Source organism: Pinus tabuliformis, chromosome 2_2 (genome assembly GCF_031772625.1).
Source record: "Pinus tabuliformis cultivar Carrire ecotype Pingquan chromosome 2_2, CPIR1, whole genome shotgun sequence".
NCBI classification, from domain to species: domain Eukaryota; kingdom Viridiplantae; phylum Streptophyta; class Pinopsida; order Pinales; family Pinaceae; genus Pinus; species Pinus tabuliformis.
Window position 1 is genome coordinate 1021669665 of NC_142300.1, and position 72089 is coordinate 1021741753.

At 34.9% G+C, this 72089-nt stretch overlaps 1 long non-coding RNA gene and 2 pseudogenes across 1 annotated transcript; 2 read left to right on the plus strand and 1 right to left on the minus strand.

Moving 5' to 3' along the window:
- Window positions 1-26241: 26241 nt before the first annotated feature.
- Window positions 26242-27517, minus strand: LOC149196829 (uncharacterized). Its single transcript, XR_016254152.1, has 3 exons — window positions 27301-27517; window positions 26583-26699; window positions 26242-26405 (listed from the first exon to the last, which is right to left on the minus strand). It is a non-coding gene; the product is annotated as an uncharacterized LOC149196829 (long non-coding RNA).
- A 207-nt stretch (window positions 27518-27724) lies between these two features.
- Window positions 27725-28491, plus strand: LOC149196830 (uncharacterized; annotated as a pseudogene).
- Window positions 28492-29968: 1477 nt separating this feature from the next.
- Window positions 29969-30806, plus strand: LOC149196831 (uncharacterized; annotated as a pseudogene).
- Window positions 30807-72089: the final 41283 nt, after the last annotated feature.

Consider the following 72089-nt stretch of genomic DNA (forward strand, 5'->3'; position numbering starts at 1 on the left):
AAATATGGTATTTGGGACTTTGGCCCATAGGATTGACTTAAATAAAACATATTCTTGACAATGGGCGAATGGAAGGTTCTAACTCCTAATTTCAAGGGTTAAATTTACCTTTTTTACCCTCTCCCTTAAAATAAGGTGGGCTATTTGAGGTGATTTGTAAAAATGTACTATGATACAAAATATTTGCCCACTAAAAATTTGAAACCCCTTCATTTCGCCAAAGGGCGAACATTCGCCCCTAAAATCACCCCTAGAGTACAAGCAACCAAGTCATGCACTAAGAGGCAGCCGAGCAAGTGGAGGATGACTGATGATTATCTCAAGTTTTGGGAGCCAATCCTCCCTAACTTTTAGGAAGCTATTGGTAGCTTCAATTGTATAAGTAGAGAGGTCTAAGGCCTCACTAGGGTCAGATTTTTGTTGAATTTTTGCCTTTGTAAACTCTGCTCCAACTTCGAGCTTATTATTTTTGATACAACTCCCTGTAATCTTATTATTGTATTGAAATAAAAATGGAATCATTTTTGATTTAGCACTGATTTACCTCAGAGGGCTGAAGCTCTTCGGTTAGGGCCCAATCCAAGAAGCCAAGCTCCTCTTTACTTCTATTTTTATGTTTTATTTCAGTTTGTAGATTACGTTGCTGTTAGATGTGTTTCTTTTATGGTTAAGAATAGGTTGCTTTTGATGACTCATTATTTTTCTTCCATTTGTGCTAGCAGCACTCACTTGGCCTCTCTTCTTCTCTTTGGGACCATGATTTGAGGGAAACACCCTCTTGCTGCCCTAAAAACACAGATTTTCCACACTCATAGGACTTGTAGTGTTTACAACATTTTAGTGGTTAATAGTCTAGTTTTTCATTGCTTCAGAACTTCTTCATCATGCTCACTTATTTATTTACAATAGTATTCTTTCATTCTTTTCTTTCTTGCAACATTTTTCAACATTTCCTTTCATAGATCATAGTTTAGTCTAGTTTGATGGAAAACTATGTTTTCTTAGATGCACTTATTTCATTGCTTGCTTGATCTTATCGATTGACTATCAATTATTTTTACAAAAGATCTATTCTAACAGTAGGCTAGCCTATTGGCCATCCCATCTTCCATCTAATGCATGTCCTACACGTCACCCAAGTCTCCCCTCAATTCTGCCTTAGTTTCTTGCATTTTCCATAGAATTTCTTCCTCTCTCCTTGAGAAAATCCAATCATATTTCTCTCTCCTGATGGTCCTTGGTAGACCCTAGGTGCCCTAACACCTCGTTCCAACCTTCATCCACCTTTTCTGTCCATTCTCACACTCTTAAAATAGCCAAAACGTCTCTCGACCTCCTCCTGTAGGCCTTCTCTAGAACATTGTTTTTCCTCCTGTAGATTTCCTTTGTCCTCCTCTAGATTTTCTTATAGGCTTTATTTTGAAGGCAAAGTGTGGGAAAAGCCTATAGAAGGCCACTTGAGACCTCATAGGATCCACCCACACCATCCTACATCCTCTCAAGTCCCAAATCCACCCTCCAAGGCCACCTATTCACTGTCACATTCACAAAGAATAAATTACATGCATGTCAAATTCACATAAAAATCCAAAAGGATGTTTTTTTCTCATTTACTTCCAAAAATAGATTAGTTAGATGTTGTTTACATCCTTGAGTAGGTAATGGAATTCTTTTCATGGTTTTCATAGTGCTTTATACAAAAGTAGGATTAGTTGGTTAATTAGGTTTTACTTGGTTTTCTTTACATTTCTGTCTTTCTCCTTTCTGCAGTTAGAGTAGTATCTGTAGAATATTTTTTCTCTCCTTTCATCACATATAGAGCTTATTCTATAATCCATAGAAGTTGGCTTCAGCTCCTGGTGATCTTGCGCCAGCTCACCAAGTGACAACATGCAATAAGAACTAGTACTTGTGCGTACAACACCGTCGCTTCCAAGTTTGTTATGAACTATGAGGTTGATAAGAGTAAAGTAGGTATCCCACGAGTTGCAACATTATTGTTTCAACACTCATTCTCACCAAGAAGTAGGAGAGAAAAGGAGAGATGAAGGATAAGAGAGATAACTTGAGAGGGAGAGGAAAGAGTGACATATATAGAGATGGATTTGGAGGGGGAGAGAGGGATCTAAGGAAGACATAGAGAGTGAGAAGTGGAGAGAGAGGGAGTGACAAGGGAGAGATGGATCTAAGAAGGAAGACATAGAGAGTGAGAAGTGGAGAGAGAGGTACTGAAAAGGTAGAGATGGAGAGAGTGTGTGTGTATTTAGGGGGCAAGTAAAGAGACAAAGAAGGAAATATCAATATAAGGGAGGAAATAAGGAGACAGAAGGATATAGGGTGTGACGTAGTAATATAGTTGGAGAGATACAAAGAAATATAGGGAGAGGATTGGAGGGAAAAGAGAGAGAGAGAGAGAGAGAGAGAGAGAGAGAGAGAGAGAGAGAGAGAGAGAGAGAGAGAGAGAGAGAGAGAGAGAGATGGGGGAAGAGAGAGGGAGGTTGGAGAGAAGTGGATAGAGATGAAGGATGAGAGATAGGACTTGAGAGAGATGAGGAGAGTGATGGGGGTGAAGAGAGGATTGAATATATATATAGAGAGAGAGTGATGGGGGGAGATAGGATTGGAGAGAGAGAGTGGTGAGGGAAGAGAGAGGGAGGTAGGAGAGAAAGGGAGAGAGAGGAAGGACGAGAGAGAGGAGGAGAGTGGGAGGGTGAGAGGAGGAGAGGGATGGATAGGGAGATGGAATTGGAGGGGGGATATGGAGGGAAAAAGAAATACATAGAGAGTGAGAAGAGGAGAGAGAGAGGGAGTGAAAAAGGAGATATGGAGAGAGGTTGTGTATGTTCTGGGGGTGAGATAAAGAGACATAGAAGGAGATATGGAGAGAAGGGGGGAGAGAAGGAGACAAAAGTAGAGAGGGAAGGATATAATAACAAAGTTGGAGGGTGAAGAGAGAGAGAGAGAGAGATGTGGGAGAGAAAGGGAGAGGGAGTATGGAAGCGACAAGATGTGAGAGGGTGGAGAGAGGGGAGGAAATAAATATGAAGTTGGAGGGGGAGAGAGAGGAAGGAAAGAAGAAAGCCATAGAGAGGGAGAGGGAGTGATAAGGAATATTGAGAGAGTGTGATAGAGAAGAGGAGGAGGAAAGAGAGAGAGAAGCGAGGGAGAGGGAGAGAAGGGGAAGAGAGAGAAAGAGAGAGGGAGAGGAGGATGGAGGGATAGATAGATTGGAGAAAGATAGTGTACATTTTGGGGGTCATATAACGAGACAAAAGGAGATAGAGATATTGATGGAAGGTGAAGAGAGGGAAGAAGAGAGAGATGAAGAGAGGGAGGGAGGGACAAAAATATTGATAGGTATGGAGTGAGAGAGCATGTGTGTTTGAGGGGGTGAGATAGAGAGACAACGAAGATATGGATGGAGATATAGATATAGATGGAGGGGGGAGAGATGGAATAATATTTCTTGCACTATATGCATTGATTTCAGTGTGGATGGTGATTTATAATGCTATTTGATCACATGCACTAAAAGTATTGATTTTAGTGTATATGTTAATTTCTAATGATATTTGATTTCTTGCATTAAATACGCATTGATCTTAGTTTGGATGGTGATTTATAATCCTATTTGATCGCTTGCACTAAATGCATTGATTTCAGTGTAGATGGTAATTTTTAATCCCATTTGATTGTTTGCACTAAATGCATTGATTTCAGTGTAGATGTTGGTTTATAATCCTATTTTCTTACTCGCACCAGATGCATTGATTTAAGTGTAGATGTTTGTTTGTAATCCTATTTTATTATTTGGATTAGATGCATTGATTTCAGTGTAGAATTTTTTTTTCTAATCTAATTTGATTTCTTTCATTAGATGCATTTATTTTAGTGTAGATGTTGATTTCTGATTTGATGTAATTGGATTCATGATGGTACATTAATTTGAAAGTTATTGGATTAACAATGTGCATTGATTTCAGTGTAAGCACAAAAGATTATTGCAATGTACATTTATTTTGGTGTTTTAGTAGTTCAATTTATTAATATTGGAGAGCAAGAGAGGCAAGGTATGATGTTTAATACAACAACTCGAGCTAAAGTGTTAATTTTTTTATGATTTCAGCTGTCCTTTTCATATAATCGATTTGAAAAGTGAAAAATAACAAGGGTGAAAATAAGAATAGTAGAAGAAAATAGTTTAACATTGATCACAATGAAGACTATGTGTAACTGATTGCATTCTTATTATTGACATTTTCTATCATTCAACACTATTACATTGTCACTTTCCATTCAAAATTTTTATTTCATCATTTTTAAACATTAAAGTTATTAACAATATTTATCATCTCAATAGATTGAGCTAACTAAGAAAATTTTAAATTAAAATGACCATATTAATCTGACACATTTTTAACATATTTAAAATGACTATATTAAATATTAGATGTATTTACATATTTTTGATAAAATTAATCATAGATTCGATATATTTTCCTTGGCCGCACATGAATGAAATAATCCTAGATCCATCTTAACTCTATCTATCAAGCGCTGAGAGGGATCAAATCTCTCGAGGTGCAAACCTTTCCTCAAGTTGTTTACTAAAAAAAAGAGGTTTTCGTCTCGAAAGATTTGATGCCTATTGATGCTTGATGGATTGAGAGTTAAGATGGATCCAGTTTTGAAATAATTAAGAAAACCATTTTGTGTTATTATGTTGCTTGTTTCATAAAAGAGAATGGGTGTTTTTTTTTTGTTGATAGTGCTATTAAGTGAACATTCCTTGATCAAAGTTCATACCCTTTCATTAGAACTACAACTTTGCAAGACGAAGAAGAAATGTCAAATAGATGTGCAACCCACTAGATAAGTTGTCAAGGTTGTTGGAAGATATATATGTGGTCATGTCATATTGCAATAAGAGGTGTTGGACGACTCCCATTTTCGATAATCTGTCAACCTTTGAATTTAATTCCCTATGAATGTGATTAAATAATATAACCATAAAGATTATAATAACCTCCATAATTATAATCATCCTCTAATCCAATAAACAGGTGTATAAGGAAGTATAACCTTTCATCCAATCTATAAGAACCTTTGAATCCCCCATCACTTCTAAGTTTATATTGTTTAAATGACATAATTAAAATGACTAACATAGAAGACTAACTTGTATTACTATAGTTATTGTTATGTAGTCATAATTTTGTTCCTAGACTAAATTAGTCATTCACGATAGTCAATTTTTGTAGTATTACTTATTAGCTAGTCATATATTTTAACTCGGGACTAAATTAATCATTTATGTTAGTCGTTTTTAGTTGGGTCTCTTAATATTGCTAATTTTTTATAGTATTTCTCTTGGAAAAGTTGTGGTGACTATCATTTTTAGTCACCTAGTCACTAATTTCACCATTTTCTACTAGTGAACATGACAATAATTCTGAATAAAGAAGACAATTAGTCTTCACACCTAACAAAAAGGACCAAATAAAAAAGTGAGCCTATCCAAGATTGAGTGTTACAATCATCACAAGATGGTTCACTATAAAATCCATTGTCCAAAGAATCCAAGAAATAAGAAGAGAGAGGGAGCGTGCAAATTTTGTTGATGAATATCCACCTAAGAAGAAAAAGAAAAAATAATAATAAGTCAAGGACTTATACTACTAATTCCTCTCTCTCACACATAGCCCTCTTAGTATTTTGTTTTTGTTTTGAACTGTTTTCCTTTATGTTTTGATTTTTAGAGTTTATGCGTCTAACATGTCTTGTTAGAAACATTTTTCATTTTTATAAAGTTGTAGGTGTTCCTCAAGATTGGATTAAGAGGGTTCCCTCACCATTTTACCAAAGATAAGTATCTCAATCATTATCTTATATTTTATGTTTGGTTTCCCTCTCTTATAGATATGTTTTTGTATTGTATGAATTAACCTTCCTTTATAGTTTCTTTGGTTAGGAAAGCCTGCAAAATACACAAAAGTTATGAAGGAGAATTTAGAGGATAAACTTGAAAGATGAAATAACTTATGTTTCAAAGGAATCCCTTTAATGATTGATGCCATACAAGGATTTTTAAGGAACAACTCAAGGTATGTCTTAAATTATAAGATTTTTTATAAAGTTCTCTTCGTGCAAAAGGTATGATCATTCTTCTTTATAAATTTTGTTTACATTAATGAAATCATTATGTCTAGGGTTTTGAATCATAAATATTCTTGTTACGGTTATTAATCATTAGATTGAATCTACCCTCATTATATTATTATTATTTTGGAACCCTTAAAAGTTTCAATGTAAAACCCTAACATAAGGTTGTGTCAATATTGATTATGAAATACTAATATGCATAAGGTTGTCAATGAAATCTATAAATCCTATTCTTTTGATGTTCTCGTATTGTTATGATAAAATGCCTAGCAATTTAGGGTTTAATGTTAATGTTTGTACTATGTATTGAAAACCTAGATCTTTAGTGTTTGGTGAATTAGGGTTTTTGAACAAAGCCCTTGTAAGTAAGATTCTAGGAATGAAACCCTAGGTGTATATTAGTACGATAGAAACCCTAGTGTAATGAAATTTTTGTATACATAATTTTTATTTATTGATGTTTGTGTCATGGGTTTACCTACTAGATATTGTTGTGATATGTTAGTGCATTATTATGAGATCTTAGATATGTATATCTCAGTGTGATAACCTAATTATTCATGCTCGTATTTTGTGAATTATAGGATTTGTAGCAAAATTTTCGTAGAAGATTGATATTCTAGGATATAGTTATATATTTTTCAATCTGATCTAGTTCCGTTGATAAAATCTAGTGTTTGGAACGAACCCTAGTAGAGTCTAACATATAAATTCTGAAAATTGTCGATCCCTTAAATGCATTGTAGAACTGATATCTAAGGTACTATGTCTCAAACATGGATTCTAGAATTTTCAATATATCATAGAAGAGGCTATCATATATATATGAAAGTAATATTGAGGCTCTAGATGTAATGACACTCATATCTTGATCGAGTTGCTCTAAGTCTTGATGATGAAGTCTAGGGTTTATTACATGACACTAGGAAGAAGTATGTGTCTCTTGTTTATCATGAACATAAATAGGTGTTTGATGTATAAATATAATTGCTTCCATTCTATTGACATGATTCTAGTATAGTTAATTCCAAGCTTTTGTATTTGGTTATACGTGTCATTTAAGTTGTGCGGGTATATAATCTTCAAGATGTTAGAGTCGTTCGTAAGTAAAATTTACTTCATAATATTCGTGAGAATGATAGCGGAAATTGTGATGATAAACATGACATTTTATGAAGGAATGAAGCCATGATAGGTTCTCTAATGTTATAGAAGAAGTGGTTGATCTTCCTAAATTAAGAGGGTCATGGTTAGAAAAAAAGAGTACATCTCCCCAATTAAGAGGGAGGGCAGATTATGATGGGCATGATGGATACCTTGAAGAATAAATCAAAAAATAAATAAGAATACTACAATGTATTGGGGATGTATTGATTCTGATAAAGAAATGAAGGAAGAAAATATTCTGACTAGTTGCATATGAATAGATTGATATAAGTGACATCTAGATGATTGAGGACCCCTAAGGTTTTGTCTACTTGTATATGTATATTTGCAATTTTATTGTTAATTAGGGTTTCTGTTTGAACAGGTAAATCTCTCCATTAAAAATTATGAACAATTACGAAGAATGCTTGGACAAATGGATACATTTATTTTATTAGGGAGAGATGTACCATGTAATGGTAGATGCTTGGGAAGACATCAAGTTAACCTATGTGTGTTTGATGTTTAGATCCCAAAGAAGGAGGGTGGCATTGGTCTTGGATCTTTGACCTTCGATAGACACCTAGATCCATGGGTTGATGGTTATTTAGTAAGCATGATGGTACCTAGATTGGTTAAAAGCTTTATTCCATCTTAGTCCCACCTAGATGGATTACCTTGGTTAGGAATCTAGTCTATAATAATGAGTGTGCTAGAACTCTTTGTAGTTCATTTTAAATATATTCCACCTACCTATATATATATATATATATATATATATATATATATATATATATATATATCTATATATATATATATGTATAATTATGAGTACCTCCCTATTTAAGAGGGAGTGTTAAAGAATGTAACTAGTGCCAGTCTGCATAGTTGTACATGAGTCATAATAAAATGTATTCATAAAAAATAAAGATAAATAAATAGACTTATTAAAGTATGGGATGCATGCTTAGATCAATAGTTTTTAGGTCAAATCCTCAGTTGAACGCTTCTAGGGTTTATGTGAAGTGTCCTTGTCCATGTCATATTGTAAAGGACCCTTTTTGGGGTTTATTTCTCAAAGAAGAACTTTTTTTTATTGTAAAAATAGTAAATAGGCTTCCTTTGCCAAGTCAGCCTCAAAATTGATAAGTTGGACTAAAATGGGTAGTAGAATCACTATATAAAGGTAAAACCTTGCCATCATTTGAATCACTCTAACAACAAGTTGGATCTATAGCTTTTGGGCAAAGGAAAAGTACAAATATTCAGAGAAGAAGGAGGTATTTCACAAGCATAAGAAGTCAAAATTATCTCTCTTTCTCTCACATCTGTGAATATGTGAAGATATTGGTAGGGTCAAAATTCTACAATTGATGGGAAGGTCAAAATTCTAAAGTTGTTGGTGAAGTTTGGGTTGAAACTTCTCAGTTGATCCTGGGTTGTAGCCGATGAAAAAGATGAGGCTACTGAAGGTTTCATTATCTCAATAGAAGGCTAAGTTGGTGGAGGAAGAGTGTGTGTTGTTCTAGTGTGTTCATCTATGTCATTTGAATTACTGAAGGAAGAGTTCTTGACTAGTATTTCCCTTATATAGGGGTTTTTCCCTTGTTGTACGCCGACAAGTCGTGTCCTTGAGCTTTGTATTTTTGTTTTGGTAATTGCTTGAACATATTATAAATAATAATAATCTCAATTAATGATCAATAAGGGAAAACCTTTTTTCCTTTTTTAATTTCTAACAAGGATTACCTTACTCCCTTTTAAAACTGACAATACCAACTCCCCTTGATGTGTACTTGCCATCATTTCCTAGCTCACTGTGAAATTACATGTATTTATCCTTTATATGGATGAAATAATCCTTATTCTAGGTCATGTGGAAGGATGATATAGAATCAATATATCATGCCATTTCCTAGTAAGCTTGCATAAAACTATTAATGATAATTTTTTTCCAAAATGGGAAGAAAACCCATCTACCTCAACTAACGTAGCCACATGATCCTTACTGAACACCATCTTCCAATTTGGAGACTTAGTGGCATAGTGACCAAACTCGTGGTAACTAAAGCACTTGATATTACTCAGATCTTTCTTTTTCTTCTCACCCTTCTGACTCGACTCAACCTTTCGTGAGCCCTATATTCCCTTGGAGTTTCTGCCTTTTCTTTCGAGGGAAATATTCTCCTCATCATTAGTCGTTGCTGACATTCCAACTCCTGTCCCTCTCTAGATTTCGTCTTAGACGCAATCACTCTATAGGCTCTCCCATCTTGGTAGATTTTCTTTGCCATTAACTGCATCCTAAAAATTATCCCAAGACTTATGAAGTCCCATGAGTGCAAGAATCATAAGATCACTATCTATTATAGTCACACCTATTCCACCTAACGCATCTCGAACCTAAGTCAACTTTGAAATATATGCGATGATGCGCTCTCCTTTTCTAATCCAAATACTCCTTATCTTCTACTTGAGACAAAGCTTCCTAGCATCACTAGAACCATGATATAGATCTAAGATGGATTTAAACATCTCATATTCTATCTTCTTATCATGGATATGCGGAATAATATGGTATTTTATCCCATCAAGAATGATCCTCCTTGCCATAGTGTCATTCTTATTATGTTGTATAAAAAGTTGGGGATCTTTAGGTGGAGCTAGTTGGCTCTTTACAAATTATAACACCTAATTGTATTTTAACACCACTAAGATCTACTCCTTCCATGAGCAGAAGTTATAGGTTCCCTCTAAATAGTGATATTCCCGTATTCCTTGGAATGTCATACTATTATCCAAATAACTAATTTTCAAAACTAGAGTGCAAACCTTCTTGCCTAATATATGCTCTTCACTAACTCATGAAATTTGTGTTGGTATTTATTTTGATCTCTCATATTATACTCTATTAAATTTCCATGAAAATTTGCAACTACTTAGATGACTGTTATAGACATTTTTGTGCCTTACGGCATTGAGCATGAAATGTCCATAATCTAAGGGATCCAAAGACCCTAAACATGTTGTTCCTACCCCTAGAGGAACAAGGCTAACAAGCCACACCAATTCACAGAAGTTCTCCACCAAAAACTGCTAAAAAACAAGTCAATTCAGGATCATGTCAATAGCTCCACTGACTGTTGCGCTGAATGTTAATGGCAACACTGGCTACCTGCGCTGAATGTCAAAGCCAACACTGGCTACCTGCGCTGAGCGAGAGTGGACATGTGGCAAGCTCATTTCTCAAGGTGTCAAAACCCAGGAAGCTTCCAAAATGACACTTGCCTCAGGGAATTCGACTGGTGATGAGTAAGAGGTTCCAAATCTCCAAGTGGAAGCAAGAACATCCAAGTGGAATCAAGAACTGACAGAGGGAGAGGACACTAGTCAGATCTGAAGCTGACTCATCCTCTCTCCAAAACATCTATATATGGATCTCTCCTCCATGAGATCTAGAGGCTGGAATTTTGTTATTGGAAAGAATTGTTGTTGGTTTGAGACTGGGATCATTGGGTGCTTAACGCTTTGAAGGGAGGTGAAGATAGGAATTCCATTCTGCTGGGAAGGAGATGCTGGATTGGAGCCCTCTGGGTTGTATCTCTTCCTGAACCTTGTTATTCATCAATAAAGCTATCTTGGTTTCTCATATATACTGATGTATCTTTGATGCATGATTGCATTAGTATGTTTAGTTTACTTCTAATCCTGAACTAGTTATGTTTATGAATCTATGTCTTTGTGTAGTGTTCTTCTCTTGTAATCTTGCAGAGACCTGTTGAAGCTGGGCGAGCGAGAAGACAAGTAGCTGTGAACACCCAAAGAGAAGAGAAACCGAATCGAGGGACAAACGGAAGACACCGGTTAGTCCATCCATCTCTCTTCATTCTTAATTCATAAAGGAAGAATACTAGAATAGTTGTCTCTGTTTGTTGCTAAGGCACTGTCACACCTTAGGTGGATAGGATCGTCCTGCATAGGCATTTTTCCCCACAACAAATTGGCGAATCCGCTGGGGAGATTTGTTTTAGTCATTTTATTTGTGTCTCTATCATTGTTTGTTTCATAGACTCAAAAACAACAATCGAACTACTTCTGCTATTCTCAGTTGCAAAGTAGACAGTTGCTGCCTTGATCCAATCACTAGATTTGTCTATGATCTGAACAATGGACTCACAAATGATTTGATGATCCTTTGTGATAATTCTTAGTACCCCCTCAAAGCATCCCTTTGATTGTACCTTGCTTGTTGCTTTTATTTGGCCTGAAACTGTTAATTAATTAGCAATCTATGACCCAGAACCCAGTGAGAAACTCTCGTTTCTCGTTCAGCATGAACCCTGTGAAGGGATTCTGCATTTCAACGGAGGTCCCGTGAAGGCCACCTACGCTGAATGTCAAAACCCTAGTGTTGAGGTTGCGGTGAACCAGTTTTTCCTTGTGAAGCTGGGGTTCTCTGCTCTCTGTTGCCCTGTTTTGATCTCTGATTTTTGCAACCTGTAACTAGCATAGGTACCAGTCTGATAACTCCTTTTCTCTGCTTAAATTCTGCCTCCTTTTGTACAAAAAGACTGTGAGTGTTTTTATGTGTTTGTGGCATCATTTACAGTTTTCCTTTGCATGAGTGAAATAATCATCGTGTAGCCCTTGATTCAGATCTGTTGATTGTGATCTTAGGAGAGAGTTCATTGGCTGTTTACAATTGATTATACATTTTGTTTTTCTTATTGGTTTGAGTTTGCCTCTTTTAAGTGTCGAAAAAAGTGTTCATTTCGAAAGTTGTAAAGTGTTGTAATCTCTTCTACCCTTTCTGATTTCGAAAAAGTAAACTTGTTTGTACTTGTCATTTAAAAGCAAATTCAAAGTTGTACAAAAAGCTTTCTTTGTAGGCATCAATACTAAGAAAGCGGAAAACAAACACCTACATTGTGCATTTGCATTTTGATAGTTTGCATGCTTGATTTAGGAAAAGTGCATTAGAGTGTGCTGATTGCTCTTTGAGAAAATATGGTGTCTTTCTTTTCCCTTAGTAGCTAGGATTTTCAAAGTTGAAAAGATATAAAGCTTGTTTATCATCTTAGACTGCATTTAGGAATTGTATCATACATCTCGTGGTGATCCAGAACGGCAAACTTCTAAAAAGATCAACTTAAAATAAACTGAATGAACTTAACAATGCTTTGCAACATAACACACAACATAGAGGTCTAGGCTAGAGACGTGTTCCGGTGTCATAAAGCCTGGTGACTGTCGATCTCGTGTAAGGTGGGTGATTCCTCCTGAGGGACGATAGAGCCAGTACGGATTGTGCTCCCACGTACCGTTGCGTATATATTGGGAGACCCCTATAGGAAATATAACCTTTATCCTTAGGAAGCCGTGTCGGCCGCCCTACTGATCATAATGCACTGAACACAGCATTCAGGAAGATCGACCACCCGTACCCTAAAAAGTATTCTGCGGTTTTGCGAAAAGTTTGGCACACCCTCTGCCTAGAACTCCAGAGCAGTTTCTTTTGGCCTTTTTCAGACTCTATTACAGAAAAAGTCCATCCGAGCATTTGTCACTTCGGGCTAATTAAAACATCGAAGGAGACTAGAGTCATCTTTAGCTTTTTCTCGACTCTTTAAAAGTGAAAAAGAAAGTTGTGTCTAAAGCGTCGTTAACAATTTATTTTAAAGGGAACAATCACCCTTTATTCCCGCGTTGATCTTTAGGTTGAAAAGATGGAGCCCACCAACCAAGGAATTCCCCTTTGCAAAAATCCTAGTCCCTTCTCCTCTTGGGGAGATGTTGGTGCGCCCCACATGGCCACATTGTCGCTTCCAGGACTGACAATTGGCCTACCAGTTTGGCTCTTTTCAACCAATGTCGTTCAAAACACAACCATTCCTGAACAGTCGAGTCAACAATTAGACCAGACTAGAGTTACCCACCAGCCTTCTACTTCGTATAATTCTTCCTCTTCTCCTTCCTTTTCACTTGACACAACTGGTAAAACAAAAAACTGGGTTCCTAAGGAGAAGAAGGAAAAGAAGAAGAAAGAGAAGAAGAAGAAGTAGCCAAAAGCGACTGGGGGCAAACAAGTGTCGTCTGACAAAAATCCACACACAGCACTCACTAGGCCTAAATTGCCATGTGCCATATGCAAGGGAGACCACTTCAACATAGATTTTCCCTGCATCCCTCGGATACTAAGGGACTGGTCTCCCCGTCTGCACAATTCGGTAGGGTCAACATCTGATAGCCATGTTGACTGCTCACCGTCAACTAGTGGAAGTGAAGCCCCAGGACAGAGAGGGAAAGCTAGATTTCCCTACAGACTATGTGAAGGCGATCATGCCATCCACCGTTGTCCCTTCTTAGACGAGGCAAAAATAGTTTTGTAAGATCGCCCGATTTTACGAGCGCAACTTCCTCCTTGATATCAAAAACTCCTGCCAAGTCCTTCGCTAGTTGAGAACCCGACTGGCCCGCTCAGGTGGTCAGCCGAACCATCTATCACTGGAGATGAACCGTCTGAATCCATACCTGACGAAAGTCAAAAGGTTGAGGCGGCAGTTGACCCGGTTTTGCCTTCAGAGGCTCTATCTTCGAATGATACTATCACAGAGGAGAATAAAGACGACACCGTCCAAATTCTCTTCATCAACATTGACTCTGATGAACAAGGGGGCAATGCCCCCATTCCCTTATCGCAGGAAGGAAGTTCGTCAGAGCGATATCCGGCTGTCTATTCAGTCCCACCACCAAGCAACCTAGTTGTCTCGTTCGACTGGAACCAGCTAGGCAGACCTCGGCTGCCAGCGAGTATACCATTCAGAATTATCGTTCAAATATACAGAATGGTAATGGCTGGCACTATTATTGATGAAGGGGCATCTGTGAGTATCCTTTCCTCTATTTCTTGGAAAGCGCTTGGTTCACCAACGCTTTTGCCTGAAATGAGAAATCTATGAGGCCTTGATAAAGGAACCAGTCGACCTTTAGGGATCCTCCCCAATGTGCCGATCACATTGAAAGGGAAGACCGTTCAAATGAACGTGATGGCCATTCAAGGACCCTTGGATTATAACCTACTCCTTGGGCGAGACTATATATATTGCATGGGAGCCATCGTCTCCTCACTCTTTAGAGTAATGTGTTTTCCGCATGAAGGAAGAGTGGTCAAGCTCATGGACCAACTTTCATTTTCCGGATCACGCATCGCAAATAGTCATGTACCATGCCTAAATGGTCTTTTCACGCAAGAAGTGTCTCAACCCACGGTCCATCCTCCTGATGAGCGCGAGTAATCCGAGAGGATATGACTGGAACCCAGGGGGCATGCGTCCTGGTCTACTTCGGCAGGAAAAATTTGGGTATAGGGTAGGTTTCCGCGGGAGAATATGACTAGTCTGTAACCCATCCGTCATGGAAGAGGGGTTGTTCTAGAATAAGATTCTTTTGTCAAAGTTATGTGTTTGGCGCTCGTTGTCACTCACCTTTGTTCATCTCAGTGGACATTTTTGAAGAAATGTTTTGTTTGCTACACAAATGAGACAATCTTTGGTAACCTGAAAGAGGTAGGCCTCTCCCGGTTAAACAAATGTTTTTCCTGCAAATTGAGGGGTAACCTTGAAACTCTATTTTATACCTAGGGGCATGCAAACCTTTTGGAGTGCAAGCAAGGGGCGACTATTTATTTTTTAAATTTTTAGGACCTCTAACCCTTTAAACTCGTAGGATTAGTCATTTCCGAACTTGCATAACGAAACGATTCGGACCAAAGCTTTGTGAGATCTAAGCTCCCTAAAAAATAGCATCTCCAGTGAGACATTCTTATCATACGACTGGATAAACGAGCAGTTTTAGCACACAGTTCATGCTCATTAAAAAATAAACGCAAGATCCTATCAGCCATTAAAGCCTTGGTCGTGTTTGCACCGTCACCTCCACCTTTCATTTGGCCAATCGTTCACCTCCATATGATTGTTTACCCATTTTGAGGAACAGCTGCGAAGAGTAATTTCACCTAGCCATCCTTGTGACACTGCCGTGATTGGAAAATTCCAACCTGTACCTGGAATCAGCTGCTAACCCTTTTTATCACTCGTTCCTCAAAAGACGAGTCTTCTTTAAGCTCTTTTCAACTGACTCGTAAAATATGAAAAGATTGATGAGTTTTGGCCTTCCAGCTCGTTAAAGCGACAGGAAGTGCTATCCGTCCTCTAGATTTTAATATTTTTGGACCTGAGGGATTATAGGACAAAAAGATCGAGCGCTTGTTCGTTCGGCTCGTTAAAACTATAGAAAACTCATCCCTTCTGTATTGTTTTATACTTTTTCGGACTTAAGGGATTAGATGACCAAAAAGGAATTTTGGAGTTAACTTTATGTACCTTTTCAGACTCTCTAAAAATGAAAACGACCGAGTTATCCTTGTCGTTAGACTCGTTAAAATCATTAAATAGCGACAAACTTGTCTTTAGACGAGAACGAGTTTCACTATCGCTAGGCTCGTTAAAACATAGCGATGGGCTTACCTGAAGGGCAGGTTATAGAACAAGCATATGTTATCCTCCTCAAGCTTGACAAAAATAAAGAGGTACTGGTCAGCAATGACTGGGGAAAAATTGGGAGAAACTAAAGAAAACTTTGATGGTACCAATCCATCGCATCAGTGTCGCCACATGTTCAAGAGAAGTCGCTCAGAAAAGTCAACTGTGTCCCATCCACTGCCATAAATTATCCTTCATCCTTTCATGATCGCCACCCTGAATCATATGTCACAGATCGTTTTCACCTCCTTCAATATCATTAGCTCCGTTTTGTGTCACTGATGTGGGATTCATTAAGGCCCTCCTTTAACGGATCGCTTCTTGTCGACATCAGCTCATTATCCAAGAAGTTGATCTAGGAACAACTCCTTCAGTACTTTGAAGCTTGCATGCCTCAATGGCAAGTTTCTCACTTCCAGCGACAGGTATACATCAATGACCTTCGACTAGAAGATTTTGCGTGGTGTTCGATGCCAAGTCCTTTATTCACACCACGTGAATTGTACTGCAGTACCTTGAGGGTCATTATCATTATCGGTGATTCCCCTCACTCTTGTTAACGGTTTACCTCATTGACCAGTAATCAAGCGATGTCTTTCCATGTTCGACTTCAGAACATTTCTCACATGGATCGACTTGTACTTAGAGTGAAGATCGAACGAGTTTGAAGACCCGGGATCTAGTTTCATCCATCCGGGCTGCGATATATATATTCAGGAAAGATAAAGACATTTCACATGTACATCATTGCAGCAGATGATCATCCTACTCAAAGGATGATAATTTTATCAAAATTATCAGTCTACCATGAGACGATTGTCTGTTCTATGTACAAAGAAATGAATTTATAAAGCTGAGCATGGGAATGCCCGCCTCAGCTAGATTATGAAAGCAGTATGAAAAATAATGCATTGTATTGTATGTTATTACAGGTCTCCTCCCAACATTGGATGAACTTCGGATCCTCATGGATAAAGCATTTCACCCGATAAACGGCCTCATACTTTAGGGGGCAACTGTTATACACATTTTTGTGCCTTACAGCATTGAGCATGAAATGTCCATAATCTAAGGGATCCAAAATCCCTAAACATGTTGTTCCTCCCCCTAAAGGAACAAGGCTAACAAACCACAACAATTCACAGATGTTCTCGACCAAAAACTGCTCAAAAACAAGTCAATTCGGGATCATGTCAATGGCTCCACTGACTGTCTGCGTTGAATGTCAATGGAAACACTCGCTACCTGCGCTAAATGTCAAAGCCAACACTGGCTACTTGCACTGAGCGAGAGTGGACATGTGGCAAGCTCATTTCTCAAGGTGTCAAAACCCAGGAAGCTTCCAAAATGACACTTGCCTCAGGGAATTCGACTGGTGATGAGTAAGAGGTTCCAAATCTCCAAGTGGAAGCAAGAACCTCCAAGTGGAATCAAGAACTGACAGAGGGAGAGGACACTAGTCAGATCTCAAGCTGACTCATCCTCTCTCCTAAACATCTATATATGGATCTCTCCTCCATGAGATCTAGAGGCTGGAATTTTGTTATTGCAAAGAATTGTTGTTGGTTTGAGACTGGGATCATTGGGTGCTTAATGCTTTGAAGGGAGGTGAAGATAGGAATTCCATTCTGTTGGGAAGGAGATGCTGGATTGGAGCCCTCTGGGTTGTATCTCTTCCTGAACCTTGTTATTCATCAATAAAGCTATCTTGGTTTCTCTTATATAATGATGTATCTTTGATGTATGATTGCATTAGTATGTTTAGTTTACTTCTAATCCTTAACTAGTTATGTTTATGAATCTATGTCTTTGTGTAGTGTTCTTCTCTTGTAATCTTGCAGAGACCTGTTGAAGTTGGGCGAGCGAGAAGACAAGTAGCTGTGAACTCCCAAAGAGAAGAGAAACCGGATCGAGGGACAAACGGAAGACACCGGTTAGTCCATCCATCTCTCTTCATTCTTAATTCATAAAGGAAGAATACTAGAATAGTTGTCTCTGTTTGTTGCTAAGGCACTGTCACACCTTAGGTGGATAGGATCGTCTTGCATAGGCATTTTTCCCCACAACAATAAATATCTAAAAAACAAGATAATTCTAAACTGAAAAAAAAATTACTTTCACTACGACACATTTTTTCTTAATAACTCATAAGTAGTGGAATAAAACACTGGAGATAAAAAGACATCACACAATTTGAAATGTTTGTTTACAGAGGAAACACAAATGGGATTTTTCTTAGTAACTCATAAGGAGTGGAATAAAACTCTAGAGATAAAAGCACATCACAGTAATTGAAACGTTTGTTTACATAGGAAACACAAATGGGAAGACCTGCTTTGTTTTTGGTGGAATGTTTTATATAGTCCTTAAGAAATTAGATGTGCTACAAAGCAATATATCTCTTCGAGCACACACTTCTTCTTATATTGAACTAGCCTCGACTTTCCTTGCAAAACCTTGATCCCGCTGCTTGATATTTGCACACCAAAAAACCCTATTTCCTTGGGCCTATTTCCTTGTGCAACATATATCATATTTTCTAGTGCACTATGCCCATATTCTCTACATAAATTAGTTTGTATTCCTTAGGAAAAACTTGTTCCTACATTTGTGCATACTTTCTCCTCAAGAATGTGCACCCACAAACAAAGATTATATCATAAAACTTCTATAGAGTTGTTCCTTTGTCCTTCTCTTTATAGCTAAACATTAATCCATGCAAGGAGGCGAAACTTAATTTAGAAGTCAAGTTCTTATACGAGCTAAATCAGAGTCTGGCTAATTCTCTCTCCAATCAACACAGATTATTAACTAATTCTTCCTTCAATCAAGACTAAAGACAACTCATTCTAAATAAGCGTGTAACTCCCGCCCCATTCTGTAATCAAACTAATGAAGGCTCTACTTGACTAAAGTTCCTATAAGCATGGAATCTTGAAGATTGTTTGAATAAATTGCCAAATAACTCCTCATAATTGAAGATTAACTCATGAGCTCCCACTCATGGTGAGAGAAAGAAGAACTCTTGGTATTTCTCGCTAAGGCACAAGCTAGAAGGCCTTCCATGTTACGTTTTCAACAAATTCCTATAAATATTCAATTAAGATACGAGGAATATATATATATATCTATATATATATATATATATATATATATATATATATATATATATATATATATATATACACACACACACACACACACATACATACATACATATATATATTAACACCTTTGTAAATTTTAACTTTACACAAATAATTGTTGATCAATATTATTCATCTTTGTAATGTAAATCAATATTTTAATTTGATTAGAAACGAGTTCAATAATTTTAGGCTCTTGGTATGAAATCAATGATATAAGTGGTTGACCACAGCGCTATATTGAAGTAAATTTTTGTCATTTGCAAAGATCTCATTTGATAGGATTTTACGTTTATTTTAATTTAAATATGATCACTTATGCATTAAAAATTATTTATATTCACAACAGTAAACTAAGTATTACTATGTTTTTTATTTAAATAATTATGAAAATAAAAATATGTAATTTCTTCTTTATTTTATAGTGATATTTTAAAGAAACATAATAAAAATATTTATAAAATTAAGTGTTTGTAATAATTGAACAATGATTAAGGACATGTATTTCCTCTTAACCAGTTAGAGATGACTAGAGTATTTTCACTTCTACCAACTTGAGAAGTCAAATTGATCTATGGAAGGGGGTCTCATGTATAAAAAATAAAGAGGTTTCATAAACAACCTAATGATGATAATAACCAAGAATGACTCATAACATTTAAAGATAACAAGTAATTAACTCACAGTGAGAGATAATAATCAATTATGGTTAACCACTTACATGTAAAGATAAGAACCAATCATAATCAACTTAGTTTGCATTATAAATTAATAAATAACGATGATTAAGCTAACATAATGATAACAATCAATAAGAATTAAATTAACTCATAGATAATACTCAATTATTATAAACTAGGAAACCAAAGAAATTAGAAAAAAAGAGTCATATAACAATATTCTTAGCCATGGAAATTCCACCTTATTTTTCCATGAAGATTCTTATTTTGTAAATAGTATTTGTATTTATTCTAATTTAGTTTCATAAGATTTTTTTAATCAAATTGAAAAGAAAAAATAACATAACATAACAATTATTGATAAAAATCGCAACCCTTTATTGAGCTCACAGGTTGATTCTACAACACAGTATGAAAGTGGTGTATAATTTAGTCCATTCTCAACTTGGAGTTGATAGGTGTCCTTAAAAAATATAGTTTAAATAAAAAAAAGCATCCTCAATTATAATAAAAACATAAATAAGTATATATATTTGGTTAAGCATTATAAAACATCAATAATCTCATTCTTATTATTCTTACATGGTTATGTTACACAGATATTTTGACTAAATCAAACTAAATAACAATAAAATTAAAATTAAAATACAATTAAAAATAAATAAATTATAAAAATAAAATTAGCAATTCTCATTATTAACTAAAACATTTTGGCTCCGTCTAATTAAAAAAAATAAAAATTAAATTAAAATAATAATTATAATTACCAATTACTAATAACTAAACCAACCGAGGTCCATCTTAACTTTAGATCTACCAAGGAGCAAGAGGGATCAAATGCCTTGAGTTGCAAACCTCTTTTAAAGTGATTTAAATAGATTTGATCCCTCTCTACACTTCGTGAGTTAAAATGGATCGAGGTTAGTTAATATTACAATCCACTATGAAAAATATTTGATCCCTCTCTACACTTGGTGAGTTAAGATGGATCAAGGTTAGTTAATATTTCGATGAGTTTTAATGTTGCCACTAGTAAAATATTCCAATGCTCAAAAGGAAAAAAATAATTAAATGTAATATGATCAAGTGGAAATATTTAATTAATTCAATTTTTAATATAAAATAGTAATAATAACAAAATATTCAGAAATACAATTTAAATAATGGAAAATTATACATGGCCTATAAATAGAGAGAGACAGAACACCATTATAGATCAATCTTAATCATAGATTTATCAAGCACTAAAAGGGATTAGATATTTTCGCATATAAACCTTTTTCCAAGGCTTGAATTATAAAAACACATTTGTATATAATGATATTTGATCCCTATCCACCCTTGGTAAATCCATGGCTAAGATGGATCTATACTTGTTCTAACTAGTGATACAAATATTATGTGGATCTTTGGTAGAGGCTAAATCCACGTCCATGGAATATTTGTACCAAGAAAATCTCGTGGACTATTTGTACCAAGCACATACATTTCATAGTTAGATAAATCTCAACCCTTTATTTTAACTTGTGCTAAAAATTTTATGTGGATATTTCTTAGAGGCTAAATCTCTGCTATAATCTTTATCTCTACAAAATATTTATAGGAGAAATGTCCACTTCCTATTGACATCACTAAAGAATTGAGAGGCTTGAACGTGTGACTTATCAATTAAACTAATTCTAAGGACTATCTTTACTATACATCTATTTTTTAATTATCAATACTTAAATTGAAATTACTACATATAACATCTTTATTCAAAAATACCTTAAAATCTTTATCATATATCTATAAATCGTTAATACTTAAACAAAAATTCTAAAAACCTATTACAAAATAAACATATTTATAAAAATAATAATTGATAGCTAAATTATATTCAGTTTTATTATTTAAAGAAAATATTAAATATATATAAAAAACTTATCATTATAAACAAAACAAAATATAATAATTTAAAATTATTAAATATTTTGAAGTAAAAAATTTATATTTTTAATCTCTTTTAAAAATAGTTTTAATATATAAATATATATATATATATATATATATTATTTTTGACGTATTGATAAAGAAAAGGGTAAAGAACTTAACAAAGAGTTTTGTAAAATATATAGAGTCCTCCATATTGAAAAGATGAAGAGGATGAATAAAATTTATTTAAATTTCAACATAGAACTTGCTATTTAGATTATTCACTTTACACATTATTAATATGGTTTATTGATGATTCTATTCACTTTACACATTATTAATATGGTTTATTGATGAATTTTTTCATTCTAAAAATATTCATATGCATTGTGTACGATTTTTATTTATTTTTTAATTAAAGTTTATTTATTATTTCATGTGGTTGGGTTGAATTAGATATTAATGCTCGTTGGTTAATATTTTAATATTTTTATTTGTATAAAGAGTTTTTTAATTGTGAAAAATAAAGTTAATATATTGTAAGTATGACATAGATATGAGGTAGGAGGTAATTGTACTTATTAAAGAGTATAAATAAGGTATCAATAAAATTTGTACCTATGTATTAAAAATAAGTGTGATTTTAATTAGAAAGATATATTGGGAGGGGTGAAATAAAAAATATTTTGGAAATTTTTATAAATATCTAGTGAGGTTGGGGATTTTCTCTAATATATAACAATCCACGCACTCTCATATCCGTTGACTAAGTGGGGACTCCATAGTTTATGGACTCTAGTGCAATGAAATCAAGAGCTCTAAATGAAAACATTATACCACAAACCAATGCTTCGGATGCAACACATCTAATGGTATCTAATAAAATGCATACTACAAAATATGTTTGCTCCCAAAATCATATGTCCCCTCAATAGGGTTGTATGTTCTCTAGAAAGCTTAAGATAGTTAATAATTTCATCTGTTAATAGAGTTTAGTCTTTTGTGATCCATATCAAGTTAAGAAAGATTCTTTGGTGAAAATCACATGGAGTATCATTTGTCATTTGTTGTAATAGAGGTAGTTTGAGCAACCTAGGGTACAAATATTTGATAGATATAATGGGGCAACAACAACCACATATTTTAGGGATAACTTCTTCAGAGTTGTGGTTCCAATAGAAGCATTTTTTTCCATCATACTATCGAAAAAAATAAACAAAATTTGACAAAAAAACTAAACTTATGTCCAATATACTAAAAATATGACCTAAACCTTAAACCAAAATTGAACTATATAATCAAAAAAAATTCAAAACATAATATATGAGCGATAATTAAACCAATTCAATACAAGAGATTACCACTTCACATACCATAAAACATATAAAAGACATCCCTAAATAATGACAAATAAAAATCTCTTCCAACTCCATATATATGATTAGAAAACCATACAACATATAAAAGACAACCCTACATCATTTCAAATAAAATAATTAGAGAGTAAGAAATGGGTAATTTTCAAACTTATTTTTAATTTTCATACTTCGAATCTAAATACTAGAATAGTAATTGATACATAAATTTTATATGTTTAATACAATAATTAAAAATTAAAAATTATTTATAAATAGACATTTACCATACTCAATTTTAAATTTAGTACCATCCCCATATCAATTACAAACCATAAATATCATCATTCAAATTTGAATTAAAAGTCAAATCCAACACTTAAAATTGAAATATTAAGATCTATTGTATAATTATAATGGACAACATTTGACTTTGAAAATATGAAAGAAAAATTCAAGAATGGTGAAATCACATTTCGAACATTCAACGGATATAATGGTAAAATATAAAGTTGTATCTAATCATGCAATCGATAGTGTTAGAATATTGAAATGTTACAATAAAGTTTCCATATTTATGCCAATGAATCTCATCAAACTTTTATGAAATTTCATTATTGTAAAAGTGTTGTAATATGATAAAATTGTTTATTACCAACATAAACAAGGAGGAGGGCTGCGAAGCAGCTAGTCCCTGCACATAGCACATAGTTCTTTTTTTTGTTAGCTGATTGGTGTATTCAATGGGTTTAGTTCAATATGCTTATACCTAGTATACTCATTAAACAACAGGTTTCATGTCCTTGTTGCTTACTCTATACTGGAAGCTATTACTTTGGGAACTACAGAGAGACTTGCAATGATAGCAATTTCAAGACTTGTTTAGTCATACACAGGACTGATACGTTCAAAAGGTCATCCACAGAGAATCGTGTAGGTTTTGAGCAAATAGAGAAGTTCCGACCTGAAAAGAAAAGAAGCTATTTAGTTCTTGAGGTCCTCATGAAGTCAAAAATCAGCCTTTATTGAACAACTTTCCCCCAGAAATCATACCTATAATCATAGTCATAAAATGAAGCTTGCATAAGATACAGATTTCAGAAATTTAAAATCCAGATCAAAAAAAACAAGAATATACTTACTGGTATTACTTGAAGCAGTCATCTACGGTGACACGATTTCAATCTATCCAAGGGAAAAGACAAAATGGAACCGATTCAAAAATCTTGAACTATAACCGAAAACAATAATTCTATGCTTAGAGATTACCGAATCAAAGTAATAATACAGATCTGCCATGCCAGTGGTTACCCAGTCTTTATCATACCTGTATAGCTCGTATGTTAAGTATGCGTATTTACCTATATTAAGCAGGATCTGTAAGCATAAGTAAGTCATTCCATATTAGAGATAATGTAATGAAACTTATGACTAGAGATTGGTTAGCTGATTGGTGTATTCAATGGGTTTAGTTCAATATGCTTATACCTAGTATACTCATTAAGCAATAGGTTTCATGTCCTTGTTGCTTACTCTATACTGGAAGCTATTACTCTGGGAACTACAGAGAGACTTGCAATGATAGCAATTTCAAGACTTGTTTAGTCATACACAGGACTGATACGTTCAAAAGGTCATCCACAGAGAATCGTGTAGGTTTTGAGCAAATAGAGAAGTTCCGACCTGAAAAGAAAAGAAGCTATTTAGTTCTTGAGGTCCTCATGAAGTAAAAAATCAGCCTTTATTGAACAACTTTCCCCCAGAGATCATACGTATAATCGTAGTCATAAAATGAAGCTTGCATAAGATACAGATTTCAGAAATTTAAAATCCAGATAAAAAAAAACAAGAATATACTTACTGGTATTACCTGAAGCAGTCATCTACGGTGACACGATTTCAATCTGTCCAAGGGAAAAAGCCCAAATGGAACCGAGTCAAAAATCTTGGACTATAACCGAAAACAATAATTCTATGCGTAGAGATTACAGAATCAAAGTAATAATACAGTGCTAGAGAAAACTAGAGTGATAGCGGTACTAAGGTTTGATGGGTAAAAACCCTAAATCTTAACACAGTGGTCGTATGTCTTCATAATTAAACTGAGAGTGTAGGGTATAGCTAAAATAAACCCTTATAATGAATTAACTCCAACCAAGGCTCCATATTTTGAGAGGTTCAAGTTCGAGGGCCACGGATACTAAAACATCTCAATTGATTGCCCTTCTGCAACTTGGATTTATGTAAACCCAAAATAAACTATGCCAACAAGCACCAACATAATATGTAGAATGAAGACAATGAGACTCAACATTTCTTTAAGCCTCTTAAGCAGCCTATTCCGGCGGGAGATAAAGTGAAGTGAAGCCCTCTTCACTTCAAGAAGTCTTTGCTCTCCCTTATCGATGCATGAAGAGGGCGGGGCATGGTGGGATCATGGCGTAGCCTGTAGGAACTGCCCCTGCCCTATAGATTCAATACAGCTATACAATCTTGGAAAGGAAGGCTTGGAGAGGAGAGGAAACTCCGAAAGCTTCATTTCATGATTGACAAACCAGCCCAGAAGTGGATTGCGGGGGGAGGGGTCACTCTGGTAACTGATTTTTAACTTGGAGAGCCGCAAATTTCCCCAAGTTTTCATGTGCCTAAAGATTTCTTACAAAACCACAAATTGCAAACGGCACTTGGCATTTAGCTTTTTTTAATGGCAATAGTCATCTCAGGTCGTTCTCTTGCTTCCTAAACAACTATGCATGTCTACGGCGCATGTCTACAACACTAATTTCATCCCATACACGCATTTACATTCACAAATCCTGAAGAGCCATGAAAATACCTTAACAAACAAAAGTACAAGTATTGCATGTATGAACACTGATAACTAGCTGGGGAAACACGGCTGCCAAAGTGATAGTTGTTGTAGTTTGAGAGGTTCAAGTTCGAGGGCCACGGATACTAAAACATCTCAATTGATTGCCCTTCTGCAACTTGGATTTATGTAAACCCAAAATAAACTATGCCAACAAGCACCAACATAATATGTAGAATGAAGACAATGAGACTCAACATTTTTGTAAGCCTCTGAAGTAGCCTATTCCTGCCTTATCGATGCATGAAGAGGGCGGGCCGTGGAGAGATCAAGAAGTGCCTTGGCAGCTAAAGCAGATCCACCAGCAAATTTAGATAGAATCCTAATCAAACCCTGCAAACCAATTGATAATATGAGACCATGCAATAAGTTATAACAGAACCTTCCAATTTTTTTAACAAATAAGTCACTTATGTTGATACCGTATATGTGGATGTACTAAGAGATGACTGGCCACTTCCAGAAGTACCGACAGATATAAGTCTTGCTGGTTGTGTAACCAAGCCATGATTACAGAGTTCATCTAATTTCTCAGAAGAAGAGGAAAAAGATTCTACAATCCGAGTCAAACAAATACATGCATCTTCGACCACCTGTGTAACAAATATTTATCATTGGCCAGAGGAGGAAATGTACTTCAAGGTAAACCTTCAAAGGATCAATAAAAATTGAACACAAAACACAAACAAATATAAATTTAACACTATGCCATCTTTATAAACGCACTCCTACGTTAAATATGAAAGGAGAATATGCAAAAAATAGATTACCTTTGAGTCATGAAATTGAAGAAGATTTGTCAATATTGGCACAACATCCATTACAAATTCCGCTGCATCAGATGGAATCTTCTTGCAAATGTTTGCAGCAGTGGACAATGCTACCCTCTAGTGCATTCCAAGAGCAGACTCAAACATAAGATTAAATTTTCCTATATAAACAAAAGCTAATAAAATACAACTTTTGCGACTGTACCTGAACACCGCTGGAGAAAAATTCCAGATAAGATAGCACTGCCATTAGAGCACCAGCATGAAGGCATCATCCCTCTTACAATCCCCCCTAGCAAACCCTGAAAACAAGAAAATTTGACAATAGAAAACTCACACCACCCCACTCCCCCTCTGCCCCAAAGCCACGCACAAATAGCTCAACAAGTTGCTCAATTTCCAAAATCATCATAAGCCTATCAGTCAAACGCATTTACAACATTCATGGAAGCAAAGACTACAATAAAAACAGGTAAAAATATAAATGACTTTTCAAAATACCCAAATTCAATAAGCCCAATACAAATTTAAGCTGGAAATTAACCCGAATGGGCGCAGCAGCAGAAACCCACCAAACGAACATGCAGCAAAACATAATCAACAAAATGACAGAATTTAATACAGGAATTTTAACCCAACCTGGCAAATTTGACCCTCAAGGATTTGATGAAGAACAAATAAATACCAAATGACTTTCACAGCAAGAAAATATACTTACATGTATCTCAATATTATGGCCGGATCCTCCTCCGCTTGTCCGCCCCTTCACAGATTCATAACATGCCAACAAAAGTAAGCTCTCAACTGTACCAGCTCTCAACTAAGAAACGACAATGCAACATCAAATTTCAAATTTAAATAAAAATAAGAAAATCAACCGATGTCAATAAAAATAAAAATGAAAGTCGAAACTTTTATCCACCTTGTGGGCCCTACATGACGGCCATGTGCCTAACACCTATCTCCCTAGCATAACATATGCAAGCTATACAGCAGGCCACCTAAGGTGGCATCAGGTTAACAGCTGTCATCAGGGAGATTGAAACCTGAAACCCAGGCACTGTAGCTGGGTGGAATACTACTACTCAATTCCATCCTCTTCCTGGATTGAAGAAACCCACAAACGCATATTTGAAAAATCGATGGTTGCAGACCTAGACCTAGAGTGGAATCCTTTTCCATTGGATGATGATTTCTTTGCCATCAGAAAGAAATGGCTCTGCGATTTCAATTCAAATGTGAAGAAGGCCATAGAGAAGGAGCCCTTCACCTTTGCCTGCATAGATCGTATAACAATGGAGATGGAGACAACTCCTTCTCACAAAACCATTCGCAGGTTTCGACAGATCACAGGAGGACGTGGGGATTCATTCGCTATTCAAAGAATAGTAGAGAAAGCTCAGTTCCGCAGGGATGAATTCGTGAAGGACCTGGCTGATCGAATGACAACGATGGAGATGAGTGTGGAAAAGCTCAAGGATTTGAAGGCAAAGAAGGAAACTAAACCTGAAAAAGCAAAGCCACTGCCATGTGCATGTACTGTGAAGAAGTCCTTAAAGAAAGAATGGAAGGGGGATAATGGTGTGAAGGGCAAGATTTCATACAAATGGGAAGAATCTAAGAATAAAGTCACCGACCCCATCACAATAACAATTCCTGGAGCGCGGCAGGGGGAGTTCAAAACCATTCGAGTTGAAAAATATACTGTTATCAATGATAACAAGTCTTGAGATGCTAAGATCCGAGTCATTCCACTTGAAGAAGGCGGTGGGAGCAGCAGTAGCAGCAGCAGCCACAGCAGAAGGAGTTGTCTCCCCAGGATGCTGCTGTGATCATTCAGACCTGCTTTCGGGAATATCTGGTTCATCGTTCCCAAAACCTTCGAAAGAATTGCGCTGAAGACAGTTGAAAAATGTGAGGCAGTCTAGGTTTTGAGATTTAGAATAGATTTCGAAATTTCAATTTTCGTTTATTTCTATGAAAATAACGGCGTTTTGTAACTCATCTTTGCCCATACGCTTATAGACGACCATAACGAACTATGGCGGTACTTATCTAAGTCAAACAGAAACTGAAATTTCTAGATGTGATTGAAGTACCTCATACCGTGAAGTAGGGAGCTTTTCAAGAGATGGGCGAACTTTCATTGTAGGCCTCGCTCAAAGTAGAAGAGCCGGTTCCCTCCATTTTCGATTCCTTCGGTTGAACCTATCGTCGAAGAAGAGGTAATTCTTTCACAGAAAGTATTTGAAGTGAGCTGTGGCACGTAGGTGTTTACGTAACTATTCACCACACCCAAAGGCCTCAAGGTCTCATCTGCGTAAATGTGATCTTTATTATGCGAAGAAGAAACGAGAGACGCAGTAGATTTCACAAGGATCTGTGCAGAAGCTGTGGAGTACTGGATGGGCTTCATAGCTGTGGCCACGGGCGAAGATGAACATAACAGTTTCAATATGAACAGAACAATTTCAATATTAGTTTGCCACCTGTATCCCATGCATAACCATGGCACTTGTTTTATTTTTTGTATATCTATGAGATCACGAATTAATGTTAACATTAAAACAACCCGTTGACGGTTAGCCGGAATGAAGCAGGCGTGTAAAACGAATTTAAGCTATGGTCGGGCCTCTTCCGCCTCGAGAAGAGGCCAAATAAGATGGCAAAAGTTAAGTTAGAAACCAAACTTTGGTTATCCGGCACAGCGCGTTAATCCAGCGTTTGAAAACTTTGTAATAACCAGCGTATAACAGAGATGGCAGGGGTGAAGTAATGCTAACTAGGGGTCATATCGATTACTATAGTCCCTGCCGGATGCCAGATGGCAGGGACTACAAATTTAAGCTGGAAATTAACCCGAATGGGCGCAGCAGCAGAAACCCACCAAACGAGCATGCAGCAAAACATAATCAACGAAATGACAGAATTTAATACAGGAATTTTAACCCAACCTGGCAAATGTGACCCTCAAGGATTTGATGAAGAAAAAATAAATACCAAATGACTTTCACAGCAAGAAAATATACTTACATGTATCTCAATATTATGGCCGGATCCTCCTCCGCTTGTTTGCCCCTTCACAGATTCATAACATGCCAACAAAAGTAAGCTCTCAATTGTACCAGCTCTCAACTAAGAAACGACAATGCAACATCAAATTTCAAATTTAAATAAAAATAACAAAATCAACCGATGTCAATAAAAATAAGAATGAAAGTCGAAACTTTTATCCACCTTGTGGGCCCTACATGACGGCCATGTGCCTAACACCTATCTCCCTAGCATAACACATGCAAGCTATACAACAGACCACCTAAGGTGGCATCAGGTTAACAGCTGTCATCAGGGAGATTGAAACCTGAAACCCGGGCACTGTAGCTGGGTGGAATACTACTACTCAAGTCCATCCTCTTCCTGGATTGAAGAAACCCACAAACGCATATTTGAAAAATCGATGGTTGCAGACCTAGACCTAGAGTGGAATCCTTTTCCATTGGATGATGATTTCTTTGCCATCAGAAAGAAATGGCTTTGCGATTTCAATTCGAATGTGAAGAAGGCCATAGAGAAGGAGCCCTTCACCTTTGCCTGCACAGATCGTATAGCAATGGAGATGGAGACAACTCCTTCTCACAAAACCATTCACAGGTTTCGACAGATCACAGGAGGACGTGGGGATTCATTCTCTATTCAAAGAATAGTAGAGAAAGCTCAGTTCCACAGGGATGAATTCGTGAAGGACCTGGCTGATCGAATGACAACGATGGAGATGAGTGTGGAAAAGCTCAAGGATTTGAAGGCAAAGAAGGAAACTAAACCTGAAAAAGCAAAGCCACTGCCATGTGCATGTACTGTGAAGAAGTCCTTAAAGCAAGAATGGAAGGGGGATAATGGTGTGAAGGGCAAGATTTCATACAAATGGGAAGAATCTAAGAATAAAGTCACCGATCCCATCACAATAACAATTCCTGGAGCATGGCAGGGGGAGTTCAAAACCATTCGAGTTGAAAAATATACTGTTATCAATGATAACAAGTCTTCAGATGCTAAGATCCGAGTCATTCCACTTGAAGAAGGCGGTGGGAGCAGCAGTAGCAGCAGCAGCCACAGCAGAAGGAGTTGTCTCCCCAGGATGCTCCTGTGATCATTCAGACCTGCTTTTGGGAATATCTGGTTCATCGTTCCCAAAACCTTCGAAAGAATTGCGCTGAAGACAGTTGAAAAATGTGAGGCAGTCTAGGTTTTGAGATTTAGAATAGATTTCGAAATTTCAATTTTCGTTTATTTCTATGAAAATAACGACGTTTTGTAACTCATCTTTGCCCATACGCTTATAGACGACCATAACGAACTATGGCGGTACTTATTTAAGTCAAACAGAAACTGAAATTTCTAGATGTGATTGAAGTACCTCATACCGTGAAGTAGGGAGCTTTTCAAGAGATGGGCGAACTTTCATTGTAGGCCTCGCTCAAAGTAGAAGAGCCCGTTCCCTCCATTTTCGATTCCTTCGGTTGAACCTATCGTCGAAGAAGAGGTAATTCTTTCACAGAAAGTATTTGAAGTGAGCTGTGGCACGTAGGTATTTACGTAACTATTCACCACACCCAAACGCCTCAAGGTCTCATCGAAGAAACGAGACACGCAGTAGATTTCACAAGGATCTGTGCAGAAGCTGTGATGGGCTTCATAGCTGTGGCCACGGACGAAGATGAACAGAACAGTTTCAATATGAACAGAACAGTTTCAATATTAGTTTGCCACCTGTATCCCATGCATAACCATGGCACTTGTTTTATTTTTTGTATATCTATGAGATCACGAATTAATGTTAACATTAAAACAACCCGTTGACGGTTAGCCGGAATGAAGCAGGCGTGTAAAACGAATTTAAGCTATGGTCGGGCCTCTTCCGCCTCGGGAAGAGGCCAAATAAGATGGCAAAAGTTAAGTTAGAAACCAAACTTTGGTTATCCGGCACAGCGCGTTAATCCAGCGTTTAAAAACTTTGTAATAACCAGCGTATAACAGAGATGGCAGGGGTGAAGTAATGCTAACTAGGGGTCATATCGATTACTATAGTCCCTGCCGGATGCCAGATGGCAGGGACTAAAAAGAGTGGAGTTATTAATCAATCATGTATATCAACACAAATTTATTTTAATGTTAAATTTTATATATTTTATGATAGTTTAAGTTTTTCACAAATTTATATATAAATGGAAAAAATAATATGTAAATAGAAATATACATGCAAATACATGTGAACAATTACTTGTTCTTTTTTTTCTTCCTTCCAACATGTGACATTGAATTTTTCTATCTGAAAACACTCCATTGCATTTTTTAAATAACACATGTATATGTTTTATTTCTTTTTAAAGAGAAAAAATAAATAAATTTATACTTAAAATGAAATGTTTACATATGGCATGCATATATCATATGTGCGAGTATACTCTTCATATTTTTCTGCTATTGAAGCATCCTAAAAGAATTTCATTTTCTGCTATATAGCCCAAATATCTAGAGTGCTATATATTGTCTATGAAGACATTAACCTATAATCAAGCATTGTTTATGGAGAATAGTTTTAGTGTAATTGTTGTTTATCAAAAAAATAGATTGTTATAGTCTAGCATATTGTTGGCATTTTCATTCCTCTGCAAGGGGGAAAGTCTAGCCCTAGGGCTACCAAGTCTTTCAATGATATGTGGGGAATCTAGAGTGTGACAAATTTTGTCTCATTAGATAGATTATACATAAACCTTATTATCATTCATAGACCTTCAAACAACCCTTACCAAAAATATATAGATGCGTAACAAAGAATTCTATAAGGTACTTCAAAATTTTAAAGGGCTATACAACACATCATCATTCAATACACATAGAAATGAGACTCCACAACACTCTTCTTTATATCAATTCAAAGGATCAAGCTATTACAATGAAGATCTTTGGATATTACCTAGAACCTTTTCAGAGCTTCTCCTAGATTAAACAGAACTAAGCTACATCACATTATACATAGGGACTTCAAATCTTATTCCGAAAACATGCCAACCTATCTCTCTATGTTGTTTCCTATACCTTGATCTATGTGGCTTTATATAAAATTTTCGTTGTGTTCTAATTCACGCTCACCTGAGTTGGTCCAACTTAACCCCTTTAATGAGATCCAATTGATTTGGTCCTATTTCACTTGATTCTTTCAAAATTGGTAGCTTGATGCTTTCGTCCTATTTCACTTGATTCTTTCAAAATTGGTAGCTTGATCCTTCTTCTGTGACCATGGAAATTCTTGGTGTAACTCCTTTCTCTTGCTCTTGCTTTTTGATTTATTTTATCATTTACTTTGCCCGTTCATAATTTTTTTTGTAAAAGAGAATGACACAATAGCCCTTGACCACAATATATTGACTTACCCTCAAGTCATTCCTTTTTTTGCATGCTTGATACTTCTTGCAACTGTGCAAGTTGCACAATTGTTGATAATGTATCATGTCACTATAGAGAAGCTTTGAATTCAAACGAAGGACCCAACTTAAAAACGATATGCAAATATTGAGCTTTAAAACTATCGTAATCTTCCACTATAGTCTTCTATTCAGTGAAAAACGTAGTATCTTTGTCAGCAAATTGGGTTGTATGCTCTCCAACATGTCTCTCAAGGGGAGAAGCAATCAATTCTTGCCACTATGTATCGACATCATGACTAAGCTCGCAGAGTTGTATGTACTAGGCTTTAGCTGGTTGAAAATTGGCAGTTCATGGATGAATTTATAAAAATAGAAAGTCTCAAGTATGAAATTACAAAATAGTAAACCACCTTGCATCAATTGGTAATCATACTGTTGATTGAAAATCCCTTCTTATTATCAATCAATCATAATAGTTCAATTTTGACTTAATCATCATCATTATTATTATTAAAACGAAATTTAGGTCTATGAATCATGACACTGAGTCATGTCATATGTCAGTCCCTTCAATTAATTCATATGTTACTCTCTCTCTCTTAATGGAATCATTCCTCTCTATATTTAGTGATATTAGCCACCACCTAGACTCTCTTACACACTTTAATGGCTTGTCATAAAAATATTCCTCTTAAACCTCTTTAAGGCATAAATGACACTTCTATCCTAAATACATAAGTTACACTCCTATCTTGGCATATGTAACTATGCTCAAAGGCATATGAGTTACTCCCTCATGACTTTGACCTCCTTGTTGTTGCTATATATTTGTGCCTCTAAGCCTCACTTGATATAGTTACTAGTACTTGTGAAAGGAGAATTCAAACTTGTGAAAGAGAGAGTTGGAGAGTCTAGAGGAAGATTGAGAAAGAGAGAGAATCTTGAAGAGCTAGAGTAGATCTTGGAGAGACAAAGTGATTAAGTGTTTGCATCAACTATTGTTATGAGATGACATAGATATTCTTCATATTTGGGTGCACTTCTTCATTCTCTCCTTGTAATTTGTGTCTCTAGTGAAGAATTGATTTCTAGTAGAGGAAGAATGTGGTTGAGTTTTCCCCTTGTATGTTTTTCCCTTGTCTTTTACCTAGTTCTTTTATGTCTCGTTGATCTCTTGGTTGTCTTGCACAATGCATATGGCTTATATGGTTTATGTTCTATTCTACAATTACTTAACTTACTTTGCAACATAAAGAACTTCTAAATTTAAGTGTGTAACAACATAAAACATCGTAATTTCAACATAGTTATAGGTTAAAGATCCCATAAAATAGATGTGGCCTTGCGTGATTCTTCTTCTAAGCCATGAATATGCTTATCAATATCTTGAGACTAACTAAATAAATTGTGTTGGTGCTTGAGATCTGTTTTTGCAAGGGGTTTCTCCATTATTTGTTTTCTTTGTTCTTGCAAGTAGTATAAAGGTTGGTTACGATTAGAAAGTAACTTTGGCCAATCTTTCACTTAACGAAATATCTCCCACGTGAGCTGCTTGAGTCTGTTTTGGAAAGCGGATCCTTGTTAAATTTCTTGATTGATCCATTGCTGGAATTTCTCTATAGGATCATGGATAGGCTTATGCAAACCAACAATAGTACTAGAAAAATCCTTGTTTACGACAACTATGTATAGGTACTCTCAAGAAACTCAAGACACTGTGTGGGGTCACATGAAGAAAAATATCCCGATGCATTAGAAGCATCCTCTACAACAACTGGCCTCATGATTTGGCTTCATGATTTGAAGTTTGCAGCTGACCTCATCAACCTCTTTTGTCAAGTTTTCTTTCTCCGAGCGCCATTGAGCACATTCCATAAAAGCAGTAAGAAGTTCTTTCTACTGCAGTTCGGGCACGGTGACAACTTCATTGTATTTGGAATCAGCAGTAGCTACGCGCTCGTCTAATAGTTTTGATGAAGTTCTGATTAATTAAAACAACTGTTGTGAGGACCAATATTGACGATTAGGAGGAGAGAGACTATCCATTGAAGGTAATATTACTTGAAGGGGTCGACCACTTCAAATGGACGTCTCAGAATGTCCCTCGAGGAGACCTCCAGTGCACCATCTTGCTGAAACTTTTCATGAATTTGTGCGAGAACGTGTGAAGGAAGAAAAGGAATAATATTGAGAGACTGAGAAAATAGATGTAAGACTTCTCAATAATAATTTAGGTCCGAAGTGTAGATACTTGTGTTGAATAAAAGATAGTGCTTGGCTCTCGTTACGATATGGATAAAGGCTACATTGGCGATGCTAGAACTATCTCAATAATCTACTCTGGTTCTTTTGTATACCTTTGCTAAAAAAATGTCTCCATATCGGTGACATTATCGATGGTATCTTTAGGTTAAGATTGTTCAGAACGGAAATCAGAAATGGTTTCAGAGGGAGTGGTAGTATGAGGTGATAAAGCTTGAATATGCGGTGAAGATGGACTGGGTGAGGGGACAGTGCATTCCTTAGTGATAGTTGTAGGTTGACGGGGCTCTTCAGGCTCATCATCCAAGATATCTATAATGGCGGAGGAACTAGCAAGAAGAGTAAATAGTTTAGAGAAAACCTGTGTCAATGTTGCTTGTACAAAAGCAAAGGTGTCAAAAGAAAAAGAAATAGCAGGATGAATATTGGTAATGGTATCAGGTGTCAAAGATACACGACTCATGGAAGCCAAAGATAGGGAAGGGGGTTTAAAATTTCGGCCTAGAAGTGGAACAATTTCACATATAGAAGAAGTTGTACTAGGTGAATTTACCATGGATCCCACGTGAGATATGGTTGCATGAAGAGAAGACAAATAATCATGGAGTCAGTTCATCATAGGATGAAAATCAGATCCAACTGCAGCGGAGGGCTTCTTAGAAGATAACGAAACATAAGAGGATAGACTACGATGTTTCATCGCATCGAGAGAGTAAAACCCCTTTAGAGGTTTGCACATTCTTGGCTCCATGACAAGATAGAAATTCATGATGAAACACATCCTCAGACATATAGTATGGCAGAGCTCGCATCTTCAAAGTGTCCTTGTTGACAGTTTTCTGCCAAACATAGGTGTGACCATGGTCAATGTTGAACCACATTTGGTATGCACACTTACATTGAATGGACCTAAGTACATTGATAGTCATGGTGGTGGAATTGATAATATTATTGTCCAAGTATTCAAACACTTTGTTGTTATGGGCTTGATTTGCAGCACCATCGTGGACATGGCATGGCAAATAGGCCAGAGCTAGATCTTTTTCATCTAGTACTTTAGCCGGAGGTTGAACCTTAGGAGCACAACACTTCATCATTATAATAACTATTAATAAGTATCATATCGGAATTATATTACCCTCTTGTAGACTTCCTTGCATGCAAAATTTAGCTACACACATAGTGTCTACTGTGCATTCTCCATTGTCCATTGGTGTAATGACACCTCACATTTGGTGCAATAATATAAAATGTAAACTTGAATTTCTCATTATTGATCAATTCAATCACTTTTCCATGGCTTTTGTGATTAATGCCATATTTTTAGTGGAGATTATCCTTGTTAGTTTTTTTCGTGCTCTTGGATGTGCCTTGAAATGTGATAGAAACATATTTATCATGCAAGGACAAGCAAGTGAGCCTATGGATATCATATATATTAATAGGGAACTCAATTATGTAAATAACAAGTTAGCTTTATATCCAAAAACATCAGTTACTTATAAAACTGATGAATGCCCAAAACTACTGTGTGGAGAATCATTTATTAATTGAATAGAAATTCCAATCCCTTGCCTCCTGGATGTTTCCGTCACACTCTTTCATGGTTTTACCAGTAAATCCTGTGTTATTACTTGTGGGAGTTGTCTATAATGCGACTTTTTGATATTCCGGTGACGGAATCCGGCGGAAGAAATTGAGATGAAATCATGATTTGTTGCAGTTAAAATGGTTTTTTAACTGCATATTCGGATTCAGCACCCTGAAAAATCCTTGGACGCTTTCATTGTGCAGAAACTAGTTATCAAACTTGGATTTCAATAAATTACTGTCGGATTTTCACCGGAAAAAAAAAGGCTTTCAAAAAATCGCGTTAAAGACTACGGCTTACTTGTGTGTTTGCATTCAATTTTGCTGTTAGTTATATTCTTCTCTTGGTCAATGTATAACTCCAAATACCTTCTTTCTTTACTCATTCACCTATTCTACCTTTTGGTGTAGTGAAAAATACCAACAAATTCATAATGGCATAATTCTTTAATGGTCAAAATTCAGGTTTAACTTCTAAAATAAGATTTCCATATGAAGTTATATTAGTATTCATGTAGACTTCACGGAATAGATGTAGAACTAAATCATGGTGAGATAGATTATTATAAACCAAGACAATATTTTCATATTTCCCGCAACATCCTATGTTTGCAAAATGTAATCATGAGAGGTGTTGAAGGGAACAATTGCCTTAATAGGGTGAACCAGGGTGGAATGTGGATAATTTTAGACAAATTATATAGTACTACAATGGTGAAATTTTGACATAAAGGGCTAGGATGTAGAAGCCAAAGCGACAAACTAGAGAAAATATAAATACTTCGATACCCAACACTTATAGAAAAAACTGGAATATTTTAACAATGGACTCAACCATTGGAAATCGAATGGGACAACTCCACAAGTTCAAAAGTTATTCACAAAATAAAAGAGTTAAACCACAAATCCCCAAAAACTAACATAAAGGACTGAAAAGGGTGTTACGCAACGACAAAAATTTACTAAAAGTATGACAATGAATTAAAATGGTGAATCAAATCACCAAAAATCAATTCCTATGGGGAAGAGTCGATGACTAAAAATACCTTTATTAAACGAATAAAAAAAAAAGAAGCTATACCTCACTCGCAACAATGGGTTGTAGTGGGTCACAACTAATAAACAAGACATAGATATGACGCAATTAAACTTCCTGAATAAATGATGCAACTCGCGCAATCCTAAACCTAACTTGTGCTCTTTGACCAAGACCGGAGAGAATAAACTGATTTTAGCAACCATAGTTGGGCTTCCTGCATGCGCCATTCACCCAACAAAGTTGAAGAATTCCATCAAGTTTTGTGAGCGTTATGGCTCCTAATTATCTTACTTTTGTGACAATGAAACGACCCAACCAATGCGTATCTCCCACAAAAGAAGACTTCCACTTAATATGTCGATCACGTCATGATTTTTGTCATTCTTTCTCAACACTCTCATGAAAATATGCGAGAAAGCATTCCTCATCCAATTCCAATAAATTATGCGACAAACTCATCATCAAACATTTTGCTGGCTTGCACAATGAATAAATTTAGATAAATAAACTCAGCATGTACCATAGCTTCGCGACCATAAAAAAGATGAAAAGAGGTATAGCTTCTTGAGCATAAAAAAGATGAAGTGGGATGTATTTGTGAAGAACTCCTTTAATATTAAACAATACTAATCTACATCAAATTATATACAAGGACTTTAGATCTCATTATGACAAAATGTCGACCTATCTCTCGATATGATCACCTACAACTAAATCTATGTGGCTACATATATATTTTTTCCATGCTCTCTTGATTTGTTCCAACTTAACCCTTCGACGAGATCCAATTTCTTTGGTCTAGATTCTCTCAAAATTGGTATCTTGATCCTTCTTCCATGGCCTTAGAAAGTATCGATGTAACTTCTTTCTCGCTCTACCAATTGTTTTCATATTTTTATTCATGCTTTTAGACATATTTTACCATTTATTTTTGCTACTTTCATTTCTTACCTATTCAATGCTTTTGTGGAAAAAATTGATAAAAAATTCTCCAAAAATGAAGGACTCAATAATTACATGGAATAAATCTATGTGTGTAGCATACCCAAATAATACATAATATGTTCCACCACCACAAAACAAATTCACAAAAAAGAACAAGAAAAATATATCAAAGATCTATGTAAGCATTAGTGATTATTTCATATGGGTATTCCGCGAACCATAACATTTTTCATTACAAAAGGTGTAGTAAAAAATCTCCCCACGTGGCTTTTTGAGTCCTTCCTTTGATTACATGTCAAGAAGGCATGAGAGAAGGTTAAGTCATGGAAGCATCCATAACTAGTTTGATTAGCTTCAACCAATTAATCAGCTTGTGTGGTTCAAAACAAGAGTGCAATTGTACCAAATCCATAACCACTTTTGATTCTCCATATAGTATCAATACCTCAATGGAAATCCATTTTGCAAAGAAAATTACCCCCAAAGTGCAATCATCTCCTTGCACGTATTTGACAACAGCCCAGTATTCCAAGTAAAATGATGATAAGTACCTAGATTCATGCCAAGTAAAATGATGATAGGTACCTAGATTCATGACAATTTAAGCCCCACTCTCACACATATCATTGCAATCCTCCCCATATGGCAAGTAACTTTAATATATCCAATATCTCAAACCATAGAAATATTGTGAAAGGGAATTTTAAAATAGATCTTCCACATCCTCACCTAACGACTCACACATAACACATCTCCCCTACCCATTGAAACCCTTCTTGCATAAGTTATTAGATGTTAAGATATAATTTCTCTATGTGAGCTAACCAAAACACCTTAGTTTAAGTGGGTAGTTCCACTTCCATCTATTTTTATAATACCTTATAATCTCAAATAAGTGTTTCATAGGAGTGATAAATATGTAAGCCTCCTTTATAAATGTCTAGTTATTTATAGAAATTACATCCCATGTGAATTTTTCCTCCATATCATTGAAATTTATACTTCACACACACACACACACACACGCACACATAGATATATATATCGCAAGTAGCTTCATATCGCCATATAAACCAAGATACCTTGAAATACACCAATAAGAATATATTGAGTTGGGAAAGGATCAACATGTATTTGATTTTAAAAATAAATTCCTAGATTATAAAGATCGTGTATGAGATTTATAGACAAATAATTATCCCTTGCATATATTTTGATGCGATCTAAACAAATCTCCATCCTATATCTCCATCCTATAGCCCAAACCAATCTCCTACCCAAAATTCGCAATAAGCGATTTTATAACTTTCATCATATTGTTCCATATGTGTGATGTTGAGTACGCAACCCCAACCCCATCCTTGATCCATCAATGCAATGAAGGTGATTTCAGGTACTTTTATTTTATAATCATCTTTCATATTTATTTGCCATTTAGTTTACGCAGTAAACTCTTCATTAACAAAGCCAAGCCAAAATGTTCTATATTTAATAGATACCAACCCCCATGTTCCTGCCTCAAGGATAATAACCCAAAGTGAACAAGATAGATCTTGTTGGCACCTGAGCATCCCACCCAAATGAAAATTGAAACGGATGCATTTATTTTCATGAGGATATTTTTAGGTGACATATAAAGATGAATCTAGTAGACTGTGATACTCGACAAACCAACTGATCTAGTATCATCCTATCCCCAAACTGAGCCATTTATGAAACCATAAAGACATATTCCACTCAAATATATGCATCAACCAACTCCAATCCAATATACTATATTTATTTTATCTAATAATCAAACCTAAATACTCGAAAGGACAATCTAGTGTAGCAACAACAACCACAAATAGTTTTGCAATTTTCATAATAGCGGGCTCATGCAGGGACACTGCACTTAGTAATGATTTTGACTTATTCAAGTATATACCAAATGCATCACCAAAAGAATAAATGATATAGTGTAATATATTTCACTCAATAATATAAATCTCCCCCATGATAATAAGATAATCCATAGACATATCATGGTTTATGGAAATATTAATAGAGATCCAATATCCTGAAAATAAATAACATGCGTGTACCTTTGAAATATTCCTACTTAATCCATTAATCAATAGAAAATAAGAACGGGAAAAGAGAAAAACCATGTTTAAGTCCATGTGTTTCCTTGAAGAAGCATGAAGGAGAACCATTAATAGGAACCACAAACTAAACTAATGTTGTGCATGCAATTATCCAATAACTCATCGTCAAAAATAGGTCAATATTTTTTAACACCATTATCAAGAAAGCCTAATCCACACAATCATATGCCTTGATCAAATCTAATTTCAGTAACAATGCATGCTCCTTTTTTACCTTAATGGCATGTGGACATTCGTGCACTATACCCAATGCATCTTGCATCTGTCATTTCTATAGGAACCCAAATTTCTCGGACGGAATATATTTGGATAATGTAGCTTTAACGTGAGTTGAAATAATCTTAGGGATCATATTTTAGATCATATTACATACTGGAATGGGTTTATAGACCGTGAACATTTTCGCCTCTGTAGCTTTGGGGATCAACGAAAGAAATGTTGAATTTATAGCACCAGAGATTTTAAAGAGAGTTCTCGACTCCTCTGCGATAAGAAGAAAGTTCAACCCCATGATGTCCATGAAGTGAAGGAATAACTAAACTATCCATCTATCTAGACCAGACTATAAAATTACTATTTATTCCTCTTTAGTGATCGACCTCCAAATATTAATATCATATCCTCATTAAAAGTATTTGGATATCGAACTAGTTTTCAAGGCCCACACTCTTGGGAATTTCTCGTAATTCCAAACAAAATAAATGAATAGAGAATGATGCTCTCTTTTAACATAGGATCTTAACACACGGAAGCTAAAATTGTTTGGGAGAACAGAGTTCACACATACAAAGAGAAACTTATATTCATTAATAAAAAGTTATTGTTGTTACAAACTTCTTCCTCTCATAGAGGGATTACCCCAAGGATGCTTCAGTTCCACAAAAAGAAAAAAATTACTCTGTCTCTCTAGAAAATTTTACACTCATGTGTGTAAAAATTTCTTACATTTACTGCTGTAAAAAAAATTCCTTACATATGCCCTGCTGCGTTCTTCACACTATATTTCAACCAACAAAAATAACATTCCAATATCTCTACTGCACATTCCCTTTCAACAAAAAAAAATGATATATTTACACTGCTACGTATTGCATATTCCCCTGCGTTTTTTTCCAACAAACAACAATTTACATTTACATTGTTGTGTATATTTCACATACGTGCTACTGCGTGCTTCCCTTGCATTTCATTGCAACAAAAAAACAAAAAAAACATATGGTATTACATATTACTTGAGCCATACTCCCGTAAAATAGAAAAACATTAAAATTAAAGGTTTTACCTACGTTTACCAAACCACAGTAAATGTTCATTTATTACTTCACTGAAACACTGACCGTCAATGAAAAAAATTTCACTTCACATTAAGCAATTTATGGTTCTATGGTGCACGACAGTACATCGACCGTTGATTTCATCGGACGGTCGACAAACCATATCGCACAGCCTTTTCTGCTGAAGTTTATGCTCCGGGAAAAAAGTTGTTTTCCAAAACTGTTGATCCACGTGTCAAATGGTGTACATTATCACTGCCCCTCTGAGAAATACCACCGTCTCATGAAAAGCGGTGTGACGGAAGACTGGCGGTTTTCTGGAAACAGTACGCTGCAGTTGGAAATTAATATTTCAACACTCCCCTTTAATTTCAATTGCTGGGTTATCAGTCATACTGAAACATTTCCCCAAAAACTCAAAACTTTTCTACCCCAATGGTTTGGTCAGAATGTCTGCAACCTGCTCCTAATTTCTGTAGTGTTTTAAAATAATTTCTCCATTGTTTACTAATTCCATGATATAGCGAAACTTTGTGTCAATGTGTTTTGTTCTCTTATGAAACACATAATTCTTGGATAATGCTACAACTGAGCTATTGCCACAAAGAATCAAAGTTCCTTTTGTTTGCTCTTGGCATAAACTCCTTAACATCCTTCTCATCCAAATTTCTTGACATGTTGTTGTTGTAGCTACCACATATTCTGTCTCTGCTATAGAGAACGCTACAATAGGCTGTTTTTTAGAAGCCCATGAAATGGCTCCTGAACCCATGTGAAAAACATATCCGGATGCGCTTTTCCGATCATCTACACTTTCAGCCCAATCACTATCAGTGTATGCAATTAAATTTGAACATTCTGAAGCAGTATATAAAATGCCAAACCTTTTAGTACCTTTAACATACCTTAGAATCCTTTTTGTTGCCTGTCAATGTGCTTCTTTTGGCCTCTCCATGAATCTAGAAATTAAACTAACAACATACATTTTATTCAGCCTAGTTGCAGTCAAATACATGAGGCTGCCAACTATGCTCTTGTACAAACTAGGATCAAAATCCTTGCTGCCATCCTCTTTGCTGAGTTTTAATCTCATCACTGTGGGAGTGATTGCTGCTTTGCTGTCCTACATATTAAATCTTTCCAACACTTCATTAACATATTTCACCTGTGAGATAAAAATCCCCTTTCCATTTTGTTCTGCTTCTATTCCTAAGAAATATCTCAGCAAACCCATGTGAGTCATTTCAAATTCTTCTTTCATGACTGCTTTGAAATTTTTAATAAGTAATCATCATTACCTATGAGAATAACATCATCAACATGTAACACACCAATTAGTATTTTACCATCCTTTTCTTTGATGTAGAGAGGGGGTTCTCCCTCACACTTCTCAAATCCTTTTTCCAGTAGATAGGAATCTATCCTACTGTACCATGCTCTTGGTGCTTGCTTCAGCCCATAAAAAGCTTTCCTCAATCTGCACACTTTGTGCTCTTGGGCTTTCTTTTCATAGCCTGGAGGTTGTTCAATGTAAACCTCTTCCATTAACACTCCATTTAGAAATGTTGACTTCATGTCCATATGGTAAATTTTCCACTTGTTTTGTGCTGCTATGGACAGTATTGCTCTCATTGTTTCCATTCTAGCAACGAGTGAAAAAGTTTCCTCACAGTCTCTCCCGTGTTGCTGCTTATATCCTTTGACAACAAGTCTTTCCTTGTGTCCTCTTATTTTTCCTTCAGCATTACTCTTGGTCTTGTAGACCCATTTAACTCTAATGACTTCTTTTCCTTTTGGTAGTTCAACTAAATCCCATGTCTTGTTTCTTTCTATGGCATTGATCTCCTCATCCATGGCTTCTATCCATTTCCTATCCTTAATTGCTTCTTCGAAATGAACACGGTCATCAACATGACAATATAAAGAAAACAAAGAATTCATATCTTCATTTCTGCATCTTCTTCATAAATGTCACTTAAGTTTATGAACTTCTTACCTCTCTCATTTGGTGTGCAAGTGCTTGAAGAAGAACTTGAATTTCCTCTTTGTGATGTGCTTAGAGAAGCACTTTCATTTCTCCTCAAGGGTGTCCCTTGTTGCCGTTGTGTTGGTGCTGCTATTTGGGGATGTATTTCAGCCATCTCCTCTTCATCTCCATCATGTGACAAAGAGTTTTTAACATTCACTGTTTTCTCTATGCTTCCATCCCAAGCTTCCTCCTCAATGAATTGAACAACTCTACTCACAATAAGGTTCTTGGTGGATGGGTTATACAACCTGTAAGCTTTGGATTCCTCACTGTATCCAATGAAAATACATTTCTCCCCTTTGCTGTCCAACTTCTTCCTTAGTTTATCTAGAATGTGTGCATAAGCCACACATCCAAAAACATCCACGAGGGTGACTCCTTGCTTTCTCCCACTCCATGCTTCTTCCGACACTCTGTTGATGACTACTTTTGTAGGGCATGTATTCAAAATATACACTGCACAATGTACAGCTTCAGCCCAATAATCATTTGGCAAATGCTTTGCCTTTAACGTACTCATCGCCATATCCATTATTGTCCTATTCTTCCTTTCGACGACTCCATTTTGTTGCAGAGTGTACCTAGTGGTAAACTGTTTATGAATTCCATTTTCTCTACAAAAACATAGAAATTATTTGGAGATATACTCACCTCCTCTATCAGTTCTTAAAACTTTTATATGTAGCCCACTTTGGTTTTCTACAAGTGCTTTGAAATTGCGAAATGTTTCAAACACTTCACTTTTGTTTTTCAGGGAATAAACCCAAGTTGTTCTAGTGAAATCATCAGTGAATGTTAGTATATAGTGGTTTCCTGCAAGTGATGGAGTTTGCATCAGTACACATAAATCTGAGCAGAAAATCTCTAAGGGTGCTTTTTCCCTTATGCTTTTCCCTGATGGAAAACTTTCTCTGTGTTGTTTCCCCAAGATACAACCTTCACAAAGGCTATCTCGTTTCTCTATCAATGGTAATCCTCTTACAATTCATTTTCTATACAACAAGTTAAGACCTCCAAAGTTGAGATGTCCAAATCTCAAGTGCCACAACAAATTTTCATCCTTTGGTTCGCTTTGGAAAGCCTCTTGTGTCACTGCTACTATTACTTCTTTATTTTTTAAATCTGGTTTCATCCTGAGAGGGAACATCATATTCACTTCAACAATACATAGTTTGTTGGGTGTTTTGTCCATGATGGTGCACACATCATCCACAAAGAAACATTGTACCCCTTTTGAATAAGTTGTCGAATACTTAAGAGGTTACATTTCATACCAGGAACATAATAAACATCTGCTATGGTTTTCTTTTCACCTTTCTTTGTTAAGACTTTTACGTCTCCTTTTCCCATAACAGAAACTTTATTATCAGTCCCTATTGTGACTTGTGACTTCACACTCCGATCTAACATACAAAATAGGGCTATGTTTCCTGTCATATGGTTATTGAAATCGGAGTCTAAAAGCCATACATCTTCACTCTTTTCTTCAGCCATATTACAAGCTAAAAGAAAATTATTTTGGCTGATATTTTCTCTAGTGAAATTTGCACTAGTTATATTACTCATATCATGTTGCTTCTTCCTTCATTCATTTGTATAATGACCATACTTTTTACAATAGTGACATTTGACATTGGATTTATCATGTACCTTTGTCCTTGAGCATGATTTTGTCCACTTTGTTGGCTGCTGCCTTAGCCTTGGTTTTGATTTGGATTACTGCCTCTTCCTTGAGCATTTGCTGGACTGTTTCTTCCACCTCTGTTTTGGCTTCTGCCTCTTCCTCTCTTGTTTCCGCTGCCTTGACCTCTTCCTCTTCCAAAGAACATCAGGGTCTTAAAGGCATGTTCTAGAGATGAGTTTTCATTTCTACTCAATCTTTGCTTATGTGCTATCAGTGATGCATGTAGTTCATCAACTGAGAAGTTTTTGAGATCCTTTGTCTCTTCTATGGTGGTGACAATCACATCAAACCTTGAGGGTAAGATCCTCAATATTTTCTCCATAATCCTTCTTTATTCAAGAATTTCTCCATGAGACCTTACCTGTGTGACCAGACCAATCACATGTGTGAAGAATGAGTCAATATTATCTGAATCCTTCATGCAAAGATTCTCAAAATATCTCCCTAGCAACTGTAGTTTTGATGTCTTCACTTTCTCCATGCCTTGATAGGCTATCTTGAGAGTTTCCCATGCTTCTTTGGATCTCTTAGCTGCTGCTATCCTTGGAAACACACTCTCATGCATTACTTGATACAAGAAGTAGAGGGCTTTAGAATCCTTTTCCTTATTGATCTTCAATAGATCTTTCTCTCCCTGAGTTAAATTATTAAACTCATTTTCATGTGTCGATTCTTCAAAACCATCCTCAACAAATTACCATTGGTCTTGGGAAGCAAGAAAAACTTTCATAGTTATTACCCAATAGTCATAGTTTTTCCCATTAAATTGTGGGAGTTGAGTATTAAAGATACCCATGCTAGTGCTGACTCCAGCCATTCTTTCACTCTCAACTATGATTCAAAAATACATGATTGTGTATTTAAAACAACTGGTTGTCTTCAACAGTAACACAAAAAACTAACCTGAGAATCCCTTGGATTTTTTGACTGAGTCTTCACTCTGCTAGAGAAACTTCTACAATAAGAAATCCTTCCTTCAGCTTCTTTGACACCTTCAAAGAGCCTAGAAAAGCTCTGATACCATGTTGGGAATTTCTGGTAATTCCAAACAAAATAACTGAATAGAGAATGATGCTCTGTTTTAACATAGGATCTTAACAGAGGGAAGCTAAAGTTGTTTGGTAGAGCAGAGTTCACACATACATAGAGAAACTTATATTCATTAATAAAAAGCTATTACTGTTACAAACTTCTTCCTCTCATAGAGGGATTACACCAGGAACGCTTCAGTTCCACAAAAAAAAATTACTCTGTCTCTCCAAAAAAATTCACTGGTGTGTGTAAAAATTTCTTACATTTGGTGCTGTAAAAAAAATTCCTTACATATGCCTTGCTGCATTCTTCAGATTACATTTCAACCAACAAAAATAACATTCCAATCTCGCTACTGCGCATTCCCTTTCAACAAAAAAACTTTATATATTTACGCTCTTGCATATTGCGTATTCCCCTTTATTTTTTTTCAATCAACAACAATTTACTTTTACACTGCTGTGTATATTTCACATGCACGCTACTACGTGCTTCCCTTGCATTTCATTACAACAAAAAAAACAACATATGATATTACATATTACTCGAGCCATACTCCCGTAAAATAAAAACATTAAAACTAAACGTTTTACCTACGTTTACCAAACCACAATAAATGTTCATTTATTAGTTCACTCAAACACTAACCGTCAATGAAAAACTTTCACTTCACGTTAAGCAATTTATTGTTTTATGGTGTAGGATAGTACATCGATCATTGATTTCATCGGACGGTTGACAAACCATATCGCACAGCCTTTTCTGCTGAAGTTTATGCTTCGGGAAAAAAGTTGTTTTCCAAAACTGCTAATCCATGTGTCAAATTCTTTACATCATCGCTGCCCCTCCAAGAAATACCACTGTCTCATGAAAAGCGGTGCGATGGAAGACTGGCGGTTTTCTAGAAAGAGTACGATGTAGTTGGAAATTAATATTTCAACACTGGACCTAGCTTGATACATATCTCGAAAATAAATCACTTCCCCTTGATGTATATCTTTAAGGGAGTATACATCTCGACATAACATTCTATCTAACATTAGCATGTATCCTATTTCTTAACAACATATATGCGAAAACATTTTTTTTTTCAAATATGCTTTATTTGACTAGCTAGGATTAACTTTAAAAGTATTATTTTTTATTCTTAAGAATGTGTGTCAGTCAACTCACTTAACATGGCTTAGCCAGGAAAATACAAACTCATAGAATTCCTATGCAAGTCTTGTAGAAAATTTGTTTTTTTTCCAACAAACAAGTTGAAAATGAGTTATCTAAACAAAAATTTTAACCCATGTTGAGTTAAGCGAGTGGAAATTTGAAATTGCAATAAATATTCATAGTTGGACGCACTTTTCCAAGAGATAAAAAGATAATAAAATAACATTTTTTAATTACTATAGTAGATAAGAACAAGGTGTTGCAGTTATTAACCAATACTTGGTTGTAAAATCAAGAAATTTGATTGATCACACATTCCTTCATTTTCTATCATATGAAGAGTAACTTAAAAAATTTCAAATGTATGGATTTAAGTTGGAAACGTAATAGAAAAACTGAAAACGTTGCTGCCTTTTTTTAAGCTCACATGCTAAATCATCTCAATGAAATGTTGGAGCTACTCCCAGATAAATTGTAGTTACCAGTTCAAAAGAAAATTTGAACCATAATTGGGCACAAAATTTGGAAAAGTGATATCAACTTTGATTTAAAAGGATGGTAGTTTTTTCTTATATGCATATAATGTTCATTGAGTTTAATAAAATTTCACAAAGAATTACTCGTCTATATTTTGTGGTGACTTTTAAGCAGTAACTTCCTCATTATTGATAGGAATCCCCTTGCCTTTAATGTTTATCGATTAATTCCCTTTAATTTAATCACACTATATGTGTTATACATTTACTTATGGATAAACGATAAGCAATACTGTCATAATGGAAAAGACTTGCTAAAATCCTTGTACTTGTTAAGAAAAAACAAGTAAAATTATGAAAAAGGGCTTAGAAAATTGTATGTCATGAGATTTAAAGATAATTTTTTTAAAATATAAGAGCATATACTTGGAGGTATATATATATATATATATATATATATATATATATATATATATCTATCAAAAATCTCCTTGAAAATTTTGCAATTCACTCTAATTTGCCTGCAACAATGTTAGTTTTTAACTGAATTTGAATACTTCAGTATGATACAAACCCAACCCTAATTCTTGATTATTTTTGAGTGATATTGATAGGAAATGTTTTTTCTACCAATTTGAAACATTCATATACTTTTAGTTTTCTAATTTTGGATTTAAAAAATATTCTTGTGTAAATACACTAGAAGATTACCTAGATTTAAAAAATATTCTTGTGTAAATACATTATAAGGTTACCTTCTATGTGTGGAATGCCTACTTAGTTGAGAAAATGGAAGCCTAAGTTTTATCCTTGGTTATTTTTAAGTGTTTCTAGTTGTAGATAATGTGTTTCTTCCTCCCATTGTCTTAAACAAGTCCATATTTTCCATGAGCCATATGAGGTTTGCATGAAGTTTTATAGAGCGTATATCTTGGTATATCGATTTGGAATATATATATATATATATATATATATATATATATATATATATATATATGTATATATATATATATGACAAAAGATTCCTTCAGAATTTGGACGCTCTTTCTAAGTTGTTTGGAGCATTGTTTTCAAAATTGATATTCCTCAATTTTTAACGGAATTTGACTAGTTTAGTAAAATGCATGCCCTTCTCCCCACAATAATATTGGAGAATTTTGATCATGCATCATGTCCTTGAAAAGTTCTTCAATGAAACTGTTCTTTCATTTTTCTACTCTATTCCATTGTGGATTATAGGGAACAATCAACTCCCTCTTAGTTTTATATTTCTTATAGAAAGAAAAAATTTCTTTTTAGATGTAATATCCTCCTTTTCCATATCTCAAAATCTTGACATTTTTACACATCAATTTCTCCACTTTAGCTTTGAATTCCTAAAACTTTGTGAACACTTCATCCTTGGTCTTCATAATATAGATACATGCCTTATGAGAGAAGTCATAAGAAAATTTCCCATAATAAAATGAACCTCCAAGTGATATCATAGGCATTGGACGACACACATCAGAATCTATCAAATCTATGAATTCTTCAGATCTATTTCCATTACTAGGAAATGGTTTCATGATATTCATGCCAAGTTTACAACCTTTACAAACACCTTCATGACCTATTTTCAATTGAGGCACACCTAGAAATATTTGATTCAATTTAAGTAATGGCCTATAATGAAGGTGACCATATATATTATGAACATCGATTGATTTCATCATGTACTAGTGCTTGAGATTGTTGACACACAAGTATATACAATATTCCTTCACAAATCCCAATAACCCTAGAATTATCTATACGAGAGCCCTTGGACCATACAATTACTTTTACATCCACAAAAGGTATTATATATTCTTTATCTTGTAAACAAAAATTAAAGACTAGATTCCTTTTAAAATTTTGTCCATATAGAACATTGTTGAGATGCACATTCTTAGTAGATTCCAACTCTATGAATGCCTTTCCAACTCCTTTCATTTCATAGCTATGGTTGTCTCCAATATCTGCCCTTTAGGATAGCCTACTCTCCATCATGCTAGAGATGTTGCCAAAATATTTGCTCATATGTCTTTATACAACACTATCTACCAAGTACATGTCACCATCAACTCTAATATAACCTAGTAGAGCATAAAGGTAAAGGAAGTCCTTTTCACCTTCGGTCTTATTTGGTTGTTCATCTTCAACATCGGTTGTGGAAGGATCTTGTTTTCCCTTTCCCTTATTTTTATTCATTTTAGGACAATCTCTCTCAATGCGTCCATATTTTGTACACCAATAAAATTGAATCCTTAAGATTTCCTTCTTCCCTTGGGGAGGAGGAGATATTTTTCTTCAATTCTTGGGTTGAGATACAAACTTGTTCTTTCATTTGTTCTTGAATCGAGCTGCAAGTGCTTGAGAAGCTTATTCCTTCTTATCTCTTGACATAAGCCTTCATCCTTCTTAAGTGAAAGAGGTCCATAATCATTCAAATGAAGGAGCTTACTCCTATCTTCTTATACCTACTGCAAATGCATCTCATGATTTAGGTTGAATATTGTAGTGATAAGTTTGTTCTCATAAATAGTTTTTCCAATTTCTTGAATTTGGTCTTTAATTTATGAAATCCTTATGAAGTATGAAGCTACGATGCTGATGAGCACCAGTATTGCAACAAGAATAGTGCAACTCCTGGGGCTACCAACTTTACTTCATCAACTAGGGATTCGTACAAATGTGGAGGTGACTGTGTTGTATACACAAATAGATACAATGGGTTTTGTAACTACTAATTTGGGTGGTAGAGTGCTAGGGTTTCTCAAAATATACTTCTATTGATTTAGAAGAAGTTTGATTACCACTTGAGAAAGGATAATTGTACCCTAATTTAGAGAATTGAAATGATACCTACTACATTAAAGAGGACTAAAATAGATCCTTAAAGCACACAACTCATCTAGCTATTTTTTAAGATATCTTGCTGTAGAAGAATTATAAGCTAATACATTTGAAACCCTAACTAACATAAGCATGAAATCTAATCTAATGAAAAACTTAATTGTTGTGCATATGAATAAGAATAACAAGCTTTTTCTTTTTGTCTTTTTTGTGAAAACATGAAACTTAATCCTTCTTGATTGTATGGCAGGTGGGTTAGGTGTGGAGAGAGCTAGTTCTGATGGGTGAGATGGCTTGGTAGGAAAATGGGGGTCTTCTCCTACCTTTTGTGGTTCATTTCTCACAAATGAAGCTCAAAACAGGCCACTACAGGTCGTCCTACACGATGTCCTAATTCACCTACAATATCCCCTTCTTCCAACAGGAATAGTATAAAATCATAAGGAGTGATTTAGACAGTGGTACAAGGCTTAGGGAAGGTGATCGAGGGAAGGAAAAACGAATGAAGTTGTTAGGACTCCCTCAAAACTGAAACCAGAGTTGTATGATTTCTGGATTTCATGAACAAGCATGGCAAGTTGTCCTTGTGAAAAGATAACTCAAATTATGGAATTAGTGGCTTTTGGCAATCATGGATGGGAAAGTTTAGGATAGGGCTGCAGATATGAAGTCTTCTTGCCTATTGAAACTCCTAAAATATACAAGTCATTGTTGGAATTTATGCATAAATCGTGTCAAAACAAGAGAGGTTTACATCAACATAGGAAAGAATAATTTCATCATTTATTTTCCTAGTTCATGAATGGAAATGCTTGCAGCCTACTGTGAAAAAACCATGAAATCTAATACAAAGTTGAAGATATCAGAAATTACAACTACAACGTATCCTTAAAAATTGAATGATGTTGACCTAGCTAGCATAAAAACCCTAAACTTCATAAGAATCCATAATTCTGTCTTTCTTGGCTGAATGATGGTTTTTCCTCAAGCCATGGTCCCTGAAGGGAGGAATGAGGCAAGGTCCACCTGGTATCAGCCTTTTTGGTATTTCTTTCTCTCTCTAAAGCTATTGTAATCTAACAATGTCAACAACAATTCAACAAGTAATGTATGAAATATCCTATGCATACAAGTATTATAAGAGGAACCTCTACTACTCAACTCAGTTTTGGATCACAAGAATTCTCATTTCATTAACATATCAAAAAATACATAACAATGTTTTGTCACAATCATTGAATTCGCAAGTGTTTAGCTATCTTCCATAAAAATTTTGAATCCTAATGAGGCTCTAGGCCTCATTACTTATAAAACTAAACTTTCCAACAACTTTAACTAAATTCAGGGAGGCTTGAATCCCCATCTCAAGGTAAACTAGTTCTTAACTATGACTCGCTCGACTGCCAATGTTCCTCATGACTTGGTTTCCTGCAATTCCGAGTTAGTGTGATTTGATTGAGGGATATTTGAATGAGTGAGGGTTCAATGAGCAAGATTTGTTCCCTATAATCTCTCATTCTTGTCTCATTTGAGTTCCTACACCTTAACTAGCCATATTTTGCCACAACTTTCTCCCCAAAACCTACAATCAATGCACATTAGACCACTAGACATAACATCTTACTTTTACTCATCCCATTAAGAAAAATATAATTAAAACATGTAAGGAATTATGAGAAGAGTTTATTTTAGTAAGCTTGGAGGTGTATTAATGTCCATATATTTACACAATGATGAGCCTCATCATCACCCCTACTGAAATTGTCTCTCATCCTCTTAGCAAATCAATCTATGTCCATGTCCTTCATTTCTCTCATGGATTTCGTGAAATCGCATGCTTCTGTTGTAGCCTCTTCTTCCTGTGAATAAAATCATCCCTTCCTCTCTATCTCTTCCCATTGCTTTCTTTATTCTTCTTCTTTCCTTACTTCCAACATTACCGAAAGCAATGGTGGACTGAGCCTCAACCCAATTCAATTGACTTTGAGTCTTTGTAGAGCATTCTTATTCATTGGGGCTCTATTTAGTGCCTCTCTCATTCTCTCAAGGGAATGGTATTCTCTGATTTTTAGGCTGTAAGGCAAAGTGTTCCATCTCCTTCAGGAGCCTTGCTGGCTATCATCTCATAGAACTATTAACATATCTTCAAAGTGTGTGATTTCCTGCTCTTGTACATCAAGGTACCTTGGATCAAGCTTGGGATCATTTTCAATGAGGTTTTGGGTGCTGATGATAGCCATTCGGTCAGATTTTTTTTCTCTGGTCATAAGGGGGTTTATCTCTTCTTTTTCCATTACCTTCTTTATCTTTGTAGCTCTTCCCTCCTCATGATTCATCCATGATGCTAAGGCCATCAATTATAGGTCCCCTAGCTTGGGATTTGGGTCCCGCACATTTAAATTTGTGAAGGCCAAATTGTCTAGCTAAAACTTAGATATTTGTTTCTCTATATTTCAAGGTGCTTTGATCACAGAGATCAATGAATTTTCTATAGTCTTGGAAGGCCATAGTTCCTATTTGTGCTAATGTATTTATTTGTAATTGTAGCAATTTTTCCTTGAGGCGCAAGGCATAAGAATTTTCTAGAATCATGCACTAGATTTCCTCCATGGACAAACTAGCCATAGTTTCCAAGTGGCTTTCCCTTTCCTATAGCTACTTCCTTAGCCATGTGTTCTCAGCCCTTAGATGAGATTTCATCATCACTTGTTTGTTTGTTATGATGCTCAGTTTTCTTACCATATCTTTGAATTTCTCCTCCATGTAGCCTACATCCTCCACATGTTATGATTTGGCAGTTCACATCCATCTATGTGTCCTTGATCTCTTTCTCTCAATTTCAAGGAATAGGGGAATGAGATCGTAGCACCCTACCTCCTTCAATGAACATGTAGTAGGAGTTGATGTTTGGCTGTGGGCTAGGTTCTCTCATTTCTTCTTCTTATTCCTTTGTTTCTTGTTGAGAGATACCCTCCTGGTCGCTTTTCTTTGTTTGCTATAGGTTTTCCAGAGTTTCTCATAGGATGGCCTCAACTTCCTGTATGTCTGTCTGTCTCTCATGTAGGATAAATTTTCCCTTTGATGAGGCTAACCTTGTGACAAGCCTCCTAACATAGGTAACTGGAGACTTTGGAGAAGCTTGTTTTCATGATCCTCCACATCCATTTTTCATTAGAGGGGTTGCCTTCTCTTGTTTCTTTGGTGAACCATCAATGACAATTTCAGTTTTGGTGGGGGTTTTACCTCTCCCTTGTCTAATGTTAATGTTCTTTCTTATCCTAAAGTACAATGGGGTTTGTCTTTTCCTCTTCCCCTTTGATTTGGTAGGTGTACATAGGGAATTAAGAGTAGTTGTTGCCTCCTTCTATGTATGCTATGGGGATATCCTCGGTGATCCTTCTGTTATTGCTCAGGTTGTCCTTAAGCTCTCGAAAAGGATACGGCCGAGGTAACCACAGACCAACTTTGGACTGCAGGTTCTAGCCAACCTGCAATCAGAGAGGGCTGTCTCTTTTGGATTTAGCTTTGTTTGAAAAGGATTTTAGGCTAGGTCTCGAGTTTATAGGGTTTTTGTTTTGTTTTCTGGTGGGTAAATGGATATTTCAGGTAGAGAGGCAAAGCATAGTCTAAGGATTTCAAACCATTGGGCATGGAGTCAAGGAGAAAAATTACTATTGTTTTTCCTTAATAATAGTGAGGGAAAATGGAGCAAGATAGCTGAGCATGAAACAATGTTTCAGGTTTAAGGGGATGGAAAGAAGTGCTAAGTAATGAGAGGGAGTTAATAATCTCTCAATGATTCTTAACAAGGGAAAATGACAAGGCGCTACCTAGGGGAAGTTAAGAATCCCTAGATAATTGGCAAACACAGGTGAATCGGGGTAAACATGAGCGAGAAGGAAATCATATTCATAACCAATTCAATCAGAGGAAAACATAAAGAAATAGCAAAAATTGAGCATAGAGAGTATTTAAACTAATTCTAGGCTATTCTTTCTTCCTGCTATTTAGATAGTGATAACAGTAAACAGGGGTAAGATGCACTTATTGCTTCAGGCTGCAACACAAAAATTCCATCTTCATATCTCCAAAACATTCATTTACACGGACAGTCTTCTCTCCAAGCTTTCTGCAATCTTTGGTTATAGAAACAGTCAGGTATACAGTGCGAGTCTCTAGTGAAAATTCTCAATCGACCAACCCTCAAAACTATACTGAGGGTGGTATATATAGGGAAACACTATCTAGAGAGTTATTTATTACACCTTGACCTAATCAGGTCATAAAGAATAATTAATTTACCTACTCCTATTTGAAATAAATGCATGAAAATATCTCAGGCTGCGCTGGGGCGGCCATATCAAAATTGAATAACTTATGTAGTCCTTGGTGGCTTGGTGCAGGTGCTTTTGAAATAAATGTGCATGGGTTTCTCGTTCTTTGCTGTCCTGTGGCTTTGAATGCCTTAATTGTGATTTGAAGGCAAGGATGGGCGGATGATGCCTGATTTGACTTTCTGGGGGCTTCATTAATGTATAGGTGCTTCGAGCCCCTAAAAAAAATCTTTCCTGATACTCTTTGGCGTCTTTTCTTCCTTCTGATACTCTTTGACAAAATCTGGACTACTGTTTCTGATGTGCTTAGGGTCTAATCACACATTGATGGTCGTTGTTCACCCTCTGTATCCTCTAGAACTGTCTTTTGCTTCTTTCGGTATGCTCTGTGAAGAAAATGGGTCATTTTTGTGCCTTTTGGGCTTCCTGGGGCCGTATGATGAAAAGATTCCCTGAAGATTCCCTAAATATTCTCCATTTGGGCCTTAAAAAAACTGCGATAGGTGCAAATCGCTCATCAAAAACTACCTCAGAATTGGATTCTGGGGCTCCGAAGTGCGACTTTTGCTCCTTTGCGCCAAAAAAAGTGTTGATGACGTCAGCATGATGTGACGTTGTACGGCGGGCGACGTCAGTGATGACATCATCATGCTGACATGGCGGGATGACGTCAACATGACATCATCATGTACGGACAGTGACGTGGCATGACACATGTTAAGGGGCCACACAGGCAGATGACTTGGCGACATGGTGGCAGGGGGCAACGCAGGCGGTTGACGTGTCGTGCTAACTGGGCAGGGGGTGACGTAAGCGGTGACGTCAAAGGGCAGGAGGTGGTAAGCAGTATTATGGCGCACTGCTCTTTGGAGATGGTGGTTTCATGAGTGGGGCCTCCGCCATAGCCCAGAAGGTAATGTATGGCGGGAGGTACAGCGGTAATACCACCCATCTCCCGGACGTTAACCTTCGGGCAGGTCGGGGATGGGGCGGCCCGCCCACCGTTGATCTGCGGGGCAGGTGATCCAACGGTTGGCAGCAGACGGGAGGTGGTGGGTAGTTAGGATGGGGAATATTCGTAGGAATATTCCAAACTTGATACTCGCGCCAGTGGGTTATAACTTACGAAACGTGGGTTACGAGGATTAATGCAGGCGGGGCTAATATTTTATATAAAAAATTTGGGTTAGGGGCGGGGAAAGGGGGTTTATGGATGTAAAATGAGCGCGGTCAAAATATTTACAGCTCAGAATTAGGGATGAAGGGTAAAACATGGGTTTTTGAGGGTTTAGGGCTAGGGAAGAGGTTATTAGTCTGACCAAATGTTATATTAATCCCTGTTATGACTCGGATGGGCTAAAAACAACCCCAGATGGACCATTTTTTCCCCAGACTTAGAAAAATATGGCTATATTGCCAGGGAGGGGATATTTACATAGGGGATTTATATGTACATAGTTTTAATAGGGGAAGGGGACAACTGCTAGGGATTTATATAATACCGTTAGTGGTTAATATGAATGTGATAGCGAGCGCTAAGGTCAGGGACCTTAGGCTAAATTTTGGGGAAAAGAACTTGTAGAGAAATGAGATCCTTGAGTGAAGCAGATCTTCGCCAAGGCAACTAATATGGATGATGATGAAACTAAGAAGCTCAAGTAGATCTTGTCCTCTTTGGGGATTTAGTAAGTGACTTGGGGAATTAGAAGAAGGGGAAGTTAGTGATGTCTAGCTTTGATCTCTTTCTGAATGAAAACTTCCTGCAATGTGATCTGTAAAGATAAAACAGTTTGAAACACAAAATTGATCATAAATCACCTTTCTGCAACCACAGCTACCTACCCATCCTAATTTCCTAACATTTTTTCTTCTTTTTTTATTAGGGTGCACTTAGACTTGAAGACCGAGAATTACCATTTTTCTTTTGAATGTTTCCTATCTAAATCTGCACTTATTTATGCCAGGGCCCAGATTAAACAGTTGGGTCCCTTTGATTCTCTAGTTGTGTACAAAATCTGCCAAGGTTAAACTGTTTGGACAGATGCATTCTCTATATTCTACAATAGGAAATTGAAACTTAGGGAGACCAAGATTAGACTGTTTGGACCTCCCTTAAATGAAAATCCTTCAAAACTGGGACAACTCCTCAAAAATGGAATCAACAGTGGCATTTGGACCAGCACACTTCATGGCTTTCTTCTTTGGTCTGTTTTGGAAATATGGAACACTGCAGCTTGAAAAGTATGAAATATTTGGCATGCAAAAATGCAATCATGAAAGATGATACCCTGTTGCAATAGGAGGCTAACACCTTCTTCGTCTATATCATGGACTGTAGACCTTTTTTCATCCTTCTGTCCTATTTCCTCTTTGCCATTCTCTTTCTCGTCCTTTTCTTTGTCTCCTCCTTCCTCTTCTTTTTATCAACTATTTATTCAATCTGTTCATCCGTTTCTTTTTTAGTTTCCTCCTCTGTCTCTTCCTCATTTTCTTCCTTTGTTTCTTGTACAATATCCTCCTGAATTTTCTTATGTCATATTCAATATCCTAAATTTCTCCTTCTCCCGCATGTCTGTAAATGTTGTCCATGAAATATGGAGTCTTATGTTTTGTAGAGCATCTTCAAGGATGAGTTTGATAAAGCCATGATGGGATAACTGCTGATGTTTTCCCTCCTGTACTTTGATGCTCATTTTTACCACTGATTATAGAATAAAATAGGGTATACTCAATATATTTCGATTAGGTGTGTTCTCACCAAATCTCATTTCTTGGAGGAGTCTGAAGTGTATCCATACACTACACTCTATCTCCCTTCACATGAAATGTATTTAATGAGGTGATAATTGTTACGGGAATAAGAACCCTAGGGCCTTGGATCAAAACCCCAATAGAACAAGAGTAATCAACAACAAGAAATATGCATACAACTTAGGCAACATGCTTAAATAAAAAAACTATGTATATATGAACATACCCGGGTGTCATTCGTTTGGGTAGTTCCAGCAGGGTTCAAACCCTCTTCAACTCTTCATGATCTTTGAATATGTAAATCAATGAGTCCGAGCATGCATAGAAGCATATAAGTAAATTATTTTAATGAAAACAACTTTATATCATATAGGAGAATGGTTAGTTATACATCAAAATAATCATTCATACATAAATTACAACAACAACATTTCATGCATAAACAAAGTCAATCTCAGGAACAAGACAACATTTCTTTTTATTGTAGAAAACTATAATAAACATGGAAAGAGTTCACTTCAGTATTCTTCTTCCGGCTCCAAGCAGAACCATCCTCCAAGTCCATCCAATCCTAGTCTTCAACAACCTCCTTCTATAACCAATAGCATGATATCTCAAGCAAGTGGGAGAATATCGACACTGAAGGAAACAAGGGTTTCCTGAACTTGGGGAAGTGCTTGAAGCATAGGGATACTTCAGACTTGGTTAGAAGATAATCTCAGTATATTAATTATATCTCTTCTCTCCTCCTTAAGGCCTTCCCATAGAAGTCTTTTTATACTTCTCCCAATTAATTTTTTAGTTGGGAAATAGTTGGGCCATGGGAACTAGGAGGTAATCAACAAGTAAAACCCATGAAATTTGCCCATAGTTAAAGAAATTTATTTTTTTAAACTGTTTTAACACATATACGTGGGTTGAGTATTGACGAACCTACGTGTACACACTTTTATCACATGGCAAAGTGGCGTACAAGGTGTAAAACATTGTTTTTAAAATATTTAGACCAAGTCTCAAAGGTGGGGTTGCCCTAGGCCATAAACCAAGCATCACAAATACCAAGGGTGATATTTGGAGATATAACAATAACTAACTTCATTCCAATGGTATGGAATGATCTCCCTCCTAACCCAATTTTTTTTCCTCCAATGGCTCTTCTCCTTCCAAAAATAATATTTTCTTTGCAAGGGTGTTCTTACCCTTCTCTTATTTTCTCCATGGTAACCCTAAAGGGAGTGTAGTGATTTTTCCTATAACTTCAGGGGTAATTGCTAATGATATGCCTTTCACCACAAGAGTGGAACTGGTCTTGGTGAGGGGTATAAGTGAGAGGGAAAATTCTTTGGCCACATCATCGTTGTATCCTCTCATCCTCTCAAAGAACCCCATCCATTTGTGCCTTGTCAAAATTTCCACTACAGGAGGATGTTGGTGGATCCTTATTGTGTTTGTGGGTTCTCTCTTGTTGAAACCTGCTGTCATATTTCCCTAGTAATTGTAGAGGCTTGTTTGGATACAATTCAAGAATTCTAATAGGTGGGGAGTTTTCAATGTTAACTCTTAGTGACATGCAATGCAATTATCCTATCATGAGATGCACTGCAATTTCATAATCAAATAGAGGATTTCCTTTTCTTATTTTTTTCAAATGGAAAATATGGAAGGTATAGCTCCTACCTCACTTTGTCATGTTCTCGTGAGGATAACCCTTAATTTCACCTCCCTTAGTGCCCACTGACAACTCTGTAGGTTGATTCTGTTAGGTCCCTATACTACTAGTGTAACCCCTTATTGTTATTAGTAAAACCGAATTATTATATTGATGTACCCATGTAGTGCCCATATTGTTACTATTGTGCCCCATATAAGCCCACTATTGTTATTATTGTCCCCTTACATTATTATTGTTATGTCGGCATTGATTATGTTATGACCCCTTAGACTCCTATATAGAGAAAGGATGTCTTTTCTTTTGTATCATCCAAGAAATGTCATTTATTTAATGTAAAGGAGGTTTCCACCTCCAAGAGGCTGAATTATAAGGCATTGATCTATATTTCCTATCTTTTTGTGAGCTGGTTTCATAACATTTGGTATCAGAGCTTTGGATTCTAGGGTTTCGCTACTCCAAATAGGCCATCGTGGAATTTTAGCTATAACTTTTATTCTGCAACATTTCAGATGCTAAGAAAAACCCATTTGAGAAGAAATCACGCTAAACCTCGGGTCCAAATTTCAAAGCTTTTCGCACTATATTTGTGGAGATATGATATGAAGAAGTTGGTCTTTTTGTAGACTCCTGAATTACATTCCAAACAGCTAACCTGGGGAAAATCGTCATAAAATTCTCTCTGAGCATCGAATTGAAATTTCGTAAGAAGGTACAAAAAGAGGACATACTTTAGTTTCTTGTAGATATTTTTTAGAGGAAGAGGTCGAAACATTGACACGTGGCACTTCATACAAGTTCTCTCTTCTAAAAAGTTTTATAATCAAGTCATCTTGGGAGATTGTGCATAACGCTTTCTTGGAGAATTCAATTTGGATCAGACTAGAGGGATTGGAAAGAGGACACAGAGGGCTACTAAAGGCCACAATTTTAGAACTCAAAGGTCCACAAGTACAGAGTTATAGTCGTTTCAAGATCGAGCAGCTAAAATAAAGAAAAAACAAGATGAGGAAGTTTGATGGCAAGGATCTGGTAGATTGGATACTTCAGATGGAGCAATATTTTGATCTACATGGTGTACCACTGTTACAAAACATATGCATTGCATCTTCATATTTAGAACCGGATCAATTGTTGTGGTATGAAGGGCTTTGTTCTCGTAAACAACTTGTTACATGGTTAATCTTCATGGAGGAAATGATACCACATTATGAGGATACAAAGAGCAACACTACAACAATTGGAAAGAGTAAAAGGGCTTTGTGACATAGTGAAAAGAAAAATTATGGAAACCATGAAGCATAACCCTCACAACTATAAATATGGAAGTGTTTTTCTCCTAGCCTTCCACAACCTACAATGGTTACACCACAACAATTGGAAGAAAAAAGAGATAAAAGGCTTTGTTACAATTGTAATAGGAAATGCACTAAAGGTCATAAGTGTGCTAAGAAGAAATTATTTTACATAGAATATGAAGAGGAGGAAGAAAATGATCAAAAAATAACAAAAGAAGAAGATATATGCCAGGACCCCGCCCCAGAGAAAGAAGAAATGAATCAGACCATATCTTGTAAAGTATTGGCAAGGATTACCACTCCTCAAACTCTCAAGATAGAAGGACATATCAAGAAGAAAAAAGGTGCAAGAAGTGAAATATCACATCGAGAAAGAAGAAACGAATCCAACCATATCTTGTAATTCATTGGTCGAAATTACCACTCCTCAAACTATCAAGATAGAAGGACATATCACGAAGAAAAATGTTCAAGAAGTGAAAGATCACATCGAGCATCAAGAAATGAATCCGACCATATCATGTAAAGGATTGGAAGAAATTATCACTCCTGAAACTCTAAAGATAGAAGGACATATCAAGAAGAAAAAGGTTCAAGCAGTGAAATATCACATCGAGCATCAACAACAAGTTCTCCAAATTTTAAAAGATAATGCCACTTCGGTGCAAAATCAAACGAAACAACAGGTAGATCAACATCGTAGTGAAAAATATTTTGATGTAGGTGATTGGGTATTTTTATTGCTACATCTCAAGCAAGCTATTTCTAAGAAGGAAATGTTGGCAATAATACATGCACTTAAAAAATGGTGACCTTACCAAATGGGAAGACCCTTCAAGGATGAGGATGTGGAAGCATTGTTTTGTGCTATTTCTATTATCCAACCAGATTGGATAAATGAAGCAAGGGATGAATGGATGAAGGATGATGTTGTATGGCCACTTATTCAAAAGTTGCAAAAGATTCCAATTCAAACAATATTGCTGGAAATTGAAGCGGAAGGAAAAATCATATTGGAACCTAGAGAAGTCACAGAAACAAGAACCAGATAGCTACGAAATCGATCAATTCCAGAGTATCTCATCAAGTGGAAGAACTTATCCGCTGAGGATTTCATGGGAGGACAAGAATTTTATACAAAAGCATCAAGAACTACTCAAGCGTTGAGGATAACACTTTTTGAAGGAGAGGGGCATGTTAGGCCCCTATACTACTAGCGTAACCCCGTATTGTTATTAGTACAACCCACATATTATATTGATGTACCCATGTAGTGCCCATATTGTTACTATTGTGCCCCATAGAAGCCCACTATTGTTATTGTTGTGCCATTGCATTATTATTGTTATGTCGACTCTGCTTATGTTATGACCCCTTAGACTCCTATATATAGAAAGGAGGTCTTTTCTTTTGTATCATCCAAGAATTGTTCATTTATGTAATGTAAAGGAGGTTGCCCCCTCGAAGGGGCTGAATTCTAAGGCGTTGATCTATCTCTTCTATATTTTTGTGAGCTGGTTTCATAACGAGTTCCTCTGTATCCTGCAGGCTTCCTGTAGGTTTCCTGCATTGTAGATGTTGATAATATCATGTAGGTTTTGCTTCAGGAAGGCTAAGAGAAACCTCTTCTCTCAATGAATTCTTGAAGTTCATTTTGCTCTCTTTTTATGGGAATGAGTGTTTTATTTCTATATATAACACATATTTCATTAAAGTTGGAATTTTTTTATTACAAGGCCTTCAACAACATTCATTCTTTTGTAAAGTTCCATATTAACTTGATTCAACATTAAAATAATTTTAGTAATCTCAAACTAATTAGAAATCATGAATGGGTCAAACATGGGGTTGTTATGTACAATAGTATCAATACACAATACGAGTGTGAAATCAAAAATAAATTACATTTATAAACTTATATGAAGACATATAACTAAATGAAATTCAATAAATAACTTCCCTTTCATGCCTAGTATAAGCAGTGATTTTGTCTTCAAGTCATATTGGATTCTAATAATGAAATTATTTAAACCACAAATAAACTATTTAAGAATTGAAAATGACAAAACGCTAATATGGATTGGGAAATCAATGTCCTATGGTGCAAAAATTTTAAATACAACCATTTTTGACCCATCTCTTTAATGAGTCTAGATGGTCCACTTAACACATAATTTGTTAATTAATTATTCCATGTTTTATTAAGAAGAGAATTTTTTTTTTGCATAGAGTTTTGTTTCAAAGCAATACCATATGAGATTAATATAGTCTTAATAAATTACGTGATAGACAAATAAAAGTCAATAAATGGATTCCTTATTAAATTAAATGAGATGAGATGATTTCATATACAAAAAGTTGATTTAAGAATATATGAAAAAAAAAAATTATGCGTTAAAAATTGAATACCCTACAATTTAACGAGTAGAATTCACTTATGAGCCATCACCCATTAGCCTAAATAGTCAACTCAATACTTATTATCAAGAAATTAAAAGACTTATTTTTCGAAAAAATGCATCATAAGGTATGGATATTATAAATCACATTTATATACTCATATTAATGGACATAACTAAGTACAGGTCAATAATATAATTCTAGCTCAAGTGATGATTTCAGTTTATTTAAAATACAAATTTACAAAAAAATGACTTTAAATAATGAAATTAGATGCCTTACAATTCAAAAAGTTCAATGTAATAATTCATCCATGATTGTCTCTAACCAAACCTTGATAATCCACTTATCAATTATTACCAGCATATATATGTTTTTTTAAGAAATGCAAAATTATTTATAATACTTTTTTATCTCAAAAATTACATATCACATTTATGCACTCATATTAGTGCATTTTATATGTAAAAAATGAATAACTCACTTTGTACCTTGTATTATTTTCAATATGATATGATTACAATTGCAACCATTAATTGATTCAAGCATATAAATTAATGAAAAATTTTGATTGAGAAATCGCATATCTTATGCTTCAAAAATATCAAATCATTTACCTATGACACATTTCTCATTAGCCTTACCAGTGAATTATGCATTCTAAATAGTGAATAGTGCACATAACATTTATCAAGTAAATTATTATAATTTCTTTAGTAAGAATAGCACCTTTGTTTGCAAGTATTTTATGACAAGGCCTTCAAAAAAATTCATTCTTTTGTAAATCATCATATTAACTTGGTTCAATATTAAAATAATTTTAGTAATTTCAAACCAATTAGAGATCATGAATAGGTCAAACATGGGGTTGTTATGTACAATAGTATGAATACGCAAAAGGAGTGTGAAATCAAACTGTTAGAAGAAATTGATTTAAGCTAAATCATATTAGTATGGAAACTCTAACCCCCTTTCCCCCAACCTACAGGGGATTTGTTGATTGAATGATGGTGATGTGAAGATCTTATTGTAAATGACAATGACAAATGTCCCTTGCATTTCTTTGAAACTAGTCTACTAATACCTTAGTAAAATGTTCTTGTGCTCAATTTCCTATGATCCCTATGTACCTTTATGAACCACTAATAAGAGGGTCATCGTTCATCTTCATGGCATGCAGACATCCACTATAAAAGTTATACATTCTTGATCTAGGTATTTCAAGAAAGTTAGGCACCATTGATCTATCTCCACTCAAATCTAAGAAAATCAAATGAGAGTTCTTAAATGGGTATTCCAGTCATTCCATTATGATGGAAAATGTCACAAATTGGAGTAAACAAGAAACTTTAGTGGTGATTTCTTGTAAGTAGTGGATGCAAGGGTTTTCAAATATTATCATAGTTCATGGTAGTGTGGATATTGTTCTCTCCTTGTCAACATTGTCAAAACCAGTAATAGTCTCGATGTAATTTTAGTGTCAGCCAACTTTATGGAAAATCATGATTGACCATTACTTTCACTAAGAGGAGAAAATGATAAGCATTTTTAATGGGGAAGAAATAAGTGTGAAACATAACTCATGTATTTTAGTTGAAATTTATATAAGTCCACGTGTTCTTTAATTATTAAATACTTAATGTAAATACAAATAAATTATTATTAAGATATTGATTTTGAATATTAAATATGTATTAAAAGGCATTCATCTATGACACTTGATTTTTCATGTAATCTGAATAAACCACTTAAAGTTTATTATCAATTAATTGTAATTAGTTTTGTATAAGATATATCTTTACTTACATTAATAGCTTTATTTCAAAAATAAATTACAATTATAAACTTATATGAATACATATAACTAAATGAAATTCAATAAAGAACTTTTGAGTCTTGTTGGATTCTATGAGATTATTTTAAGTACAAATAGATTATTTAAGAATTGAAATCTACAAAATGTTAATATTGATTGGAAAAGAATGTCATATGGTGAAAAAAGTTTAAAGGCATCCATTTATGGTCCATCTCTTGAATGAGCTTAAATAGTGTATTTAATGCTCCTGGTGAAGTCATTAATCCATGTATTATTAGAAAATTCATTTTCTTTACATGGTTTTTTATTCTAGAAATAGCAATTTCACATTTATACATTCATATTAAACCACATTATATTTAAATAAAAATCAATTAATGGTTTCTTGACTTCTTGACTTATATGAAATGATTGCATATATGAATAATTGATTTAATTATGCATAAAATTGTCAATTCGAAATAGAATAAACCATTTAGAACTCATAAATAATTGATTTTAAATTATTAATTTTCTAAAAATATATATTTTTTACTTACATTGAGATCTTTATTTCAAAAATAAATTCCATTTATACATACATACATAATGAATATAATTTAATACATACTCGTCTTGTTGGTTTCTATGAGATTATTTCAATTACAAATAATTTATTTAAGAATTGAAATTTATGAAATGTTAATAAAGGTTGGAAAATCAAATACCATATGTTGCATAAAGTTTAAATACATTTATTTATGACGTGTACCTTGAAATAACTTTAGCAATCTACTTAACATTCATTACCAATTAATTATTCCATGTGTTGTTGGGAAAAACATTTCATATTACATGGGGTTTTATTTAAAAAAAAAAGTGTCACATTTACACACTTAGATATATGTCTTTATATAGACCACTTAAAACTCATTATCAATTAATCATAATTTGTTTTGTAAAATATATATATTTACTTACATTAAGAGTTACATTTAAAAAATGCATCACATTTATGAACTTCTATCGATGCATATAGCCAAATAGAATTCTTAAACTCATATTGGATTCTACGAAATTATTTAAACCAAAAATAAAATATTTAAGAAATGAAAATGAAAGAATGCTAATATGGATTAGAAAATCAATGTCTTATGGTACAAAAAGTTTAAATACAACCATTTTTTGCCCATCTCTTTAATGAGTCTAGATGGTCCGCTTAACACATTAATTAATTATTCCATGTTTTATTAAGAAGAGAATTTTGTTTTTCATGGAGTTTTGTGTCAAAACAATACAATATGAGATTAACACAATCTTAATAAATTCCATGATAGAAAAATAAAAGTCAATAAATGGGTTCCTTATTAAATTAAATGAGATGAGATGATTACATATACAAATAGTTGATTTAAGAATATATGAAAAAAAAATATGGGTTAAAAATTGAATTCCCTACAATTTAACGAGTAGTATTCACTTATGAGCGATCACCCATTAAGCCTAAATAGTCCACTTAATACTTATTATCAAGAAATTAAAAGACATATTTTTCGAAAAAATGCATCATAATATACTCATATTGATGGAGATAACTAAGTACAAGTCAATAATATAATTCTAACTCAAGTGATATGATTTCAATTTATTTAAAATGAAAATTTACAAAAAAATGACTTTAAATAATGAAATTAGATGCCTTACAGTTCAAAAAGTTCAATGACATAATTCATTTGTGATAGTGTCTAATCAAACCTTCATAATCCACTTATCAATAATTATCATCATGTATATGTTTTTTTAAGAAATGCAAAATTATTTAAAATATATTTTTTATCTCAAAAATTACATGTCACATTTATGCACTTATATTATTGCATTTTATATGTAAACAATGAATAACTGACTTTGTGCCTTGTTTATTTTCAATATGATATGATTGCAGTTACAACCATTAGTTGTTTTAAGCATATAAATTTATGAAAACTATCGAGTGAGAAATGACATATCTTATGCTTCAAAAAGATCAAACCATTTATCTATGACACATTTCTCATTAGCCTTAATAGTGAATAATGCATTTTGAATAGTGAATAATGCACATAACATTTATCAAGTAAATTATTATAATTTCTTTAGTAAGAATAGCACCTTTGTTTGAAAGGAGTTCTATTTCAAAACTTATATTTCACATTTATATATGATTATTGATACATATAAGTAAACATAAGTCATTAAAAATAACATGCCTCGATGGTTCATGTAAGATAATTTTAATGGGAAACAATTCATTTAAGAACACACGCACACGTGCATACACATCTTAGAAAAAAAAAATGGATACAACAAAGTCATTGCAAAAACAATTATAAATAATAAGAAATATACATATTAATATAATTGGTATCCCATATATTTCAAAAAATATAAAATCATACAAATTGATTCAACAAAATCTATGTCCAAAATGTATTGAAAAATTCGAATGTACTTTTCAAGAAATTTATAAAGGAAAGTATCTCCATCAACTACAATGAAGTACATGTTCTATTGAACATTCAAATGTACTCATGTTTTTGTTTGATACGATGAAGTGTCTTAAGAAAGGGGAATAAAACTTGCAAAAGCCACATATCTTGCTCTTTTCCTTTATATGATTTTATCAAGATGTGGTCTGATTGATATCTGATGAATTGAGAAGTATGCTTTTTTGTATCTATTAGCAATACATTTGATTCTTCATTATTATATCCTTATTGGGACCACACATCAATCAACTTTTTCTCATAAAATTGTCTGGTTCTCCCTGCTTCCAATTTTATTTTCAAATGACAATGAGACGTGTCCCATGCAAATTTAAATTCCTCTATATCAATATTTGATTTTTCAAGTACTTTTCGTATGTACTTGTCAATGAAATTTAATGTCCATATTGTGACATCATAATTTCTTAAGGAACATTTTAATACTTTTGACTGAAAAGGCCTTGAAAAAAGGGACCTATCACCAAACTACAATCTGGTTCTCTTTGGATATGAATTTTTTTTTCATCTTTGGTGTATGATTGGAAGAATACTCCTTCCATTTCAAATATCAACAACATCTTCTGACTTGTAGTATTGCCCATCCACATCTGCACTGTAACCACATGGATGGTATTAACATATCTTCACTTCAACACTTCATTGCTTAAGGACATAAAAACCTCTCATTTTAAAGTGATGTTAATATTTATTATGAATTATTTCCATTTGTATGCTAAGGTAATTTTACAATGAGTTCATAGTATCAGTAAATACAAATACAGTTTCCCCATTAAAATGAACAAAGAAATAATATGTTTACTTTATACATACAACCTAATACCTTTATTTAATTTGTATGGAATAAAAGCCTTATAAGAATGCATTGACCCACCATTTAAATCAATGATTTTAAGACTTATAATTATTTATTATTTGCAATTGAAAAATATAATTAAAATGGTCTAGCGCAAATAAGCACACTAATTATATACCATTTTTCACATACCATGTAATCCAATTTTTAAATTTCAAACCTAATTAATTGTATGTTAATTTATAGAGTTTCTACCTTAGTTTCTTTTGGTGCTTCTTTTAGTACAAATTGTATGTTTATTGTTGGTGATACATACAACTTAATATAGTTTTTCAACTCATATGGAATAAAAAAGGTTATAAGAATCCAATGGGTCATCCTTCACATTACTAATTTATAAGAGATATAACAATAACTTAAACCACATTTAAAGAAAATAATTGTAATGATCTAATTAAAAAAAATAGACCAGTTACCTATTAATTTTACATACAATGTAATCCAGTGTAAAAAAAAATATAGCATGGGAAATTTTGATATGAAAACATTAAATGACCATTCATCTCAACAAAAATAAAGAAAATAAAAATATTTTTTTTTTTGGTATTGAAAAACCAAATCAACAATTATTTTATTAGTGTTCTGAAATAAAAATAATAATTCATGATGTCATACATATAATAGCATGGAATAGACATCAATAATCTTAAGGTACTTCTAATGTAATTGAACATCCTTCAAAATAGCTTGCACATATGTAGCCTTGTTGAGTTTATGTAATATTCTCCATAGCCCATTGATCAACCAATTGTTCCCTTGATTTGCTCCAATGAATGGAGGGGAAAGAATCACATTTTCTTTTGGATTCTCTTTTACTCTCTCAATTAAACAATCCACTATAATAGTATTGTTTGTGTCATATTGGGTATGCATTTCCCACACTTTTTTCAATTATTTAGTGTGTATAACTTTCGTTGGATTGTCAATGACCTTATGTCCCTTTTTTGGTTTACAGTCTAAAGCAGTCCACTTAAAAAAAAGTTTATCTTGTAATGTTTATGGAACCAACATTTTTAGAAATCTTGTTGTGCTTTGTTTCAAAGGTATCGTCCAAATTGCAATGTCAAGAGATTCATTTTTGAAACACATCTCAAAAAATGATTTTGCATGTGGATGAATCCAAAATAATTTTTTCTCTATTTTGTAATGAGCATCAGCTCCCATTTTCTCAATATGCCCTTTCTCTGTTGCTTCACCATCGATGCTATGATAAAAAATGTCCTTTAGTTCAAAAATAACTAGTTTCTTTTCAGTTATTTTGGTTACAACACAATGGAAAATAATCTAGTTAAACCATTTTATTCATGTTACAAAAATTACTAAAAAAATTGTTGAAATGATAGACTTACCTTGAGAGGTTTTCACACATTTTATAGATGAAACAATAATTTCTTTTATCATCTTGATAGAACCTGGAGTAAACATATTAAGCCTTCAATCAAATACCAATTGTACTTCCTATTAAACCTTCAATCAAATACCAATACCAAGAAAAACATTAGTAATGCACCCTTTAAAAAGAAAAACACGCACACACACACACACACACCTTTAACATTATTTTGATTGTTAATTTTATCCTTTTTATTTGTTCCTATAATAAAAATATACAACGTTATGGTAGTTACAAGAATTAGAGTTTGAAGAATAATAAGATAAACAATAAGACAAGTTATAAGTATCCGATATGACATTATCTTCGTATTTGTCACATTGCACCTCATCATCATCTTTGTTACCTTTAGTTGTCTCCAAATTAAACATATAAATATTTTGAATTGTAAAAATGAATAGACTCATTAAATAATAAGGAAAACAAGTGGACAAGTTATAAGTACCTGATGTTATATTTTGTTCTTGATTAAAGTTTTGTTTAACTTTCATTTGATCAACGTCTTCATCCTCCTTGCTTTTCGCTATAATAAACATAATTTTTTTTTATAAATTGTGATGATGAAAAAAATTCATTAAATAGCTATACAAAAGAAGAATCATTTATAATTGTCCATAATAATATTTTGGTCTTGATTGTAGTTTTGTGGGAAATTCCCCTGGTCATTATATTCATTCTCTTTATTTCCAACTACAATCAACATACGAAATGATATGAATCACCATAACAAAAATAATAATTTAGAATAATAATAAAATAAATAAAAATGATAGAGTTATGTTGATTAATACCCATTTCTATCTCCATCGTTCCATGGTCATTGCCTTGATTAATTCCATTCATCTCATAATTCCCTGTAATAGTCATCCAAAAATGTTATGAATAAGGTAATTAAATAAATTGAAAAATTATCAAGAGCAAAAACTAAAACAATTATGTACCTGGTATGATAACTTCTTCCTCTCCTCCTTCTCCTCCTATTTCCATCTCTATACTTTTTTCAACATCATGAGCACTATGTTGATTATTTTTTTGCTTCCCACTTTCTTCATTCTGATGGCAAGGCTGCAGGCACTAGAGACAATCTCACTAATCTACCTGCAAGTTCTTCATTGTCTTGATCAATTTCCTTTTTTTCTGTTCTAGGCGAATCAGTCATTAAATTGATATTTCATTTCTTTTGAAAACCCCACTATCAGGCTTTCTTAATAAACTATGACTCTTCAGGGAATTCTTAAAATAAATACCCCATTAGTGGACTTACGCACACAATACACATATATATCTGCGTTATATATACCCACGGTATGCTCCTCTCTTCCTCTTTGATATCGGCGACGGTTATAAGCTATGGACAAAAGCTCTTATATTATGGACCAACATCTATATATATCTCTGCTCTCTATACCATTTTAGGGTCAATATATATATAAGTCATCTATATACCTCCGCCTGCTCAAACAATGATCTTATTCCCTCCAAATCAATGGACCTTATACGCTTATATGCAACCTTTAACAATTCGCC